This window comes from Rana temporaria, chromosome 7, assembly GCF_905171775.1.
Source record: "Rana temporaria chromosome 7, aRanTem1.1, whole genome shotgun sequence".
NCBI lineage: Eukaryota > Metazoa > Chordata > Amphibia > Anura > Ranidae > Rana > Rana temporaria.
In genome coordinates, this window is record NC_053495.1 from 3,168,111 (window position 1) to 3,239,655 (window position 71,545).

Consider the following 71,545-nt stretch of genomic DNA (forward strand, 5'->3'; position numbering starts at 1 on the left):
GGGAGACCTGATGGAAGGGGGGCTCTCATAGGGACACCTGATGTAAGGGAGACTCTCATAGGGACACCTGATGGAAGGGGGGACTCTCATAGGGACACCTGACATAAAGGAGTCTCTCATAGGGACACCTGATGTAAGGGGGGACTCTCATAGGGAGACCTGATGGAAGGGGGGCTCTCATAGGGACACCTGATGTAAGGGAGACTCTCATAGGGACACCTGATGTAAGGGAGACTCTCATAGGGAGACCTGATGGAAGGGGGTCTCACATAGGGACACCTGACGTAAAGGGGTCTCTCATAGGGACACCTGATGTAAGGGGGACTCTCATATGGACACCTGATGTAAGTAGGGACTCTCATATGGACACCTGATGTAAGGGGGGACTCTCACAGGGACACCTGATGTAAGGGGGGACTCCCATAGGGACACCTGATGGAAGGGGGACTCTCATAAGGACACCACATGTAAGTGGGGGCTCTCATAGTGACACCTGATGTAGGGGTGGGCTCTCAGAAGAACACCGGATGTAAGGGGTGGACTCTCATATATATCATGTATCTCTTATAACAGGATCGATAATAGGTATCTTCTCTTATAACAGGATCTATAATATGGATCTCTTATAACAGGATCTATAGTATGTATCTACTTTAACAGGATCTCTAATATGTATCTCTTATAACAGGATCTATAATATGGATCTCTTATAACCGGATCTATAATATGGATCTCTTATAACCGGATCTATAATATGGATCTCTTATAACAGGATCTATAATACGGATCTCCTATAACAGGATCTATAATATTGATCTCCTATAACAGGATCTATAATACGGACCTCTTATAACCGGATCTATAATATGGATCTCTTATAACAGGATCTATAATACGGATCTCTTATAACAGGATCTATAGTATGTATCTCTTATAACAGGATCTATAATATGAATCTCTTATAACAGGATCTATAATATGGATCTCTTATAACAGGATCTATAATAGGTATCTTCTCTGATAACAGGATCTATAGTATGGATCTCACAAGATCTTTGTACAGTTTGTTATTTTCTGGGTGTTTTCGGTGCTGAGTTGTGGACGGGTGAACTCAGGGACGGGTCAGTACCGAGGGAACAAACATCGGCGTGTCACCGGGAGTCCAGCCAGGAGCCGGGGCACCGAGAATAGAAGGCGGCTATAAAAGGATGTTTATAAATAAAACTATTTAGAGAAATAAAATAACATGACCTGGGAGCAAAACGGACACAACGTTTATTTACAAATACCGCGATTTTCCTCGTAACCTCGGTGACCGGTCCACTTTTATCCGCCTTCACCTGATTGGTCGATTCAGTTCCTGCATAAATATATTAGACTTTGTTAGGCTTTGGGGGGTCTCTTCTGATTTCGGGGGGTCTCTTTTCTGACTTTGGGGGGTCTCTTCCGACTTCGGGGGTCTTCTTCTGACTTCGGGGGATCTCTTCCGACTTCGGGGGATCTCTTCCGACTTCGGGGGTCTTCTGACTTCGGGGGGTCTCTTCCGACTTCGGGGGTCTTCTGACTTCAGGGGTCTTTTTCCGACTTCGGGGGTCTTCTTCCCACTTCGGGGGTCTTCTTCCCACTTCGGGGGTCTTCTTCTGACTTCGGGGGATCTCTTCCGACTTCGGGGCTCTTCTTCTGACTTCAGGGGATCTCTTCCGACTTCGGGGGATCTCTTCCGACTTCGGGGGTCTTCTGACTTCGGGGGGTCTCTTCCGACTTCGGGGGTCTTCTGACTTCAGGGGTCTTTTTCCGACTTCGGGGGTCTTCTTCCCACTTCGGGGGTCTTCTTCCCACTTCGGGGGTCTTCTTCTGACTTCGGGGGATCTCTTCCGACTTCGGGGCTCTTCTTCTGACTTCAGGGGGTCTCCTCCGACTTCGAGGTTCTTCTTCTGACTTCGGGGGGTCTCTTCCGACTTCGGGGTTCTTCTTCCGACTTCGGGGGGGTCTCTTCCGACTTCGGGGGGTCTCTTCCGACTTCGGGGGGTCTTTTCCGACTTGGGCTCTCTCCGGCCTCTTCTCTGCGCTCTCCGGCCTCTTCTCCGCTCTCTCTGGCCTGTTCTCTGACCTTTCTGATTCTTCTTCCGCTGTCCGGTGCCTTCTGCCAGGGTCTTCTGCTCTTTTGCCCGGTCTTCTCCGTCGTTTTCTTCCTTCTGCTCTTCTTCCGATGTTGACACGACGCTCTCTCTGCGCGGTACGCAACGACTTATATTGGCATGGGGCGTGGTCACCAGGTGCTCTGATAAGGGTCTGGTATGGACTTTGGGGGGACCCCCGTGCAGTTTTTTAGGCATAGGGTGTTCCCCTTAAAATCCACAGCAGACCGAAGGGCCTGGTATGCTCTTAGAGGGGGAACCCATGCCGTTTTTTTTTTTATTTGGCGTGGAGTTCCCCCTCAAGATCATCAGAGAACAAGTCGCATTCCAAAGTCGGATCAGGCAAGACGGCGATCCGACTTCAGTGATATTCAATGGAGTGAAGTAGGATCGAAGTCGGATCAAAGTAGTGCAGGGAGCATTTTCAAAGTCAGACCAGTTAGGACGGCTCCCATAGGCAGGGCCGCCATCAGGGGGGTACAGGCAGTACACCTGTAAGGGGCCCGGAAGGTCCCCAGGGGCCCTGATGGCAACCCCTTTTAAAAAAAGGGGTCCCCAGGGCCCCGGATGGCAACCCCCCTTTTTTATTTATTTTTTTATTAAACTAAATGTATATATATTTTTTTAATTTATATATATATATATATATATATATATATATATATATATATATATATATATATATATATTATTATTGTTATTAAAGGGCCCAGAGGTCCCCAGGGCCCCCGGATGGCAACCCCACCTTTTTTATAAAAAAATGTATTTTTTTTATATATATTTATTTTTATTTTTATATATATATATTTATTAAAGGGCTCAGAGGTCCCCAGGGCCCCATGTGGCAACCCCCCCCCCTTTTTTTATGTATTTTTTATAAATGTTTATTTTTATTTTTTTATATATATTTATTTTTTATTTATTTTTTATTAAAGGGCCCAGAGGTCCCCAGGGCCCCTTTTTTTTATAATTTATTTTATATATATATTTTTCTTTTTTTCTTCTTTTTTTGTAAAGGCTCCCGTCCCGCTTCTCAATTTGCGGCAGCCCCCCCCCCGCCTCTCAATTTTAGGAGGCAGCACCCCCCCCCCCCCCCGGTTCTCTGCTCCAGGGGGCCCATGCCTGAAGCTGTGTAAGGGGCCCCATAATTGCTGATGGCGGCCCTGCCCATAGGGAAACATTGATTTTCACACGTCATATGACATGAGCTCCCGATGTCGGTGCGTTTGTCGCACCAGTGTGAACCCCCCCGGCCTCACCGAGCGATTGAACCGGTGTACCTAATAAAGTGGCCGGTGAGTGGATATCTGAGGCCAGGTCTCCTTTAATGGGTCGTGTGACCTTGAGGAGGTAAATGCCAAAACCACCCCCCCCCCCCAGAGATAAAAGAGACCATGAACTGGTTTGACTTTCCTACGGCTCAGGAAAGGAAACATTCGAACGATGTGGACAGAACCTTTAATATTAAGTGCCGAGTCAGCGATTTGTCCTTCCTGAGCACACAAGCAATTACCTCCAGCCGCGGTGAAGGGTGCCGTTGATTGCCCCCCCCCCCCTCGAAGGGCTTGGAGTATACTGACACACTGACGTCGATGAATGGCGCAGTATTCGATCGCCCCCCTCCCCCCGAAGGTGTGATAATGAGCTGTGACAATGTCATCGCCAGGCAAAACCACCAATGTGGACTCAGCAAACAAGAAGCTTACGCTCTATTTCATGGAGCCGGGAGGTCCGGGGGGGGGGGGGGGGGGGGTCAGCGAGGGCGAGATGTACGCCGCTAATAGACTTCATTAGACCCGGCAACGTCAGTGAGACGGCGCTAATTCAGCTGCAACAACGTCTTCTATTTACCTGAATCCAAACCTGGAGATCAACAATCACAATGTAACAATCCCGAGGATTCATCGTCACTGCACGCGGCTCTGGAGGGAAACATGTGACCCGCTGTGGGGTCTCTTTATAGAAAGATTTATAGCGATCCTCCGTCCTCCACTAATGATGACTTCTATATTTCTTAACCATTTCAATACCGGGGGGGGGGGAGGGCACTTTCACCCCCTTCCTGCCCAGGGCCGCCATCAGGAATTTTGGGGCTCCTTACACAGCTTCAGGCATGGGCCTCCTGGAGCAGAGAACCGGGGGGGGGGGGGGTGCTGTTGCCTGAAATTGAGAAGCGGGGGGCTGCCGCAAATTGAGAAGGGGGGGGGGCCTTTACAAAAAAAAAAAAGAAATAAAGAAAAATATAAATATAAAATAAGTTATAAAAAAGAGGAGAGTAGCCATCCGGGGCCCTGGGGACCTCTGGGCCCTTTAATAAAAAGAAAAAAAGAAACCTCTGGGCCCTTTAATAAAAAATAAATTTAAAGAAAATATATAAAAAAATAAACATTTATAAAAAAAATACATAAAAAAGGGGGGGTTGCCATTCGGGGCCTTGGGGACCTCTGGGCCTTTTAATAGAAAAAAAATAAAAATATTTTAACAAATATAAAAAAATAAACATTTATAAAAAAAAGGGGGGCTGCCACATGGGGCCCCTCTGAGCCCTTTAATAAAAAAAAATATATAAAAAAAAAATATATATATATAAAATGTAAAAAAATATATAAAAAAGGGGGGGGTTGCCATCCGGGGGCCCTGGGGACCTCTGTGCCCTTTAATAACAATGATAATATATATATATATATATATATATATATATATATATATATATATATATATATATATATAAAAAATATATATATTAAAAAAATAAATGTATAAAAAAAAAAAAAAAAAAAGGCGGGTTGCCATCCGGGGCCCTGCCCAGGCCAATTTCCAGCTTTCAGAGCTGTCGCACTTTGAATGACAATTGCGCGGTCGTGCTACGCTGAACCCAAACTACATTTTTATAATTTTTTTTCCCACAGAGCTTTCTTTTGGTGGTGTTTGATCCCCTCTGCGTTTTTTTTAAGTTTTTTTTCTGCAAAAAAAAATTAAAAAGACCAAAAATGTTGAAAAAAAAAATGTTTTTCTTTGTTTTTGTTGCAAAATGTTGTAAATAAGCAAGTTTTCTCCTTCAATGACGGGCAGTGATACGGCTGCACTTACGGCACTGATAAGGTAGCACCAATGAGGTGACACAGATGAGGTGGCACTGATGATGGGCCGGATGTCACACAGGCACAGCGAGCAGAGTGAAGTCGCCTTCCCCCACATGCTGTGACTGTGCCGCACTGATGGCTGATCTGATGTACTGAATGGGATGGGGGGAGGGGGGTCCGTCTGTGCTCAAGGTTTTTTTTTTTGCTGAATCGGGGGTCCATCTGTGCTGAAGGGGGGTCTGTGCTGAAGGGGGGGTCCATCTGTGCTTAAAGGGGGTCCATTTGTGCTGAAGGGGGGTCTGTGCTGAAAGAGGGGTCTGTGCTGAAAGAGGGGTCTGTGTGGAATGGGGGGTCTGTGCTGAAGTAGGGGTCCATCTGTGCTGAATGAAGGGGTCTGTGCAGAATGGGGGGGTCTGTGCAGAATGGGGGTCCATCTGTGCTGAATGAAAGGGTTTGTGCAGAATGGGGGGGTCTGTGCTGAAGGGGTTGGTCCATCTGTGCTGAATGGACAGGTCTGTGCTAAAGGGGGGTCCATCTGTTCTGAAGGGGGGGTCTGTACATTCTCTAGGCTATATTTATATGGGCATGGAGTGAAGCTGAATTATCTCAAGAGCTATTTCACACTGCCAGCTGGCCGCGTTATCCGTAAAGCGCCGCTGAAAAGCGGCGCTTTACCATCGTTTAAGCTCCGCTATTTGGCCGCTAGCGCAGCGCTTTTAACCCCCGCTAGCGTTTGAAGAAATGGTTAAATGTGAGTAATGTGTGTATTGCCGCTGACGAAGTCCCCGTCCCCCCCGAAAAAATTTCAGCAGATGCCCATGTCCATGATTGAAAGAGCTTTAGTCCAATGAATGAATAGGGGCGGGGCCTGGGACATAATTACCACAATGCACTTTTTGCGAATTTTTGAGCTTTTTCATGACCAAATCGGCGATCTTCGGGACACATTTTGCGTTTTTCAGACAGGCGCAGTCCGGAGTTCCCCCTTAGCGGGGATGGCGGCCCCCCCGTGGCTCTCCTGGCCCCCGGCCAGTCCTCTTCACGGAACGTTAGTACAGTAAATTCTTTTTTCTCAGGCGGAGTGGAAGAATTTCCCCGGCTTTCATGTGGTCGGTTCTGAGCTCATTTCCATGTAGAAGACATGAAAAACAGAGGCGTCCAATGTGGGGGGAGGAGGAGGCGAAACGCATAGGTTGTAAATAGGAGCCGCGATTGCGAAACGCGATCAATGCCAACAATTCCCATTTAATTATTTGCTTCTGTTAATAGGAAGGAGAATTCATGGAAACGCCGTCATTTATTCCATCCGATGTCACTTCTGTTCTGAGATCTTTCCGTCCGTTGAAATGCCGCACACCAGCTGAAAGTTGTCATTTGGCTTGCAGTGTGAGAAGTATCTCTCTATGGGAACTTCACTCCATCATTCAACATTGACTATTTATAATCATTTTACTGCTAGCATTAGTAATAAGGATAGGAAAATGTATCATATTTACTTGTTTCACACTTTTTTTGTTTTGTATTTCTTCAGGGTCTTCCTGGTTTCTGGCCCAGGCTAAAATGGTGCCATACATCCCAGGAGTCTTCAGGGTGGGAGGAGGGGCTTTCTTAGCTAAGCCACACCCTCCTTCCTGCATGCCTGAGCTAAGGGTTCAAGAAGAACATTTGGCCCCCTGCGCAGTGGCGTCACTAGGGTTGGTGTCACCCCTCCCTCCACCAACTATGGTCGCCCCTTAGTACCGTCCCCCCTCCTTCAGTAGACCCCACTCCACTAAGTATAGACCCCCCCTCCCCCAGTACAGACCCCCCGCCACCTTGTATAGACCATCCTCGATCAGTACAGACCCTCTTCCAAGTATAGACCTCCCCCAGGACACCCCCCTCCATTAGTACATATCCCCCGCAGGAGAACCCCCCTTCATTAGTAAAGACCCCCCCAGGACATAGCACCCCCTACCATTAGTACAGACCCCCCCAGGACATGGCACCCCCCTCCATTAGTACAGACCCCCCCCCAAGACATAGCACCCCCCTCCATTAGAACAGACCCCCCCAGGACATAGCACCCCCCTCCATTAGTACAGACCCCCCAGGACATAGCAACCCCCTCCATTAGTACAGACCCCCCCCCAGGACATAGCACCCCCCCTCCATTAGTACAGACCCCCCCCCAGGACATAGCACCCCCCTCCATTAGTACAGACCCCCCAGGACATAGCACCCCCCTCCATTAGTAGAGACCCCCCAGGACTTAGCACCCCCCTCCATTAGTACAGACCCCCCCCAGGACATAGCACCCCCCTCCATTAGTACAGACCCTCCAGGACATAGCACCCCTCTCCATTAGTACAGACCCCCCCAGGACATAGCACCCCCCTCCATTAGTACAGACCCCCCAGGACATAGCACCCCCCTTCATTAGTACAGACCCCCCCAGGACATAGCACCCCCCCTCCATTAGTACAGACCCCCAGGACATAGCACCCCCCTTCATTAGTACAGACCCCCCCAGGACATAGCACCCCCCCTCCATTAGTACAGACCCCCCAGGACATAGCACCCCCCTTCATTAGTACAGACCCCCCAGGACAAAGCACCCCGTGTATTATTAACCCCCCCCCCCCCATGTCGCAACCACAACTAGATACACCACGACCTGGATTCATGAGACCAACTAATATTAAATACACCATGATTGGGATCCATAAGACCAACCGCTACTAGATCCACCATGACCTGGATTCATGAGAACAACTACTACTAGATATACCATGACCTGGATCCATGAAGCCGACCACTACTAGATACACCATGACCTGGATCCATGAAGCCCACCACTACTAGATCCACCATGACCTGGATCCATGAAGCCGACCACTACTAGATCCACCATGACCTTGATCCATGAAGCCAACCACTACTAGATCCACCATGACCTGGATCCATGAAGCTGACCACTACTAGATATACCATAACCTGGATTCATGAGACCGAATACTACTACAGTACATACAGCATGACCTGGATCCATGTGACCAACCACTACTAGATATACCATGACCTGGAACCATGGGACCAACTACTACTAGATATACCATGACCTGGATCCATGGGACCAACCACTACTAGATATACCATGACCTGGAACCATGGGACCAACTACTACTAGATACAGCATGACCTGGATCCATAAAGCCGACCACTACTAGATACACCATGACCTAGATCCATGGGATCAACCACTACTAGATATACCATGACCTGGATCCATGGGACCAACCACTACTAGATATACCATGACCTGGATCCATGGGACCAACCACTACTAGATATACCATGACCTGGGTCCATGGGATCAACCACTACTAGATATACCATGATCTGGATACATGAGAACCTTAACGGACATAGTCCTGACTCCTGATCGATGTTTCCCATGGCCGGTTGTGACATCCACTTCATCCTTCAGTAATTGGCCACCTTTGTTTTTCCTCACACCCCACCCCCATCCTCTTAATAAACCCTAAAAGCTCTTTTCTGATTTCCACAGCGGAGAATTGTTTGTAAAGCGATGACAGGAGAAGTGAAGCAGACCAGCGCGTTCTCCAAGAAGCTAAACAGATATTTTCTTCTCTCTCCTAATATGTTCCAGCTCACATTTCCCATTTGGCCCTCCCGATCCAAGGTGGCGTGGGGAGGGGGCCGCCCCCCGTATTTGTCGAAGAAATAAAATGTGATATAAACAGAGGTCTGTTCGAGTTCTGCGGTGAGCTTGAGGAACCGGAACCGGTGCCAGGAGTCGATGGCTGGCAGTCAAGTCCTCCGCCAGGCCATACGGATGTCTGAGTCACAGGCTGAGGCCGTGGGCCTGGAAGGGGGTGGCGGAGAGGTCATGCAAATCTCTTCGCCGCACACAGAGCCACAGTCACCTCCATTATTCCTGAAGGGTCTTATGGCCAAGAACTGTCCTCCCACCATCACAAACCAAGAGATATTTATAGACATTGCAGCAGGTGGGTGTTCAGACCCAATGACCGGGCTCAGACCTCAGCCGGTGGTGCTGGTCCTTTGCTTTAACCCTTTGCCGTCTCTGAACTTACAACCATTCCTTAGACCTGAACATCTTAACCGCTTGACGACCAGCGCACGGCGATATACGACGGCACAGTGGCACGGCTAATCGAACGGGCGTACAGGTACGTCCCATTTAAATTGTGGCTCAGTGGGTGCTCATGAGCCTGACGGTGGGGCGCGTGCAAGCCTACCGCGTTCTCCGTGACTGGACCCGTGGACTCGATGTCCCCCGGTGTCCCGTGATCGTGACTTGGAGCTGCAGAACGGGGGGATACCAGTGTAAACAAAGTATTTCCCTGTTCTGCCTAGTGACAGGACACTGATCTACTTCTCCCTGTGATTGGGAGCTGTGATCACTGTCGTGTCACATCTAGCCCAATCCCCACACAGTTAGAATCACTCCCTCGGACACACTTAACCACTTCATCACCCCCTAGTGTTTAACCTCTTCCCTGCCAGTGTCATTTGCACAGTAATCGGTGCATTTTTATAGCACTGATCGTTGTATAAATGACAATGGTCCCAAAATAGCGTCAAAAGTGTCCGATGCGTCCGCCATAATGTCGCAGTCACGATAAAAATCGTTAATCGCCGCCATTACTAATAAAAAAATAAATAATACAAAATGCAATAAAACTATCCCCTATTTTGTAGATGCTATACCTTTTGCTCAAACCAACCATTAAACGCTTATTGCGATTTTTTTAATCAAAATAATGTAGAAGAATACGTATCGGCCTCAACTGAGGGAAAAATATATTTTTTTATATATATATTTTTGGGGGATATTTATTATAGCAAAAAGTAAAAAATATTGATTTTTTTTCCAAAATTGTCGCTCTATTTTTGTTTATAGCGCCAAAAATAAAAACCGCAGAGGTGATCAAATACCACCAAAAGAAAGCTCTATTTGTGGGGAAAAAAGGACGCCAATTTTCTTTGGGAGCCACGGCGCACGACCGCGCAATTGTCAGTTAAATCGACGCAGTGCCGAATCGCAAAAAGTGCTCTGGTCAGGAAGGGGGTAAATTCTTCCGGGGCTGAAGTGGTTAAGACCAGGGCCGATCCTAGGCAGGGTGCACAGGGTGCATTGCACCCAGGCGCCTACAGAGGTGGGGGTGCCAAACATCTAACAGACTCTCTAACAGAAGCCCTCTCTTTGTCCATCACAGAGGCCCCTCTCCAGGTGGTTGAGTCATTGTCATAGAAACATTTGTAAAGGGGAGGAGTTAGTAAAACGACGACGCCCATGTGGGGGCGCCAGAAATATTTCTGCACCCAGGCGCCTGTGACCCTAGGATCGGCCCTGGTTAAGACCTCCTCCGGACTCCCCCTTCAGTCTTTCACAGGTGAAGCGGCTCCTCTCTTGATTTCATTGCACACTGTGAGCTTCTCACAATGTGCCTTTGAAGCTGCAGCCAAGAGCAGTCACTTTTGCAAACAGTTGTTTTCCTATTCTAATGCGGTCAGAATTTCCGATGGAAAAAGTCAGATGAATGCAGGGTGGTACACAGGGATGGACTGGCCATTGGGACTACAGGGAGTTTCCCGGTGGGCCGATGGCTCAGTGGGCCGGCTTCAGTGACAGCGGCCCGCCGCCCCCCTCCGCTCTGCTCACCTCCTCTCCCTCCCCGCAGCGCTCACCTGGGGGGAACAAAGAAGCAGGGGGGACGACAGAGGAGCAGGGGGGAGGGGACAGACAGCTGACTCAACAGCTATGGCCTGGGAGTTTCTCACTTCTGACTAATCTTGTCCCATAAGGGGGGGGCACCGAACTGATTCTTTGCCCCCGGGTGAAATAATGTCTAGCTTCCCCACTGGTACTGCCTATAGGAGTACCAGTACCAACCGTTCTACTCTAATAAAGTAGAGTGGCTAGTGAAGGGGGAGAGGGGGCTTGGGTGGCCGGGGGGGGGGGGGGGGGGGGGGGGGCGGTAGTTGTCCGGCCGCCATAGGAGAGACCTGTCAAAGTGCGCCAGTCTGGATGAAGTCCAGGGCCAAATTTCTGTCCCAGTCCAGCCCTGGTAGAAACACTCAACAGCCCCAAGCGCCCGTCCTTTGGGGGCACGATGCAATAAATGATAAAATTATAATAAAGTGACTAAAGATTATGGGCCAGATTCAGATACGAGATACGACGGCGTATCTCCTGATACGCCGTCGTATCTCTGAGTGCGCTCGGTCGTATCTATGCGCCTGATTCAGAGAATCAGTTACGCATAGATTTCCCTAAGATCCGACCGGCGTAAGTGTCTTACACCGTCGTATCTTAGGCTGCATATTTACGCTGGCCGCTAGGTGGCGCTTCCGTATAGTTACGCGATGAATATGCTAATTAGGTATTTACACCAATTCAGAAACGTACGTCCGGCCGGCGCATTTTTTTACATCATTTACGTTAGGCTCTTTTCGGCATAAAGTTACCCCTGCTATATGAGGCGTATCCTATGTTAAGTATGGACGTCGTTCCCGCGTCGAGTTTTGAAAATTTTACGTAGTTTGCGTAAGTCGTTCGCGAATAGGGCTGTACGTAAGTTACGTTCACGTCTAAAGCAATGACGACTTGCGGCGTAATTTCGAGCATGCGCACTGGGATCTTTTCACGAACGGCGCATGCGCTGTACGTAAAAAACATCAAACATGTGGGGTCACAGTTAATATACATAAAACACGCCCACATCATTCACATTTGAATTAGGCGGGCTTACGCCGACACACATACGTTACGCCACCGTAACTAAGGGCGCATGTTGTTTCTGAATACGGAACTTGCGCCCCAAATGTACGGCGGCGTAACGTATCTGCGATACGTTACGCCCGCCCATAGATAGACAATTCTATCTGAATCCGGGCCTATAAATTTAAACTTTTCCTCTCTGGGCAGAAATTCACAGACATCTTTATTTTCCGGTGACACATCGGCGCTGGCGATAGAACGATTCTCCCAGCAGATAACGGTATAATTACCACATTATAAAGATTATCTAGGAGCCGAGGAATGTCCGAAGTCGCGCTGGACAGACTTGAGTCCTCGGAATTCCTGGAGCCGTCGGCATCCGATAGCGTCCGGCCCTCGGGGGGCTCCGCCAGGCGTTCCGAGGTCGATGTAAAGATCTTTATCCTTCATTTGGGATAAACACGAGTCGTTGGGCAACGCTTTGCTGGAGAACTTTCCATAAGTTGCCGTGTTGTGCAAGACGTTACCTAAAACGGCCGGCAACGGTCGCCTTCCCAGGCACGCTACATTGTAATTACAGCCGTTACATAATGTTTATTTAGGTTCCCGTACATTGCGCTGACTCATCCCTCCATAAACACAGCGGACGCGGGACACGGAATCTGCCGAGAGGATTTCGCTGTCCAGGGATTCGCTGTTGTTGTGTAACAGGATTGGTAAAGAGGACCTGTGCTGCTTTTTCAGGGAAAGTATTCTAGACATGTGCCGTTCCTTTCGTCTCCGATTTAAAATTCGGACGGATTTTCGTTTTCGGAAATTTGGATATATCCGAATTTCTGAATTAGGCCCCTTTCACACGGGGCGGATCAGTAATGATCAGTAATGATCCGCCCCGTGAACCTCCGCTTGCTCAGCGGGGATCGCTCCGTTGATCCCCGCTGAGCCGTCGGATGACAGGGCGGTCCCCGCACACTGTGCAAGGACCGCCCTGTCTTTCCTCTGCTCTCCCCTATGGGGGGATCGGATGAACACGGACCGTCTGTCCGTGTTCACCCGATCCGATCCGCCAGACGGATGGAAAAGTAGGTTTTTCCTCCGTCACACTTTGGCGGATCGGAGCGGGTCGGATGTCAGTGGGCGTGTCACCGCTGACATCCGTGGCTCCATGGAGGAGCACGGAGCGCCCGTTCAGGTCCGCCAAAAAAACTGGCAGGCGGACCTGATCGGGCCGCCCGTGTGAAAGGGCCCTTAGAATAGTACTAAATTTAAACGAATCTGAAATAACGAGAAAGAAAATCGGACAAGGGGTACTTACTAAGGTAAGGGGGACTCAGGTGTCGGGGGTGTTCTGTGGACTGATGTAAAGGGGGCTTTGGAAATCCTAATTTAAGGGGGAACGCTGGGAACTCTGATGTAAGTGGGAGGTTTGACCCAGCAATGAGACAGCCCAGTTCAGCATAGAGAAATCCCAGTCCAGCAAAGAGACAACCGCATATAGCAAACAGACAGTCCCAGTCCAGCAAAGAGACATCCCTATCTAGCAGAGAGACAACCCCAGTCAAGCAAAGAGACATCCCCAGTCCAGCAGAGAGACACCCCCAGTCCAGCAAAGAGACATCCCCAGTCCAGCAGAGAGACACCCCCAGTCCAGCAAAGAGACAGCCCCAGTCCAGCAGAGACACATCCCCATCCAGCAGGGAGACACCCCCAGTCCAGCAGAGACACATCCCCATCCAGCAGAGAGACAGCCCCAGTCCAGCAAAGAGACAGCCCCAGTCCAGCAGAGAGACAGCCCCAGTCCAGCAGAGAGACAGCCCCAGTCCAGCAAAGAGACATCCCCAGTCCAGCAGAGAGACAGCCCCAGTCCAGCAAAGAGACAGCCCCAGTCCAGCAAAGAGACATCCCCAGTCCAGCAGAGAGACAGCCCCAGTCCAGCAGAGAGACAGCCCCATCCAGCAGAGAGACAGCCCCAGTCCAGCAAAGAGACATCCCCATCCAGCAGAGAGACAGCCCCAGTCCAGCAGAGAGACATCCCCAGTCCAGCAGAGAGACATCCCCAATCCAGCAAAGAGACATCCCCAGTCCAGCAGAGACACATCCCCATCCAGCAAAGAGACATCCCCAGTCCAGCAGAGAGACATTCCCAGTCCAGCAGAGAGACAGCCCCAGTCCAGCAAAGAGACAGCCCCAGTCCAGCAAAGAGACATCCCCAGTCCAGCAGAGAGACAGCCCCAGTCCAGCAAAGAGACATCCCCAGTCCAGCAGAGAGACAGCCCCATCCAGCAGAGAGACAGCCCCATCCAGCAGAGAGACAGCCCCAGTCCAGCAAAGAGACATTCCCATCCAGCAGAGAGACAGCCCCAGTCCAGCAGAGAGACATCCCCAGTCCAGCAGAGAGACATCCCCAATCCAGCAAAGAGACATCCCCAGTCCAGCAGAGACACATCCCCATCCAGCAAAGAGACATCCCCAGTCCAGCAGAGAGACATCCCCAGTCCAGCAGAGAGACAGCCCCAGTCCAGCAAAGAGACATCCCCAGTCCAGCAGAGAGACATCCCCAGTCCAGCAGAGAGACATCCCCAATCCAGCAAAGAGACATCCCCAGTCCAGCAGAGACACATCCCCATCCAGCAAAGAGACATCCCCAGTCCAGCAGAGAGACATCCCCAGTCCAGCAAAGACACAGCTCCAGTCCAGTGACCCTAACCCATGAATACCTGTCATTTGGCAAATGGCATGTCCCATGCAGAGACACTCGCCTAATGACAGGTAGACATGGAGGTGGGGTCACTGGATGACCCCCGTCCCCTTGTTTACCTGTCATTTGGCGTGTGTCTCTGGAGAGTGTCTCTGGTGTGGTGGAGATCAGGGACACTGTGACTGGTGTGGGGGTGATCAGGGACACTGTGACTGGTGTGGTGGAGATCAGGGACACTGTGACTGGTGTGATGGCGATCAGGGACACTGTGACTGGTGTGGTGGAGATCAGGGACACTGTTACTGGTGTGGAGGTGATCAGGGATACTGTGACTGGTGTGGTGGTGATCAGGGACACTGTGACTGGTGTGGAGGTGATCAGGGACACTGTGACTGGTGTGGTGGTGATTAGGGACACTGTGACTGGTGTGATGGTGATCAGGGACACTGTGACTGGTGTGCAGGGATGGACTGGCCATAGGGACTACAGGGAGTTTCCCGGTGGGCCGATGGCTCAGTGGGCCGTTTTTTTAAAACAGAAATGCTGCTTGGAGGACTTTTTGTAACGCCCTGGCAGCGCCCCAGTGTGAAAGCATTCAGGCTTTCACACTGGGACTTCAGCGGAAGCGTTTTTCAGACGCTTTACAGGCGCTATTTTTAGCCCAAAAGCGCCTAAAAAACGCCTCAGTGTAAAAAGGGGTCCTACACTCACCCCCTCTCTTTTACACTCACTCTCTTTTTCTTACACTCACCCCCCTCTCTCTCTCTTTCTCACCCTCTCATGATATACAATAATGGATGTATTTTATTGAATTAAAGTGGGCCGGTCTGGATGAAGTCCAGGGCCAAATTTTTGCCCCAGTCCAGCCCTGCTGGTGTGGAGGTGATCAGGGACACTGTGACTGGTGTGGAGGTGATCAGGGACACTGTGACTGGTGTGGAGGTGATCAGGGACACTATGACTGGTGTGGAGGTGATCAGGGACACTGTGACTGGTGTGGTGATGATCAGGGACACTGTGACTGGTGTGGTGGAGATCAGGGACACTGTGACTGCTGTGGAGGTGATCAGGGACACTGTGACTGGTGTGGTGGTGATCAGGGACACTGTGACTGGTGTGGAGGTGATCAGGGACACTATGACTGGTGTGGTGGAGATCAGGGACACTGTGACTGGTGTGGAAGTGATCAGGGACACTGTGACTGGTGTGGAGGTGATCAGGGACACTGTGACTGGTGTGGAGGTGATCAGGGACACTATGACTGGTGTGGAGGTGATCAGGGATACTGTGACTGGTGTGGAGGTGATCAGGGACACTGTGACTGGTGTGGAGGTGATCAGGGACACTATGACTGGTGTGGAGGTGATCAGGGACACTGTGACTGGTGTGGTGATGATCAGGGACACTGTGACTGGTGTGGTGGAGATCAGGGACACTGTGACTGCTGTGGAGGTGATCAGGGACACTGTGACTGGTGTGGAGGTGATCAGGGACACTGTGACTGGTGTGGTGGTGATCAGGGACACTGTGACTGGTGTGGAGGTGATCAGGGACACTATGACTGGTGTGGTGGAGATCAGGGACACTGTGACTGGTGTGGAAGTGATCAGGGACACTGTGACTGGTGTGGTGGTGATCAGGGACACTGTGACTGGTGTGGAGGTGATCAGGGACACTGTGACCGGTGTGGAGGTGATCAGGGACACTGTGACTGGTGTGGTGGAGATCAGGGACACTGTGACTGGTGTGGAGGTGATCAGGGACACTGTGACTGGTGTGTGGGTGATCAGGGACACTGTGACTGGTGTGTGGTGATCAGGGACACTGTGACTGGTGTGGTGGTGATCAGGGACACTGTGACTGGTGTGGAGGTGATCAGGGACACTGTGACTGGTGTGGAGGTGATCAGGGACACTGTGACTGGTGTGGTGGAGATCAGGGACACTGTAACTGGTGTGGTGGAGATCAGGGACACTGTGACTGGTGTGGAGGTGATCAGGGACACTGTGACTGGTGTGGAGGTGATCAGGGACACTGTGACTGGTGTGGTGGTGATCAGGGACACTGTGACTGGTGTGGTGGTGATCAGGGACACTGTGACTGGTGTGGAGGTGATCAGGGACACTGTGACTGGTGTGGTGGTGATCAGGGACACTGTGACTGGTGTGGTGGAGATCAGGGACACTGTGACTGGTGTGGAGGTGATCAGGGACACTGTGACTGGTGTGGAGGTGATCAGGGACACTGTGACTGGTGTGGAGGTGATCAGGGACACTGTAACTGATGTGGAGGTGATCAGGGACACTGTGACTGGTGTGGTGGAGATCAGGGACACTGTGACTGGTGTGGTGGAGATCAGGGACACTGTGACTGGTGTGGAGATGATCTGGGACACTGTGACTGGTGTGGTGGAGATCAGGGACACTGTGACTGGTGTGGAGGTGATCAGGGACACTGTGACTGGTGTGGAGGTGATCAGGAACACTGTGACTGGTGTGGTGGTGATCAGGGACACTGTGACTGGTGTGGAGGTGATCAGGGACACTGTGACTGGTGTGGAGGTGATCAGGGACACTGTGACTGGTGTGGTGGAGATCAGGGACACTGTGACTGCTGTGGAGGTGATCAGGGACACTGTGACTGGTGTGGTGGTGATCAGGGACACTGTGACTGGTGTGGAGGTGATCAGGGACACTATGACTGGTGTGGTGGAGATCAGGGACACTGTGACTGGTGTGGAAGTGATCAGGGACACTGTGACTGGTGTGGAGGTGATCAGGGACACTGTGACTGGTGTGGAGGTGATCAGGGACACTATGACTGGTGTGGAGGTGATCAGGGATACTGTGACTGGTGTGGAGGTGATCAGGGACACTGTGACTGGTGTGGAGGTGATCAGGGACACTATGACTGGTGTGGAGGTGATCAGGGACACTGTGACTGGTGTGGTGATGATCAGGGACACTGTGACTGGTGTGGTGGAGATCAGGGACACTGTGACTGCTGTGGAGGTGATCAGGGACACTGTGACTGGTGTGGAGGTGATCAGGGACACTGTGACTGGTGTGGTGGTGATCAGGGACACTGTGACTGGTGTGGAGGTGATCAGGGACACTATGACTGGTGTGGTGGAGATCAGGGACACTGTGACTGGTGTGGAAGTGATCAGGGACACTGTGACTGGTGTGGTGGTGATCAGGGACACTGTGACTGGTGTGGAGGTGATCAGGGACACTGTGACCGGTGTGGAGGTGATCAGGGACACTGTGACTGGTGTGGTGGAGATCAGGGACACTGTGACTGGTGTGGAGGTGATCAGGGACACTGTGACTGGTGTGTGGGTGATCAGGGACACTGTGACTGGTGTGTGGTGATCAGGGACACTGTGACTGGTGTGGTGGTGATCAGGGACACTGTGACTGGTGTGGAGGTGATCAGGGACACTGTGACTGGTGTGGAGGTGATCAGGGACACTGTGACTGGTGTGGTGGAGATCAGGGACACTGTAACTGGTGTGGTGGAGATCAGGGACACTGTGACTGGTGTGGAGGTGATCAGGGACACTGTGACTGGTGTGGAGGTGATCAGGGACACTGTGACTGGTGTGGTGGTGATCAGGGACACTGTGACTGGTGTGGTGGTGATCAGGGACACTGTGACTGGTGTGGAGGTGATCAGGGACACTGTGACTGGTGTGATGGTGATCAGGGACACTGTGACTGGTGTGGTGGAGATCAGGGACACTGTGACTGGTGTGGAGGTGATCAGGGACACTGTGACTGGTGTGGAGGTGATCAGGGACACTGTGACTGGTGTGGAGGTGATCAGGGACACTGTAACTGATGTGGAGGTGATCAGGGACACTGTGACTGGTGTGGTGGAGATCAGGGACACTGTGACTGGTGTGGTGGAGATCAGGGACACTGTGACTGGTGTGGAGATGATCTGGGACACTGTGACTGGTGTGGTGGAGATCAGGGACACTGTGACTGGTGTGGAGGTGATCAGGGACACTGTGACTGGTGTGGAGGTGATCAGGAACACTGTGACTGGTGTGGTGGTGATCAGGGACACTGTGACTGGTGTGGAGGTGATCAGGGACACTGTGACTGGTGTGGAGGTGATCAGGGATACTGTGACTGGTGTGGTGGTGATCAGGGACACTGTGACTGGTGTGGAGGTGATCAGGGACACTGTGACTGGTGTGGTGGAGATCAGGGACACTGTGACTGGTGTGATGGTGATCAGGGACACTGTGACTGGTGTGGAGGTGATCAGGAACACTGTGACTGGTGTGGAGGTGATCAGGGACACTGTGACTGGTGTGGAGGTGATCAGGGACACTGTGACTGGTGATCAGGGACACTATAACTGGTGTGGAAGTGATCAGGGACACTATTTACAGTACATTTATATTACCTTCATTTATATACATTGTATTTGTTTGTAAACATTTATTAGATACATTTGTCTTACATTTTATATACATTTCGGTTTATTTCTCTCCTTTGGAGAATTATTGCGAATTTAACCCTTTTTTCTTCTTTTCTGGAACGATCGCGGAGTTGAGTTTTGAATAAACGTCGTTGCGCTCAGAGCTCGGCGAGTCGGCGTGGAAGTTTTTTTTCTGAGATTTTCGCGGTTTTCGACCCTCTTTAGACGTCTCTCTGTAGCCGGAGATGAAAACGATGACGCAGGTCCGGCCGGACAGGTGCGCTTTACCTTCCTCCGCCGCGAGGCGTCTGGAAATGAAGTTTTATTGGCAGTCGCCCTCTCAGCGGTCGCTGATTTCTTTAGAGACTCTTTATGTTCCGTGCGGAGGAGGGGAATTGGCCTCGATTTTCCCCTCACTTCACTCCTGGACGCTCGGCGCGGTCTGCAGCCAATTAGGGTCCCATGTGCTGTTCACGCTTCAGCCTGCGGTTTGTGTGGGGGGGAGGGAGGAAGTGTTTGGATGAGGGGGGGGTGATAACGGAGGGGACGGTGACACAGGGAGCGGAGGAGGGACCGTCCCAATAAATATCATCCTGGACCCAGAAATCTTCACAACTCCTCACCAGAGCCGCAGAGCACCGCCACCTCGGTGAGTATATACTGGACCCACGCCCCGAGCAGCGCCCCCTACTGACAAGATTTATTATTATTATATATCACAGCAAATCCGATTTATTATACACTGCGAGGGCGGCCAATCCTGATCATCAAATCATCAGGCTCTGCTGTCTCCTTAGTAGTGACTGTGCTTTACTCTTCCACTTCTCCCATTACAGACAAGTACATGACGATACTGCCTGCTTACATCCCAGTGCTTGTTCAGCGCAGGTGCTGATTGCAATGTCTGACACTGAAGATAGCCAGTAGAGGGAGAACGTGGAAGCTTTACATGGAAATATGGGACAGCAACTACTGGGAGTAAATTAATTATTTAAAAAAATATATATATATTAAATGAAATGACATTTATATTCAAGTATCTTATATATACTGCAAATATATTTATAGTAAAATGATATTACATTTATATATTTTTATATATATTTCTCTTACGTTTGTTTACATTTTTATATTGATCTATCTATATAGATATAAATGTAATATAATTTTACTATAAATATATTTGCAGTATATATAAGATACTTGAATATAAATGTCATTTAATTTAATATATTTTTTTATATATATTACAGCTGACTGTGCTTTACATAAGAACATGTATATACATGTATGTTACATTTATATAGATTTTATTATTTATATTTCATTAAATAATATACATTTATAGAAATACATTTAATGCATGTATATATATATATATTACATTTGTATATATTTTATAATTTATATACATTTGTGTTACATTTCTATTAATTTCTATTACATTTATTCACATATAACATATATATTTATATTTATAGTAAATGTATTGCCCAGTGCTTGTTCAGCACAGATGCTGATTGCAATGTCTGAGGTAAAGATAACCAGTAGAGGGTGAAAGTACAAGCTGTACATAGAAGAGAGTAAAGCCCCATACACACCATTTTTGTCTTCAGATTTACCAAAACCATATAATAGGAGGTCAAACCTTCAGGCCCCATACACACGAGAGGATTTATCCGCAGATACGGTCCAGCGGACCGTATCCGCGGATAAATCCTCTCGAGGATTTCAGAAGATTTCTATGCGATGGCGTGTACACACCATCGCATTGAAATCCGCGCTGAAATCCTCTGCCGATGACGTGTCGCGCCGTCGCCGCTATTATGACGCGGCGACGGGCGCGACGCTGTCATATAAGGAATTCCACGCATGCGTCAAATCATTACGACGCGTGCGGGGAATCCCTTTGGGCGGATGGATCCGGTAAGTCTGTACAGACGAGCGGATCCATCCGTTGGGATGGATTCCAGCAGATGGATTTGCTTGGCATGTCAGCAAATATTCATCTGCTGGAATCCATTCCAGGGGAGAAATATCCGCGGAAACAGATCCGCTGGAGTGTACACACCATAGGATCTATCCGCTGAAACCCATTTGCTGGGATTTATCTGCGGATGGATTCTATGGTGTGTATGGGGCCTAAGAGTTTCAATTTGTATGCAATCAGGCAGGCCCTTGTACTACATGGTTTTGGTAAATCTGAAGACAAAAATCTGCAGATAATCTGATGGTGTGTATGGGGCTTTATAGAAATATGGGACAGCAACTACTGGGAGTAAAATGTGGGGATTAGATACAGAATTGCGTTCCGATAAGCTTTCATTTCTATACATATATATATATATTTATGTGTGTGTGTGTTACATTTGTATATATTTTATAGTTTATATACATCTGTGTTATATTTCTATACATTTATATTAATTTATATTACATTTATATACATATAACATATATATTTATATTTATATTACATTTAAATACATTTGTATACAAAAAAGAGATTATATATATCTAAATTAATAGAAATGTAACACAAATGTTTCTATACATATATATATTTATGTTACATTTGTATTACATTTATAATCACCCTAATCAAGAAGATTCCCCCTGCTGCTTGGCTGTAGAAGAAGGGACGGGGAATCTCTGTCTTAAAAGTGAGATATCAGGGGTCTGTTTAGACCTCTGATATCTCACCAAAGCAGACCAATGGAACTACTAAAAATTGTATAAAAATAAATAAATCAATAAATAAATAAATAAATAATAATAATAATAATAATAATAATAATAATAATAATAATAATAAATTATTAAATAAAATTGTAAAAAATAATTGAAAAATGTAAAAAAAAAAAAGTTATGATAAAAAATAAATAATAATAATAATAATAAAAATATAGGGCCAGATACATAGAGAAATACGTTGCGCAGCGGCAGCGTAACGTATCCCATTTACGTTACACCGCCGCAGGTTTACAGCGTAAGTGCCTGATTCACAAAGCACTTACCTGTAAACTTGCGGCGGTGTAACGTAAATCCGCTCGGCGCAAGCCGGCCTAATTCAAATGGGGTGGGCACCATTTAAATTAGGCGCGTTCCCGCGCCGAACGTACTGCGCATGCTCCGTCCGTCAAATTACCCGACGTGCATTGCGCTAAATGACGTCGCAAGGACATCATTGGTTTCGACGTTAACGTAAATGGCGTCCAGCGCCATTCACAGACGACTTACGCAAACGACGTGAAATTTAAAATTTCGACGCCCATACTTAACATTGCTTAGACCACCTAGAGGGCATACTTAGTTTTACGCGACGCATCTCTACGGAAACGGCGTCAATTTAGTTCGACGGGCAAAGCGGACGTTCGTGAATCGCCGTAACTAGTCATTTGCATATTCTACGCCGACCGCAATGGAATCGCCACCTAGCGGCCGGCCTAGAATTGCAGCCTAAGATCCGACAGGTGTAACTGTGATTCTATGAATCAGGCGCATAGATACGCCTAATTTAAATGGCGCCCGCCCCATTTGAATTAGGCGGGCTTGCGCCGAGCGGATTTACGTTACACCGCCGCAAGTTTACAGGTAAGTGCTTTGTGAATCAGGCACTTACGCTGTAAACCTGCGGCGGTGTAACGTAAACGACAATCGTATCTTTTGTGAATCTGGCCCATATTATTTTTAGTAAATAAAATTGTAAAAAATAGAAAAGTTATAAAAAAAAGTTATGATAAAAAATAAATAATCATAAAAATATATTATTATTAAATAAAATTGTAAAAAATAGAAAAATTGTAAAAAAAAAAGCTATGATAAAAAATAAATAATAATACAAATATATTATTATTATTAAATAAAATTGTAAAAAAAAAAGTTATGATAAAAAATAAATAATAATAAAAATATATTATTATTACATAAAATTGTAAAAAATAGAAAAACTGTAAAAAAAAAAGTTCTGATAAAAATAAATAATAATAATAAAATCATATTATTATTAAATAAAATTGTGAAAAATTGTAAAAAAAAAAGTTGATAAAAATAAATAATAATAATATATTATTATTACATAAAATTGTAAAAAATTTAAAAACTGTAAAAAAAAAGTTATGATAAAAAATAAATAATAATGTTGTTATTATTATTATTATTATTATTATTATTATTATTATTATTATTATTAAATAAGATTGTAAAAAATGGAAAAAAAAGTTATGATAAAAAAAATAACTACTGACTCCTTCCACTGCTCTACTGATATATATATATTCATACACACACGTGCATACACACACAGGTGACACGTTTCGCATTTGACTGGTGCTGCTTCGCTTGTGAAACGCGTCACCTCTCCTGTGTCCTCGTCTTGGCGGCAGTCATGTTTGGTTCCGGTGGTGCGCCGCTTTTCTTTTCTATCACTGATCTAAGTAGGTCCCAAGAATCAGATATCTTCTTCTTCTAAAACGTATATTTCTGACCCATTCCTAACCTCAGACCTCGCCCCTTTTTGTCCTCCCCTCCCCTCCCCCCACCTCTCTTGTCCCCCGGCGCCCCTTTTCTGGGCAGAGTCCCTACATACCTCCCGTCAGAACCGCCCAGCCCAGATGTTGGGTCTAACAGAGAACTCGCTGTGTTTGATTCTAGACGCGTTGTTCAGCACTTCTTCGGGTGAAGTCTCCTTTCCTGTGGGAACAGAGAGAGCGGAATGAAGACCCTGGGCGTTCTCCTGGTCCTGGCGCTGGCCGCTGTGGTCGCCCTCGCTTACGGTACGCAAAAATGTATGGTGATGTTGTGTAATGACAGAGGACAAGGTGGTTTGGCTGGTGCTCCTCCAAATGATAGGCTGTGCAATGTTACAATGTAGTCAATGAAGGGGGGGGGGGGGAGGGGGATAACATTGTTATTAAAATCCTGAAAACTTTACATTTTATTTTATGTTTATAAATAGTTTGTATTTTTATTTGTCCGAAAAGGTCAGTCACTGATGTTGGATGAGAAGGCCTGGCTCGCAGTCTCCACACTAATTCATCCCAAAGGGATGAGGTCAGGACTCTGTGCAGGCCAGTCAAGTTCCTCCAAACTCTCTCACCCATGTCTTTATGGACCTTGCTTTGTACACTGGTGGGCAGTCATGTTGGAACAGGGAGGGGCCGTCCCCAAACTCCTCCCACAAAGTCGGGAGAATGAAATTGTCCAAAATGTCTAGGTAAACCTTCTATACATTAAGGTGAAAAAACATCCGATAATCACAGACCCCCGTCCAGCCCCCCTCCCACCCCCCGGTTTACTTACCTGAACCCTCCAAAGTCCCGCGTCGAGAACAACTCTTCATTGGATACATTGATAGCAGTGCAGCAGAAACTTTACCAGGGCGTGCTCCTGCCAATACATGGGATGCTCTTACACACAGAGTTTCCGACAAGAAAAGTTGGATGTGAGTTTTTGGTCGGAAATTCCAACCGTGTGTAGGCTCCATCAGACTTTTTTTTCTGTCGGACACAGTGGGGGAGATTCGGAAAGAGATACGCCGTCGTATCTCTGAGTCCGACGGTCGGATCTATGCGACTGATTCATCATGCAATCTCCCGCCGGCCGCTAGGTGGCGCTTCGGTTTTTTACGTGACGAATATGCAAATTTCCGCCGATTCAGAAACGAACGCCCGCCCGTCGCTTTTTTTTTTACGTCGTTTGCATTCGACTTTTTCCGGCGTATACTTACCCCTGCTATATGCGGCGTATCCAATGTTAAGTATGGCCGTCGTTCCCGCGCCGAGTTTTGCATTTTTACGTCGTTTGCGTAAGTCGGTCGCAAATACGGATGGACGTAATTTACGTTCACGCCAAAACCAATGACGTCCTAGCGACGTCATTGGGAGCAATGCACGCCGGGAAAATTCACGGACGGCGCATGCGCATTTAAATCGGCGCCGGGACGTGCCTGATTTAAATACTACACTCCCCCTAGCCGCGGAATTTGAATTCCGCCGGTGGAGTTACGATCCGCCGGCGCAAGTTTCGAGGTAAGTGCTTTCTGAATACTGCACTAGCCTCTCAAATTTGCGCCGGCGGATCGTAAATCAGATAGATTACGCAGATCTAAAGATCCGCTAATCTATCTTAATCTAGCCCAGTAAGTGATTTGTGCCGATCGCTCACTATGTTCATTCAGAAAAGGAAGGGACCTGTAAATGACATATTTACTGGCCCCTTCCCCAGCTCTCCAAACTGCAAAAGCAGCCGGCAAGAGAGGAGAGGAGGAAAGCCAGCAGCTCTGTGGGTGAATAGGGGGCGGGTCCAGGGGCGGACTGACAACTCATGGGGCCCCTGGGTAATAGAAGATTATGGGGCCCCTTGGCTCACAGATGGCCACCACGCCAGGAGGCAGTGCAGAGGCGGGGCAGCTAAAATCTCAGGATTTTCACATCAAAAGCATGTCGGTTTCGGACATATCAGGGACAGGTGTAAAAAAAACACAGATTTTTACCGGATTTTCCGGCGTATAAGACGACTTTCTAACCCCTTAAAATCTTCTTGAAAGTCGGGAGTCGTCTTATACGCCGGTAACCTAACATCCTTACCTTATCCTAAGACATGCAGAATCGCGGCCGTATGTTTTTTCAAAAGCCGCGCCTCCTACGTCTTCTGTTCCGTGATAGGCGGAACAGTCAGCTTCCCAGGAGGCACTGTGTTTAGTGTCCGCCTATCACGGAACAGAAGACGTAGGAGGCGCGGCTTTTGAAAAAACGTACAGGCCAAGATTCTGCATGTCTTAGGATAAGGTAAGGGCACAGCGAGGGGGGACACGGAGCGGAGCGCAGACGGTGAGAACAGCACAATGGAGGGGTAATGTAATGGGACACAGTCTGGGATGTAATGGGACACAGTCTGGGATGTAATGGGGCACAGTCTGGCATGTAATGGGGCACAGTCTGGGATGTAATGGGGCACAGTCTGGGATGTAATGGGGCACAGTCTGGCATGTAATGGGGCACAGTCTGGCATGTAATGGGGCACAGTCTGGCATGTAATGGGGCACAGTCTGGCATGTAATGGGGCACAGTCTGGCATGTAATGGGACACATTCTGGCATGTAATGGGACACATTCTGGCATGTAATGGGGCACAGTCTGGCATGTAATGGGGCACAGTCTGGCATGTAATGGGGCACAGTCTGGCATGTAGTGGCACAGTCTGGCATGTAATGGGGCACAGTCTGGCATGTAATGGGACACATTCTGGCATGTAATGGGACACATTCTGGCATGTAATGGGGCACAGTCTGGCATGTAATGGGGCACAGTCTGGCATGTAATGGGGCACAGTCTGGCATGTAATGGGGCACAGTCTGGCATGTAATGGGGCACAGTCTGGCATGTAATGGGGCACAGTCTGGCATGTAATGGGGCACAGTCTGGCATGTAATGGGGCACAGTCTGGCATGTAATGGGGCACAGTCTGGCATGTAATGGGCCACAGTCTGGCATGTAATGGGGCACAGTCTGGCATGTAATGGGACACATTCTAGCATGTAATGGGGCACAGTCTGGCATGTAATGGGGCACAGTCTGGCATGTAATGGGGCACAGTCTGGCATGTAGTGGCACAGTCTGGCATGTAGTGGCACAGTCTGGCATGTAATGGGGCACAGTCTGGCATGTAATGGGGCACAGTCTGGCATGTAATGGGGCACAGTCTGGCATGTAATGGGGCACAGTCTGGCATGTAATGGGGCACAGTCTGGCATGTAGTGGCACAGTCTGGCATGTAGTGGCACAGTCTGGCATGTAATGGGGCACAGTCTGGCATGTAATGGGGCACAGTCTGGCATGTAATGGGGCACAGTCTGGCATGTAGTGGCACAGTCTGGCATGTAATGGTGGCACCATGAGGCGAGGCATGACTAGTAAGAAAGGGGTAGTATTATACGGCGAGTATATCCCAAAACCAACATTTTGGCTGGAAAATTAGGGGGTCGTCTTATACGCCAGCAAATATGGTACATACTGTCCCTGGTTTTACTGAGCCTGGCAACCCTGATGGGGCCCCCTAGTGGCATGTGGCCCTCGGGCAGTGCCCGAGTGACTCAATGGTCCGTCCGCCCCCTGGGCGGGTCCCAAGCAGCAGGGGTGATTAGGGTGTGCCTGGGCACAACCAGCACACCCTGTGTGCACACCTAGGCCTTTCACTGAGTACAAATGATAACTATAGATGAACATGTGATAAAAATAGAGAATTATTTTATTGTTATTATCAATACTGATCAATTTATTTTTTGGTCTCTTTGATTCAGATTCCCATGAAAGTCACGAGTCTAATGAGCGTTATGGTGAGACGATTGTTTTTCCTTCAATCTCATGTAACCCAATGAAGCCGATTCAATGACTGAGCAGAGACTTGTATTGTTCTCCGCCTCCCAGATGTGAGATTTTGGATGGAGTTGTTTCTTGGAGGGAAATACATCCGATCATCAGATAGACACAAGGGGGCAGATCCACAAAGATCTGCCCCAGCGCAGCGTATCAGAGATACGCTACGCCGCCGTAACTTACTTGTGTTATCTTCGAATCCTTAAAGATTTCGCACCGTAAGTTACGGCGGCGTAGTGTATTTCTGGCGGCGGAATTCAAATCGGCGATTAGGGGGCGTGTTTCATTTAAATGAAGCGCGTCCCCGCGCCAAATGAACTGCGCATGCGCCGTCCCTAAATTTCCCGCCGTGCATTGCGCTAAATGACGTCGCTAGGACGTCATTTTTTTTTTTACATAGACGTGAATTACGTCCATCCCGATTCACGGACGACTTACGCAAAAAAAAAAAAAAAATTCAAATTAAACGCGGGAACGACGGCCATACTTAACATGGCAAGTCTAACTATACGTCGCAAAACACCAGCTTTAACTATACGCCGGAAAAAACAGAATAGAGACGACGTAAAAGAATGCGACGGCCGCGCGTACATTCGTGGATCGTCGGAAATAGCTCATTTGCATACCCGACGCGGAAAACGAAGAGAACGCCAGCCAGCGGACGCCGAAGTTTTGCATCTACGATCCGAAGGCGTACGCCTGTCGGATCTAACCCAGATGCCGTCGTATCTTGGCTTGAGGATTCAAACGAAAGCTACGACGCGGGAAATTTGAAAGTACGCGGCGTATGAGTAGATACGCCGGCGTACTCGCTCTCTGGATCTGGCCCAAGGGAATGAAACCCATGACTTTCCTAAACTTTTTTGGTGAATGTTAGAAAAAAAAAAATGTTTGATAGTTAAATCCTATCTCTTGGACACTGTTGGCGAGATCTCTATGCTGAGTCCTGACTGCCAGATGGACCAAACAGACCCGGAATTATGGAGAGAGGTCCCCACAAAAGCCTCACCATCAATATATTGTCCAATCTTGTCTCAAAATATCCCCCCCAAACCATCCTCTCCACTCCTCCCATAACCTCCTGCTCTCTAGTTCCCTTGTCCCCTCCTTCAGGACTTCTCCAGAGCCTCTCCCATCCCCTGGAACTCTCTACCTCAATCTATCCGGGTTATCTCCTACTTTGACCACCTTTTAGATCAGCGGTCTCCAAACTGCGGCCCGGGGCCAGATGCGGCCCTTTGCATGCATTTATCTGGCCCTTGGGGGCACTATTTAATTTACTGATACCAACAGGGGGGCTTAATTCCATCCAACTAATGCCTATAAAGGGGTACAATTCCTCCCAATGATGAGGCACAATTCCTCCCAACGATGAAGCCTAATAACACCAATGATGGGGTACGTTCCTCTCACTGACATCAATAATGGGGCATTATTTTTCCCCACTGATGCTGGGACATTTTCTACTGCCAATGGCCACAGTCCAGCCCCCTTAAAGTCTGAAGGACAGTAAACTGGCCCTTTGCTTTGGTTTGGAGACCCCTGTTTTAGATAATCCCTGAAAACTCTTCTCTTTAGGGAAACCTATCACTCCTCCACCAAGCACAGAGACTTCTATCAGTTTATCCCCCACAGTTCTCACCTTTTTGAACCCCTCCCTATTAGATTGTAAGCTCTCAGGAGCACAGCCCTCCTAAACCCTCTTTTATTGAATCGCATTGTAACTGTACCCTAACCCTAACCCTGTCCCTATCCCTAACCCCTAACCCTGTCCCTATCCCTAACCCTAACCCCTAACCCTCACCCTAACCCTAACCCTTTATATTGTAAAGTGATGTGAAATCTGTTGCCGCTAAATAATTCCTGTATGAATTTCCACCGAGCCCATTTGTGTGAAGTCGATCATTAGGTTGACTTCCCAGGAACGAAAATAGCCGTAGATGGTTTGAAATTTGGCCAGCCCCTGCTGAACCAGCTGAATTTCGATCCATCTATAGCCGGCTTAAAAAAAAAAAAAAGGAGAAAAGAGGGAGGTAGCAACTGACCTCTGCCTGAGGTCAACAATGGGATTGTCCACAAATTGGGCTTCTGTCAGGGGAGGAGCTGACGGGCAGCAATGGGAGAAGGAATGACGAGATTCAGCATTTATTTGGATAAGCATTTCTACATTATCAGCAATTCAGGCTTCAGCGCTCATAAGGCATCTTCTTCAGGAGCTCAGCATGCCGTTGGGTTTTTCGTGCACAACCCACCTCGATTTTATTGATAGGTTTGACAATTTTGTACTTCTGATGCTGGTTTTTCTACAAATTGTATTATTATTATTTTTTTTACTGCCCACAGACCCCTTTGTGAACTCCAGAACTGCCAACACCTTCATGCGCACCCAGCAAAGGCCATCAAGAATGAACGAGAGGTAAGAACGAATTCTAATAGAAATAAAACAATCAATCTGCGAACTTCAGCCGTTTCCCTGCAGTCTCCAGACTGGTCTGGTGACATCACTTGTCCTTCCTTGGTGTCGGGGGTGAGTGGTCCTTCTTTGGTGTTGGGGGTAGGTGGTCCTTCCTTGGTGTTGGGGGTGGGTGGTCCTTCCTTGGTGTCAGGGGTGGGTGGTCCTTCCTTGGTGTTGGGGGTGGGTGGTCTTTCTTTGGTGTTGGGGGTGGGTGGTCCGTCCGTGGTGTCGGGGGTGAGTGGTCCGTCCTTGGTGTTGGGGTGGGTATTTTTTTTCTTGGTGTTGGGGGTGGGTGGTCCTTCCTTGGTGTCGGGGGTGAGTGGTCCGTCCTTGGTGTTGGGGTGGGTGGTCTTTTCTTGGTGTTGGGGGTGGGTGGTCCTTCCTTTGTGTTGGGGGTGAGTGGTCCTTCCATGGTGTTGGGGGTAAGTGGTCCTTCCTTGGTGTTGGGGGTGGGTGGTCCTTCTTTGGTGTTGGGGGTGAGCGGTCCTTCCTTGGTGTCGAGGGTGAGTGGTCCATCCTTGGTATTGGGGTGGGTGGTCCTTCCTTGGTGTTGGGGGTGGGTGGTCTTTTCTTGGTGTTGGGGGTGGGTGGTCCTTCCTAGGTGTTCGGGGTGGGTGGTCCTTCTTTGGTGTTGGGGGTCATTCTTTGGTGTTGGGGGTGGGTGGTCCTTCTTTGGTGTCGGGGGTGGGTGGTCCTTCTTTGGTTTTGGGGGTGGGTGGTCCTTCTTTGGGGGTGGGTGGTCCTTCCTTGGTGTTGGGGGTGGGTGGTCTTTTCTTGGTGTTGGGGGTGGGTGGTCCTTCCTAGGTGTTCGGGGTGGGTGGTCCTTCTTTGGTGTTGGGGGTCATTCTTTGGTGTCGGGTTGGGTGGTCCTTCTTTGGTGTCGGGGGTGGGTGGTCCTTCTTTGGTTTTGGGGGTGGGTGGTCCTTCTTTGGGGGTGGGTGGTCCTTCTTTGGTGTTGGGGGTGGGTGGTCCTTCTTTGGTGTCGGGGGTGGGTGGTCCTTCTTTGGTGTTGGGGGTGGTCCTTCTTTGGTGTCGGGTTGGGTGGTCCTTCTTTGGTGTTGGGGGTGGGTGGTCCTTCTTTGGTGTCGGGGGTGGGTGGTCCTTCTTTGGTGTCGGGGGTGGGTGGTCCTTCTTTGGTGTTGGGGGTGGGTGGTCCTTCTTTGGTGTCGGGGGTGGGTGGTCCTTCTTTGGTGTCGGGGGTGGGTGGTAGTAGAGCAAATATAACCAAAATGGAAGGCGTGTCTTCTATATATAAGGAATGGGAGGAGTTGGGGGCGTGTGAGGAATGTGAGGAATGTGAGGAAGGGCCGAACATCTCAGCCAATAACCATCGACTCGTCCTCACCAATGAATTTCCTTTCATTTCAGAATCCGCGAGCGCAACAAGAGCCCCCAGGAACGCCAACGCGAGGTCTGCGAGGACTACAAACCCTGCGACCGCTACGCCCTGCGACACGGCTACACCGCCGCCTACAGGAAATACTTTGGGCAGCGCGCCGGGGGGAAGTAAATCGATCGGATGAGATCAGCGTCCCCACACATGAAGATCTCGGAGTCTACAGATTAGACATCAGGACCTTCCCGTTCCATCATGGACTCTATAAGGGGGGGGAGGGGTCAATAAAAACCCAAATACAAGTTAGTTTATGTAGAAGAGCTGACACTCCATTGACATCCCCGTCTGGCCCTTTTCCGATCATACAGAGATATTCTATTGATGATATTGTTACTTTGTAACCATTTTAGGGTGCAGTAGGTTCACACGAAGCGATTGGCTGTATCATTGGATGGGATCGCTGGGGGCGGGGTTTTCATTGATCATTGGATGGGATCACTGGGGGCGGGGTTTTCATTTCATTGATCGATCGATGGATGGGATCGCCGGGGGCGGGGTTTTCATTGATCGATGGATGGAAGTGACTTTTATATAGACTAACCTGTAACCTTCGCCTGGGGCCCCCGAGGGCCCCATTTGTTATCTGTCTCTGTATTTTATTATCTGTTGTCTATTCAGCACTTTATACGTTTTTTTATCGGATCCGGGACGGCGGCCGCGGCGAGTCCCGTCAGGGCGCCCGGCGATCACACAGATATAATCTGTTCTCCTACTTCACATTTTCAGAGTCGCTCACTATCTCTGTGTCTTGCTTCCGTCACGTGACCTTTTTTTTTCCACAAATAAAATGCTGCTTTTATATAATGGATATCCGGCCCTCTGCGGTTTGATTTTATTATAAGAGGAATAATAATACACACAAGTGTAATGTTCCCTCCTTCTTCTACAAAGTTACAATGTACAGTCTGATCACTGGGGGAGGGGAGACTGAGGAAATGCTTCCTCCTGCCCATAGCAGACTAATGACATCATCTCAGTACACACCCCCGGTGTCCTATACACACCCCAAATGCCCTGTATACACCCCCGATGTCTTGTACACACCCCTGATTCCCTTACGTACCCCCGATGTCCTGTACAAACGCCTTGATGCCCTGTACACACCTCCAATTCTCTGTACACCCCCCCCCCCCCCCGATGTCCTGTACATACCCCAGATTCCCTGTACACACCCTCAAAGTCCTGTACACCCCCCCCCCCCCCCGATGTCCTATACACACCCCCGATGCCCTGTACACACCCCGATGCCCTGTACACACCCCCCGATGCCCTGTACACACCCCCCGAGGTCCTGTACACACCCCCGATGCCCTGTACACACCCCGATGCCCTGTACACACCCCCGATGCCCTGTACACACCCTAATGTCCTGTAAACACCCCCGATGCCCTGTACACACCCCCGATGCCCTGTACACACCCCCGATGCCCTGTACACACCCCCCGAGGTCCTGTACACACCCCCGATGCCCTGTACACACCCCGATGCCCTGTACACACCCCCCGAGGTCCTGTACACACCCCCGATGCCCTGTACACACCCCGATGCCCTGTACACACCCCCGATGCCCTGTACACACCCTAATGTCCTGTAAACACCCCCGATGCCCTGTACACACCCCCGATGCCCTGTACACACCCCTGATGCCCTGTACACACCCTAATGCCCTGTACACACCCCCTGATGCCCTGTACACACCCCTGATTCCCTGTACACCCCCCCCCCTAATGCCCTGTACACCCACCCAATTCCCTTACACACCCCCTGATTCCCTGTACCCCCCCCCCCCCCCTCCCCCGATGCCCTGTACACAGTATAAACAGGAAGAGCTGTGTTTCGGCTTTTCCTCCACTCAGGCTGAGAGGCACGGGTAGAGGAGACCCTATTGGCTGCTCTCCTGACAGGGGGGGTCTGCGCTGATTGATTATCAGTGCAGCCCCCCCAAGGATGCCCACCCATGACCACCAGGTATGCCAATCAGTGCCAATCAGTGATGCCTGCCAGTGCCCCCTGATCAGTGCTGCCGAACACTTCCATCTATCAGTGCCGCCTATCAGTGCCACCCATCAGTGCTGCCTATAAGTGCCCACCAGTGCCACCTATCAGTGCGCTTCAGTGCCACCCAGGGGCGGACTGACCATTCGGGCACTCGGGCACTGCCCGAGAGCCCCATGCCACTATTGTTTGGGGGCGCCATAATCTCCTATTGCTTGGGGGCGCCATAATCTCCTATTGCCCGGGGGCCTCATGAGTTGTCAACCTGCCCCTGGTGACACCTATGAGTGCCACCTATGAGTGCCCATCAGTGCTGCATATCAGAGCCACCTATCAGTGCTGCATATCAGTGCCACCTATCAGTGCCACCTATGAGTGCCCATCAGTGCTGTATATCAGTGCTGCATATAAGTGCCTCATCCTCAGTGCCCATGAGTGAAGGAGAAAACTTACTTATTTACAAAGTTTTGTAACAGAAACAAAGAAAACTTTTATTTTTTTCTAAATTTTCAGTAATTTTTTATTTGTAGTGCAAAAAATAAAAACTTCAGAGGTGATCAACGGCCACCAAAATAAAGCTCTATTTGTGGGGGAAAAAATTATAAAAATTTAGTTTGGGAGCCGCGTAGCACGACTGCGCAATTGTCATTCAAAATATGACAGCGATGAAAGCTTTTTTTTAAAGGGCACAGAGGTCCCCAGGGCCTCGGATGGCAAACCCCCTTTTTTTTATTTTTTTGTTTTTATTAAAGGGCCCCGAGGTCCCCAGGGGCCCGGATGGCAACCCCCCCTTTTTTTTATTTATTGTTTTTGTTTTTATTAAAGGGCACAGAGGCCCCCAGGGGCCCGGATGGCAACCCCCCTTTTTTTTATATATATTTTTTTAAATATATATATTTTTTTCCTTTTTTTTTTGTAAGGAGGGGCACAGAGGTCCCCAGGGCAGCCCCCTGCTTCTCAATTTGAGGCAGCACCCCCCCCCCAGGTTCTTTGCTCCTGGGGGCCCTGAAGCTGTGTAAGGGGCCCCATAATTCCTGATGGCGACCCTGCGCTCAGATCACATATTGCGGTGTGAATGGACCCCCAAGTGGCATTGAACGGCATCAGAAAAAATATAGGACTTTGTAAGGATAGGGGGGACAACAGGTCAGCACTCTGGTCTCTACGTGATGATGGATCCCTGCCCTGGATGCTAAAAAAAAAAGAGATTCTAATTCTCCACCTGCTGGCTGAAAATGAGAATGCAGCTTATTAATATCAACTGCGTAAAATGTAACCGATCAAAGCAAACATTTAAAAAATGCCTCTTTTTACACACTGACCATAATTAATAAAGGGGAATATTTATAAAACCAGCGCACATTCCTTTCTGATGGATCTGTTTTTTTGTTTTTTTTTTGCACGCCTTCCGCTTGTAAAAAGTTGCAGAATCGTATTAATGATGCGCATATTGTCATTAGTGCATTCCTCTGGCAGCAGAAGAGAAGGACGGGGATGAGAAGCCGGACGCGCTGCACGTGACACGCTGGGCTCATTTTTCACCCGAGAAGCACTAAGAATCACGTTCTGTGTACAGAAGATCACCTTTTCAGGGCCGCCATGCAGTACTCCTGTAAGGGGCCCGGATGTCCCCAGGGGCCCGGATGGCAACCCCCTTTAAAACACTTTAGCGACGCACAGCAATTTATTTTTTTCGTATAAACAATACATATATTTTGCTATTAAATAACTTTTATAATCATATGAAGTTAAAAACAAGAGTTCCCCTTTACATCAGAGTCCACAGAGTCCCCCTTTTACTTCTAAACTCGCAGAGTTCTCTTACACTGGAAGGGGGGACTCTGCAGACTCTGATGTAAGGGAGAACTCTGGGGACACTAACATAAGGGATGCTCTGGGAACCCGGATCTAAGGGGGAACACTGAGAACTCTGATGTATAGAGATGATTCTGATATAAGGGGGAACACTGTGACCTCTGGTGTAGATGAGAACTCTGATGTAAGGGGTGCTCTGAGAACTCTGATTTGCCTTAGTGTACTCCCTCATAGGCAGGAGAGAGAAGGGGGGGAGACTTCAGTCACAGACAGGCAGGGCCGCCATCAGGAATTATAGGGCCCCTTACACAGCTTTAGGCATGGGCCCCCTGGAGCAGAGAACCGGGGGGGGGGGGGGGGGGTGCTGCTCCGGGCCCCTGGGGACCTCTGGGCCATTTAATAAAAAAAATACATATATAAAAATAAGAAAAAAAAGAAAGAAAAAGAAAAAATAAAGAACTAAAAAAAATATATTAAAAAATTATTATTTTTTTATATAAAAAAAGGGGGGGGTTGCCATCCGGGCCCCCTGGGAACCTCTGGGCCCTTTAATAAAAAAAATATATATATATATTCATTTTTATTTTTTTTTATAAAAAAAAATAAAAAAAAGGAGGGTTGCCAGCCGGGGCCCTGGAGACCTCGGACCCCTTACAAAAAAAAAAAAAGTGTGTTGCCATCCGGGCCCCTGGGGTCCTCGGGGCCCCTTACAGGTGTACTGCCTGTACCCCCCTGATGGCGGCCCTGCAGACAGGGATGGATGGTGAGCTCACTCACCCCTTGGCAGTCAGCACCTCTCATCCAGAGGACTTCAAATTTACGGCCCCAACTTTCCTTTTCTGAGGCACAGCACTGGGGAGAATCACAGTTAGAATCCCTCCCTAGGACACACTTGCCCCCTAGTGTTTAACCCCTTCCCTGCCAGTGTCATTTCACAGAAATCAGAGCATTTTTATAGCACTGATCGCTGTATGAATGTGAATGGTCTCAAAATAGTGTCTCCGATGTGTCCACCGCAATGTCGCAGTCACAATTAAAATTGCAGATCGCCGCCATTACTAGTAAAAAAAAAAAAATGCCATAAAACTATCCCCTATTTTGTAGACGCTATAACTTTTGCGCAAACCGATCAATAAACGCTTATTGCGTTTTTTTTTTACCAAAAATATGTAGAAGAATACGTATCGGCCTAAACTGAGGGGGAAAAAAACTTAAAAAAAAAAAAAATATTTAGATATTTATTATAGCAAAAAGTAAAAAATATTGTATTTTTTTTTTTTCAAAATTGTGGCTCTATTTTTGTTTATAGCGCAAAAAATAATAACCGCAGAGGTGATCAAATACCACCGAAAGAAAGCTCTATTTGTGGGGAAAAAAGGACGCCAATTTTGTTTGGGAGCCACTTGTCAGTTAAAGCGACGCAGCGGCGAATCGCAAAAAGTGCTCTGGTCTTTGGCCAGCCAAATGGTCCGGGTCTGAAGTGGTTAAACCCGATCACATATCTATGAATTAGGTTCTGTGGCTGATAAAGGTGGTAATGAAACTCACTTGGTGCCTCATCTCAGCGCTCATCACCCCCGTCCTCAGGAACCACTAACAGGCCAGGTTTGCAGGATAACTGAAATACATGACAGGTGATCTCATTTGCTGCTCAGTGATTGGAGTATTTTAGTCTGCAAGGTAATACATAAAACCTGGCCTGTTAGTGGGTCCTTAGGACAGGGTTGATGACCGCTGGTCTATCTGCATTAAATCAGCCAGACCCCTTTCACACTGAGGAGTTTTTCAGGCGGTACAGCGCTAAAAATAACGCCTAAATACCGCCTGAAAAACTCCTGCCCAGCAACCTCAATGTGAAAGCCGGAGGGCTACACACGGAGGCGATGCGCTGGCGGGAGACAAAGAAATCTCCTGCAAGCAGCATCTTTGGAGCGGTGAGAGGAGCGGCGTGTATACCGCTCCTTCACCGCTCCTTCCCATTCAAAACAATGGGAACCGCGGCAATACCGCCCGCGAAGCGCCTCTGCAGAGGCGCATTGCGGGCGGTATTAACCCTTTATCGGCCGCTGGCGGGGGTTAATACCGCACCGCTAGCGGACGATTCCCGCGGCAATCCCGGCGGTATAGCGCCGCTATTTTTGCCGGCGCTATACCGCCACCGCGGCTCCCGCTGTAATGTGAAAGGGGCCTTAACGTGTAATTCATTTGTGTTCGGATTTAAAGGGACGAGGTGACAACCCTTCCTTCAAGTTGCATGAAAGTCGCACCAGAGCAGTGCCTGAACTACTTTGAAGTTGCTGCAACTTTAACTGACATATATATATATATATGAATGGTTATCATTAGAAAACATGGGGTATGACCAGGGGCGGACTGACCATTTGGGCACTGCCCGAGGGCCCCATGTCACTAGGGGGCCCCATCAGGGTTGCCAGCCTCAGTATGTAAAAATTTGGTCTGAAAATCCCAAGATTAGAGCTGCGCCGCCGCTCCAGTACCTTTTCAGTGTGTGTGTGTGTATACTGTGTGTGTGTATACTGTGTGTGTGTATACTGTGTGTGTGTATACTGTGTGTATGTATACTGTGTGGCCCCATAATCTATTGCTTGGGGGCCCCATAATCTCCTATTGCCCGGGGGCCCATAATCTCCTATTGCCAGGGGGCCCCATAATCTCCTATTGCCAGGGGGCCCCATAATCTCCTATTGCCCGGGGGCCCCATAATCTCCTATTGCCCGGGGGCCCCATAATCTCCTATTGGCAGGGGGCCCCATAATCTCCTATTGGCAGGGGGCCCCATAATCTCCTATTGGCAGGGGGCCCATAATCTCCTATTGGCAGGGGGCCCCATAATCTCCTATTGGCAGGGGGCCCCATAATCTCCTATTGGCAGGGGGCCCCATAATCTCCTATTGGCAGGGGGCCCCATAATCTCCTATTGGCAGGGGGCCCATAATCTCCTATTGCCCGGGGGCCCCATAATCTCCTATTGCCCGGGGGCCCCATAATCTCCTATTGGCAGGGGGCCCCATAATCTCCTATTGGCAGGGGGCCCCATAATCTCCTATTGGCAGGGGGCCCCATAATCTCCTATTGGCAGGGGGCCCATAATCTCCTATTGGCAGGGGGCCCATAATCTCCTATTGGCAGGGGGCCCCATAATCTCCTATTGCCCGGGGGCCCCATAATCTCCTATTGCCCGGGGGCCCCATAATCTCCTATTGGCAGGGGGCCCCATAATCTCCTATTGGCAGGGGGCCCCATGAGTTGTCAGTCCGCCCCTGGGTATGACTTGTCATGCGACTTTTATATCCAAAGTTACATGACAAGTCGCACAAGTGTGAATGGAGCCTCAGGACCCCCCTCCACGGCTCCACCCCCCTCCAGTGAGAACAGCTCTGCAGTGATTGCTCTGCCATTAAAACAAATGAAACCACCTGGGTGCGATAAGAAGAATCCTGAAAACATGACCTGCTGGAGGTATTTGAGGACTGGGGAGGGGGAGATGCTGATCTACACTCCATGTTATAGAGAGTCCATACTGAAGGAACCACCTGCCTGGCACCCCCTCCTCTGTCCTCCTCCTCCTGCAGCAGCCGACAGTCCAGGTGATCAGGAAATCTGAGTTCTGTTCATTTATTGTCACAAAGGTGAGATCCGTTCTTTGTGTGATGTGCTGCAGGCTGTGAGCATGCGTCTGCATTGTGCGCTGATCTGTGCGTTTTACTGAATGGTGATCTAATGGCTGGAAAGGCGCTGTGTGCACAGCTCTCGACTGTCCCTGATTTGGAGCAATGTCCCTCTGTCCCTCCTTCCTCCCCCCCTGTCCCTCCTTCCTTCCTCCCCCCCCCTGTCCCTCCTTCCTTCCTCCCCCCCCCCCTGTCCCTCCTTCCTTCCTCCCCCCCCCCCTGTCCCTCCTTCCTTCCTCCCCCCCCCCCTGTCCCTCCTTCCTTCCTCCCCCCCCTGTCCCTCCTTCCTTCCTCCCCCCCCCTGTCCCTCCTTCCTTCCTCCCCCCCCTGTCCCTCCTTCCTTCCTCCCCCCCCCCTGTCCCTCCTTCCTTCCTTCCTTCCTTCCTCCCCCCCCCTGTCCCTCCTTCCTTCCTTCCTTCCTTCCTCCCCCCCCTGTCCCTCCTTCCTTCCTTCCTTCCTTCCTTCCTCCCCCCCCTGTCCCTCCTTCCTCCCCCCCCTGTCCCTCCTTCCTTCCCCCCCCCCCTGTCCCTCCTTCCTTCCTTCCTCCCCCCCTGTCCCTCCTTCCTTCCTCCCCCCCCCCCTGTCCCTCCTTCCTTCCTTCCTTCCTTCCTTCCTCCCCCCCTGTCCTTCCTTCCTCCCCCCTGTCCCTCCTTCCTTCCTCCCCCCCCTGTCCCTCCTTCCTTCCCTCCTTCCTCCCCCCCCTGTCCCTCCTTCCTTCCTTCCTTCCTTCCTTCCTTCCTTCCTTCCTTCCTCCCCCTGTCCCTTCCTTCCTTCCTTCCTTCCTTCCTCCCCCTGGCCCTTCCTTCCTTCCTTCCTTCCTTCCTTCCTTCCCCCCTGTCCCTCCTTCCTCCCCCCCTGTCCCTCCTTCCTTCCTCCCCCCCCTGTCCCTCCTTCCTTCCCCCCTGTCCCTCCTTCCTTCCCCCTGTCCCTCCTTCCTCCCCCCCCCCGTCCCTCCTTCCTCCTCCCCCCCCCCCTGTCCCTCCTTCCTCCTCCCCCCCCCCCTGTCCCTCCTTCCTTCCTCCCCCCCCTGTCCCTCCTTCCTTCCTTCCTCCCCCCCCTGTCCCTCCTTCCTTCCTTCCTCCCCCCCCCTGTCCCTCCTTCCTTCCTTCCTCCCCCCCTGTCCCTCCTTCCTTCCTTCCTCCCCCCCTGTCCCTCCTTCCTTCCTTCCTCCCCCCCCCCCTGTCCCTCCTTCCTTCCTTCCTTCCTTCCTTCCTTCCTTCCTTCCTTCCTTCCCCCCTGTCCCTCCTTCCTTCCTCCCCCCCCTGTCCCTCCTTCCTTCCTTCCTCCCCCCCTGTCCCTCCTTCCTTCCTCCCCCCCCTGTCCCTCCTTCCTTCCTCCCCCCCCTGTCCCTCCTTCCTTCCTCCCCCCCCCTGTCCCTCCTTCCTTCCTCCCTCCTTCCTTCCTTCCTTCCTTCCTTCCTCCCTGTCCCTCCTTCCTCCCCCTCCTTCCTTCCTTCCCTCCTTCCTTCCTCCCCCTGTCCCTCCTTCCTTCCTTCCTTCCTCCTCATTTGTCCCTTCCTTCCTCCTCATTTGTCCCTCATTGTGGTCTGATCTATAGAGTTGTGTATAAAATACACTTTTTATCTTTCAAAAATTGTTTCCCAGCGCTAAACCTTTTCATCCAATTTCTAAATTCCAGAGGCCAATATAAAAGAATAGTAGTGGTAAAAATAAGCCCTAGTGGGAATAATAATAATAATATTATTATTATTATTAATATATAATTTTTGTACAATTCTCTTTTTAAGGAGGGCGTGGCAGGGGGTGTGTCCTATGTCTACATACTAATAGGTGTCCCTTGTTCCCGTCTCAGAAAGTTGGGAGGTATGTGTCTGTTGTGCTGCCAGTCATAGAAAGCAACAGCAATGCGCCTGTACAGCGGCAGCATCATCCCGTGATGCTGCAGGTAGGTTTTGTGCATTTCTATGACCCTGTAGTTTCTTCTGCCAGCTTGTCACTGGTCCCCCCCCCCCCAAAAAAGGGTCAGATTTGTCCGCCGCAATGTTGCAGTCCAGCTAAAAAATCGCAGATTATTTTTATTTTTTTTATTATTATTGTGTGTGTGTGTGTGTGTGTGTGTGTGTGTGTGTGTGTTTTTTTTATATTGATGTGTCTTACACCAGAAAGTAAAAAAAATTGTTGGGGGGGGGGGGGGAATCAAATACCAACAAATGAACAATCTATTTGGGAGGGGGAGGACATCAGGTTTTGATTGGGTGCAATTGCCTTTAGCCCGCTGTCTGCAGAGCAAAAAATAAAAACCGCAGAGGTGATCAAATACCACCAAAAGAAAGCTCTATTTGTGGGGGGAAAAAGGACGCCAATTTTGTTTGGGAGCCACGTCGCACGACCGCGCAATTGTCAGTTAAAGCGACGCAGTGCCAAATCGCAAAAACTGGCCGGGTCCTTCACCTGCATTTTGGTCCGGGTCTTAAGTGGTTAAAGTTGCTCGTCTTTCAAAACACTCGTTAACCACCTTATTTGTTAACCAAGATTCCACTGTATTAAAAAAAAAATGTGAAGGTGATTGATTTATGACGCACAGTAGACATGTGCAGAACGAAAAAAACAAATATTTTGTTTTATTTCAATAATGAACTCATTTTGTTTAGTTAAATTTTGTTAGTCTTGTTTTACTTCTATTCATTTTTCCTCATTTTGACCAAATAACGAAGAAAAAAAAAAATGCAATTTTTAGAACGCGGCTGCCGAATTTTTCACATCCGAGTATTGCAGTATATGTTTACATTTCATATTCAAAATCGAATTTAATATTTTTGTTTTTTTAAAAGAATTTAGTTTCATTATTTCGGAGGATTTGTTACTTTGTGATTTTTGGAATTCGGATAAATCCGCATTTTCAAATGATGAAAAATGTGTCAGAATTTCTCTTTTGGGATGAAATAATTTGCGCAGTGCCATATGACGTGTCATGCGTTTACATCTACTGTACAAGGTCTTACCTGTCCTATTCACTCCTTTGTTCTAATTTTTATTTTTTTTGTGCAGAAGACGTTTTACTGATTTGGAGCTCCACGTCCCGCCGCCCCCGGAGTCGTCTTCCTCCTTCTTGGAAGGCCGGTGATCCCATCCATGCCTGAGCCCAGCCTAGAGCCCCAGAATCGAGATGCGCCCCCTCCTGTCCAGGCGCTGATCTCCCCTCCCCTCCCCGCTCCTCCTCTACACAACGATGGCGCCCTCCTAGAACAATACTTGGAGGTTCTGAGGCAGCTCCTTAACATGCAGAGCAGAATGCAGCGCACCCAAAACCGCATGAACCGGGAGCTGAGGCGCCACCACCTGGCCATGGAGAGGCAACTGAAGGCTGTGATCCGGCAAATTCGCTGCCACCATCTATGGCAGGATCGCAGGTTACTGTCTGTGATGCAGGCCTTCCAATGCCAAAGCCTGTGGGTGGAACGGGCAATAAGAGACGTGTACTCCACCATGGACCAGTTCATGGCCCTGATGGGGGTGAGACCGGCCTATGTGGGCCCCAGCCAAGGGCAGAACCCCGCCGAGCTAACCGGAACCCCCCAAGAGCCCGAGGGCAACGTGCCGGCAAGGAAAGATACCGACACGGCTGCATAGGACACAGCAAGGCCACGAGGGACCTCTGCCCAGGACAAGTAGACCTGTGTGTCAAAGTCCGCCATCCCAGAAAGGGCTTTTGTTTTGTTTGTTTGTCTCTTCTTGGTATTTAAAGTTGTTCTATTCAGGGGATTATTTATATTTAAAATGCACCCTCAGTAAAAGAGAATTTCAGTTCTAAAAGTTGTAACCTTGTTTGTTTGGACTCAACCTATTCTGACACTTCGTTGTGCGAGCCGATCTTCACCTAATGGGGTGTGCAGTACCACGTTTGGCCAGAGGTGCGGGGGCGCCAGAGACACTCGGAACCGTTAGGAAAAACTCAGTTCCCAAGCCATTCTGAGATCAGCAGAGCTGTCCCCAAGTATTTCCAAGGCTCTCCGGCACCCCCCCCCTCACCTCTGGCCACATGCGGTATTGCATGCCATAGAAGTCGATGCGGAACAAATTATCTTCATCTCCATTGACTTCTATGGGGAAACTCGCTTTGATATGCGAGTGCTTTGGTTTTACAAGCATTCTCCTGGAATATAAATATATAAATATAATTTTTTTTATATATATTATAAAATTTATAATTTTTTAGCAGAGGCCCTAGAGAATAAAGTGTCGGTTGTTGCAATTTTTTTTTTTCTGTCACGCTATTTCAAATGAAAAGTACACTAACACACAATATATAATTTTTTATTATTTTTGGTAAAGTATGAGAGATGATGTTATGCCGAGTAAATGGATACCTAACATGTCACGCTTTTAAAATTGTGCACACTCGTGGAATGGCGACCAACTACAATACTTAAAAATCTTCATACGACGCTTTCATTTTTTTAATTTTTTTTTTTACAGGTTACCAGTTTTAGAGGAGGTCTACGTGTTTTTTTATTTTATTTTTTTTATATATATTTTTTTTTTTGTTCAGTTTGTTTGCGCCCCCCAAAAACATTTGAGCACCAGCCACCACTCAGGTAGAGAGCTGTTAGAATCCAGCAGATCCTTCAGGGTCATTACTACACCAGGAAAAGAATTTAAGATTTTTTATTTTATTTTTTTGGGGGAGGGAGTGATGACCAGGGGTGGACTGACCATTCGGACACTACCTAAAGGGCCCCATGCCACTAGGGGGCTCCATCAGGGTTGCCAGTCTCAATAAAATCAGGGACAGTATCTAAAAATCTTTTTAATTTTTTTTTTTTTTTTTTTTTTTTTTTATCCCAAGGTTATTGCTGCCCCTCCTATCAGTACCTTTTCTGTGTATGTATACTGTGTGGCCCCATAATCTTCTATTGCCTGGGGGGCCCCCATAAGTTGTCAGTCCGCCCCTGGTGATGGCAGTGACAATGTTTCTTTAAATCAGAGAAAGCTGGCTTGGCGTGGGTTCAGACGGAGACTGCAGGACCGATTCCCAGCCGTGATTACCCCGACCACTGATCATTATCCCATCTGTGAGCTGTCACGAGATCTCGGCCAGTTCTGGTAAACGGAAGCCGCCATCCATTCCAGAAACCGTTCCAAATCACACATCATCAACCCGAAGGATTTCTTCATCAACGCCGAGAACCACCATCCGGACATAACTGTGCCGAGTCATGTTCTATCTGAGACTTACGGGTCAGTTCTTCAGGTGGAGCTGATCGGAAAGTCTATGCAATTCTTATGAACCGGCTACTTCAGGGTCTAAATAAATGGTAGAAGGACCGCGTCCTCTTCTGTCTGGGTGGACCGGATCAGAGGGAGCCGGACAACAGAGTCCATTTCCTCCCGGGGCCACCCATAGAGTGAGTAACTTGTATAGCACAACAAATGGGAACTTAATCACCTCAAGGCGCTTTGCATCCAGTGTCGTCCTGGTTAGTGTTGAGCAGAATATGCCATATTCGATTTCGTGATATATCTCGAATATATATTCGAATATTCGAGATATATTCGCTAAATTCGAATATTCGTGATATTTTATCGAAATTAAATGATTGCGATTTTTCGCTATTGCGAATGCGAAAATAATTGCGATTTTTTGATAACTGCGGTAGGAGCACTCTGGCTCAGAATATTCGTGATATTTTATCGAAATATCGCAACATGCGAATGCGATATTTATTGCGCAATTTCGAGAAATGCTGGAGGAGCGCTCTGATTGGCTCAGAATATTCGTGATATTTTATCGAAATATCGCAACATGCGAATGCGATATTTATTGCGCAATTTCGACAAATGCTGTAGGAGCACTCTGATTGGCTCAGAATATTCGTGATATTTTACAATACAAAATAATTGCGAATATTCGGCAAATGCGGAAGGAGCACTCTGATTGGCTCAGAATATTCTTGATATTTTACAATACAAAATAATTGCGAATATTCGGCAAATGCTGTAGGAGCACTCTGATTGGCTCAGAATATTCGTGATATTTTACAATACAAAATAATTGCGAATATTCGGCAAATGCGGAAGGAGCACTCTGATTGGCTCAGAATATTCGTGATATTTTACAATACAAAATAATTGCGAATATTCGGCAAATGCTGTAGGAGCACTCTGATTGGCTCAGAATATTCTTGATATTTTACAATACAAAATAATTGCGAATATTCGGCAAATGCGGAAGGAGCACTCTGATTGGCTCAGAATATTCGTGATATTTTGCACTCTGATTGGCTCAGAATATTCGTGATATTGTATCAAAATTTCGCAAAATGCGAATGCGATATTGATGGCGAAATTTCGGAAGGAGCACTCAGATTGGCTCATAATATTCATGATATTTTACAATACAAAATAATTGCGAATATTCGGCAAATGCGGAAGGAGCACTCTGATTGGCTCAGAATATTCGTGATATTTTACAATACAAAATAATTGCGAATATTCGGCAAATTTCAGAAGGAGCACTCTGATTGGCTCAGAATATTCGTGATATTTTACAATACAAAATAATTGCGAATATTCGGCAAATGCGGAAGGAGCACTCTGATTGGCTCAGAATATTCGTGATATTTTACAATAGAAAATAAAAAGTGTTTTGCATTGGTGGTGATTCTTTACTCTATCCATCTGTCACAGCCGTTTGTCAATCAAACACCTTGAAGATTGAACACGTTCATGCTGCATGCTTTGGACTTTTTTTCACTTCACATATCAAAGACATTTTTATGAAAGATTATTTTTCTATTATTGGGACTATATTTCTTTATATATTTGTTTCACTGTGTATTTCACAAGTTATTTGCGCTTGCTTATTTTATAATTTGCCCACATGTCTTGTCACTAGACATATTTTTTATTCTTGTAGAGCGACTCCATTTTCTGTCTTGTATTAATTTATGTTGTATAACATTTTTGAGTTGCTGCTGTATTCTCCCCTTTTTTAAGGTATGCGCAATTTTTTGCTTCTTACAAAAAATAATAATATCAAACATACAAATATTCATAACATACACATACACAAAGCCCCCCCCTTTTGCATCAGAGACAATCAGAGTTCTCCTACCACAGTTATCGAAAATTCGCAATCATTTTCGCATTCGCAATAGCGAAAAATCGCAATTTTTTTTTTTTCAATTTGGCAACATAAAAGGATCGCCTCAGCTTAGCTACTCGGCCCAGGGTCTCTAATCATACCAGCAATGCTTTTAGACGTCGATAGGATGTGATCTGTTTTAAAAATCAAATTGAAAAAATGCGAATATTCGGAATTGCGAATATTCACCGCGAAATTCGAAATATAGCGCGATTTCTCGAATATGCTATATTCGAGTCGAATATTCGCAATGCGAATATTCGTGAGCAACACTAGTCCTGGTCCTTCAGAAGAGGGGGGTCTTTAGTTTTTTCCTAAAAGCCCGATGGTTTTCTTCCAAGCGGATGGTAGTGGGTAGAGCGTTCCAGAGCCGTGGTCCTTGGACTGCAAATCTACGTTCTCCCTTAGACTTGTAGCGGGATTTGGAGAAGAGCAGGATCTGTCTGTGGTCCTTTCTGCAGAAACTATGCGGGGGGGAGTGGGGGCTTCAGGAGGAGTGGGTCTTCCTGTCCCACTTCCTCCTTCCGCCGAGAGGCTGGTTAGGCGATTACGCTTAATCGCCTACAGCAGCCTCTCTCTGTAGGCGATCGCCTAGGACACGTCACAGGTCCTAGGCGATTTCCTGTCCAATCAGACAGCGCCGTGCCGCTTGAGCATGCGCAATGGGTGCCCGGCCGTGAAGCCGAAAGCTGTCACGGCCGGGTGCCCACAGTTGAAATGAAGACGCCGGCCGGGGAGGGGGGATACGTCGGCGTAAGTGCTTTGTGAATCTGGGCCAGGGTGTCCATCTGCATGCCTCAGTTTGACTCACTGGGCCAGATTCAGAGAAGAAGTACGCCGGATTATCTGCTGATACTCCGGCGTACTTTCAAATTTGCCGCGTCGTATCTTTATTTGTAATTCACAAACAAAGATATGACGGCTTTTGGCTAAGATCCGACAGGCGTACGCCTTCGGATTTTAGGATGCAATACTTCGGCGGCCGCTGGGTGGAGTTTGCGTCGTTTTCCTGCGTCGGGTATGCAAATTAGCTGTTTACGGCGATCCACGAAGGTACGCGCGTTCATCGCATTCTCTTACATCGTCGCTAGTCGGCTTTTCGCGTCGCAAAGTTACGGCTGCTATTTAGGTGGTGTAACAATAGACAGCCCATGTTAAAGTATGGCCGTCGTTCCCGCGTTGAATTTAATTTTTATTTATTTTTGCGTAAGACGTCCAGGAATATGAAACGACGTAACGCACGTCGCCGTTCAAAAAATACGTCGGGGCGCCGTAATTTCGCGCAAAGCACGGCGGGAAATTTCCTAACGGAGCATGCGCAGAATGTTCGGCGCGGGAGCGCGCCTAATTTAAATGATACACGCCCCATTTGAATTAAGCGGGCTTGCGCCGGACGGATTTACGTTACGCCGCCGCAAGTTTACAGGCAAGTGCTTTGTGAATCAAGCACTTGCGCTTAAAACTTGCGGTGGTGTAACGTAAATGAGATACGTTACGCCGCCGCGCAACTACGTGAATCTGGCCCAATATTTTTTATTGAAGGTTGCGGATTATTTTGAGGGATTTTCACATCTGTGTTCCCCATCGGGAGAAGATTTCCTCTGCTGGCTGTAATCTCATCCCTGTAATGTTCGCCGTGTGACACGTGTGCTGCCAGACAGAGAAATAATAAGAGGGGAAAAAAAGAAACAAAGTAACAAAGCAACAAAGTAAAACCACAATGACATGTGACTTGTATGAATATCTGGGGGACAGAAGGGTCCTCTGCGGGGTGAAACGGGGCGATAAAGCGGCTTCCAGAACCTCCGGGTCCCCTTTCCAAAGCATGAGGTGACCTTCCAGGAATTTGGCTACCGGAGGCTGCGGCACGCTGCGCCGCGTTATATAAGAGGACGTAACGCAGACCAGACCCAGTCCCTCCACCCTGCCAGAGAGACTCACCAGCTGGGGGATCAGAGAGAGAGAGCGACGAGGAAGACGAGACGCACCGCGCATCGCCATGAAGACGCTCATTGTCCTGACGCTGCTGGGGATGGCCGCCGCCGCCGTCCTTTCCCAACAAGGTTGGAGGATTTCAGGATCTCTCAGATTTTTTTTATTAATCCTTCGACAAAATTATAATTATTTAATTAGCTTACGGTTACATTGTTGCATATTGATTTCCTACAAACGCATTCTTTGCTTCCTGCTTTGTATCACGGCGCAGTGATTGCGCTTTACCGCTCCGCATTCCTCAACGCAAATCAGGCGGGGTTCACATATATAAGAATCGGAGGAGGTTTTCCCGCATCCAATGCACATGACAGGAGAGTGTGACCGGCTCACAATAGACCCGGAGAGGGGGGGCGCGGGGCGCGGTCCTGTGCGTCTTTTGTTCCAAATCAAAACCTGATTCGCACCTGAATCGGTGAACAAGGACGCACCGGACCCCCTGCTGGGAGGCGCAGTGTATGTGAACGGAGCCGGAAACGCAGTACAGTCTCTGCTGGAATTGCTTTCATCTGTGCAATCGTTCAGCATGGACTCTGACTGCGCTATCTGACATACAAACAACCACTAGTACTTTCATTCCTTCGAAGCTCAGGGACAGCGTTTCAGTCTGAAGGTCTAATTATTTCTACCAGAGAGGAAGTCTATAATCTGCCAGTTGTCACCGGAACAGGAAGTGACGGGCAATGTCCCCGTGGGGGACACCTGCGCCAGTGAGAGTTGTCAGAGGTGAGATTTCTCTATTCTTTCAGGATAGTTCTATTATAATTATTATTATTATACAGGATTTATATTCTTATTCATATTATTAATAATAATAATAATAATAATAATAATAATAATATATATATCATGTATAATAATACAAAATAAAAATAATAATAGTATATAAATTTGAAATAATAATAATACTAATAATAAAAATATATAAATCCTGTATAATAATATATATAAATCCTGTAAAATTATTATAATATATAAATCCTTTATCATCCTATATAAATCCTGTATATTAATAATAATAAAAGTATATAAATCCTGTATAGTAGTAATAATAATAATATAAATCCTGTATGTAAATGTGTAAATCCTGTATAATAATAGTATATAAATCCTGTATTATTATACTAATAATAAAAGTAATATATAACTCCTGTATTATAATAATATTTAAATATTTTATGATAATAATAATAATAATAATAATAATAATAATGATGATGATAAATAATATAAATCCTGTATTATTATAATATATAAATTATGTATTATCATAATAATATTTTTTTAAAAGACTTATATATTATTATTATTATTATTATTATTATTATTATTATTATTAGTAGTAGTAGTATTATTATTATACAGGATTTATATATTATTATCAAGCAGGATTTATATAGTATTATTATTATTATTAGTAGTAGTAGTAGTAGTAGTAGTAGTAGTAGTATTATTATACAGAATTGATATACTGTTGTTGTTGTTGTTATTATTATACAGATTTATATATTATTATCATAAAGTATTCATATTGATGATTATTATTATTATTATTATTATTATTATTATTATTATTATAATACAGGAATAATTATTTTTATTATTATTATTATTATTATGCAAGATTTATAGTATATAAATCCTGTATTATAATAATAATATATAAATTCTGTATTATCATAATAATATTTTTATAAAGGACTTATATATTATTATACAGAATTTATATATTATTATCATGCAGGATTTATATAGTATTATTATTATTATACAGAATTTATATACTGTTATTATTTTATACAGGATTTATATATTATTATTCTCATAAAGGATTCATATTGTTTATTATTATTAATATTATAATACAGGATTTATTATTATTTTTATTATTATGCAAGATTTTATTATTATTATTATTCAGGACTTATATATACAGTACAATTTAGTAGAGGAAGAATCTGAGGGTTCTGCTCATTAGAGCTTACACAATTTCTATAGAAGGAAAGTAATGTATCTGATACCTTCAATTTGTCAGCTGAAGTTTAATCTGCTGATATTTTGACTGTGATGCAGCCAGGAAATGGGGCGGGGCCAGGGAAGGTCAGGCTGGACGTCCTCCAGCCAGGAAATGGGGCGGGGCCAGGGAAGGTCAGGCTGGACGTCCTCCAGCCAGGAAATGGGGCGGGGCTCTGTCTGACTTGCTGCATTTCTAATGCACATGGTGAGAAGCTCGCAGTGTGCGGTGAAATCAGAGTGTGAAAGCCCTTTAGGGAATTCCGTGTTCATTACTTTTATCCGTCTTCACAGAATAGAAAACTTCTTCTCTTTTTATGTTCCTTCAGGTCCCGCCCCTCAGCAATCAAGAAAAGTGATCGACGCCGAAGGTGAACCAATCAAATCCTTCCTCTTATAATGACTGTTTTGTCCTGAATTATCCACTTGCTGACTCCGCCTTTTCTGTGACTTTTTGTTTACACGTAAAAATCTGTATTTTTTGCTAGAAAATTACTTAGAACCCCTAAAAATTATATATATAACTTTTTATTTATTTCTTAGGTAACAAGGGGGTCCAACCAGCTACTAGCAAGGAGGACCTAATAAAGGGGGTCCAACCAGCTACTAGCAAGGGGGACCTAATAAAGGGAGTCCAACCCACTACTAGCAAGGAGGACCTAATAAAGGGGGTCCAACCCACTACTAGCAAGGGGGACCTAATAAAGGGAGTCCAACCCACTACTAGCAAGGAGGACCTAATAAAGGGGGTCCAACCCACTACTAGCAAGGGGGACCTAATAAAGGGGATCCAACCCGCTACTAGCAAGGGGGACCTAATAAAGGGGATCCAACCAGCTACTAGCAAGGAGGACCTAATAAAGGGGGTCCAACCAGCTACTAGCAAGGAGGACCTAATAAAGGGGGTCCAACCAGCTACTAGCAAGGAGGACCTAATAAAGGGGGTCCAACCCGCTACTAGCAAGGGGGACCTAATAAAGGGGTCCAACCCGCTACTAGCAAGGGGGACCGAATAAAGGGGGTCCAACCCGCTACTAGCAAGGGGGACCTAATAAAGAGGGTCCAACTTTGGTGAAGTATCAGTAGGGGGAATCTGTGCTGCACGGGGTGATTAGGGAGTGCCCAGGCACATCCGGCACACTCCTATGCATGTACTACTGAAAGTGGTGCTTACAGTGATCGGCTTTTATCTATTTATGGAAAACCTTTCTCCCAAAATCAGCAAAACTCTTACTGTAACTACCTATAAAGTGTGAAGTTTATATTGATTAGTAAGATGTCAAAATATGTTATTATTGATGAGAATCGGAGATCTCTGGACTCCTTTCTCTTCTTCCAGACGTGAAGATCCCGAGGAGCTCAGCACACGCCCTCATCAAACGCCACAAGAGGGCCTACGACTATTATGAGAGGTAAGTGTCCACCATAGAGAGCGCCTCATTCTGACCGTCTTCCAAAATTCAAGTTTCAAAAAGAATAGAATAAAAAAGAAAAAAAAATGATTATATTTGAATACAATACTAAAACTAAAAGAGAATAGAATATAAAATAATAGAACAGATTTGAATAGAATAGAATAAAAAAAAATAAAAAAAAAGAATGAAATAAAACAGAAAGAATAGATTCAAATTTTGTTTAATTTGGAAGAGAATAGAACCAAATAGATTCAAAATTTGTAGTAAAATACTTTGAGTGCATTGGAAAAAATGTAAATCCGGTTGAAAACGAATAAACAAAATTAAATTAGTAACCTCATTTATTTTTTATTTTTTGTGGTTGAAGTGGATGGACTTGTATCTTTTTTTTCAACCTGACTATGTAACTATGTAACAAATTGATCTAAAAAGAAAGGACACAAATGTTTTGTTGTGCACATGTATGTCGGGTCCTATCCTGATGCTCTCTGGTGCCCCCTCCTGTCCAGGTTCTATCCTCGTATAAAGCCCCCCATGGAGGTGAAGAAGGAGCAGTGTGAGAATTATTGGCCGTGTGATCAGCTCTCGGAATGGGTCGGCTTCCACCAGGCCTACCAGACCTACTTCGGACGGGTGTGAGGAGCGGCGAGATGAAGAAAGCCCCGCCCACTGCGCCGACAATGCACCTCCCTCTTCTTCTTCTGAGACTTCCAACCAAGGCGGACAATGTGGCTTTCTCATTATCAGCTTTTATATTTCCAGCTCTCCTGACTCCCAACTCCCAATTCCCGACTCCCAATACCTGACTCCCGACTCCCAACTTCCGATACCTGACTCCCGACTCCCAACTTCCGATACCTGACTCCCGACTCCCAACTTCCGATACCTGACTCCCGACTCCCAACTTCCCATACCTGACTCCCGACTCCCAACTTCCCATACCTGACTCCCGACTCCCAACTTCCCATACCTGACTCCCGACTCCCAACTTCCCATACCTGACTCCCAACTTCCCATACCTGACTCCCGCCTCACAACTTCCGATACCTGACTCCCGCCTCACAACTTCCGATACCTGACTCCCGACTCCTGACTTCCGATACCTGACTCCCAACTTCCCATACCTGACTCCCAACTTTGATACCCGACTTCAGACTTCCAATTCCCGACACCGGACTCCCAACTTCTGATTTCCGACACCCAACTCCCAACTCCTGACACCTCCAAAGAAAGATACACACAAAGATAAAATAAACCTTTTTGCTGCCTAATAATGTTCTTTTCATTAATCTGTTTATAATTTGCCTTCCACATCCCCATCGAAATGCTAATGACATTTTTAAATAAAGCTTTTTCTATTTTCATTACCTACCTTATTTTACAGCCAATGATGTCATCGCTGGGTGGGTCTCTATGCTTCTCTATCTGGGATGACTCTGGTGGGAGGGACTGGAAGGGTTAAGGTGCAATCCATTGCGGTGTGTTAGAACACGCTTATTAATGCCCATCACGGCGCGGGGTTCAAGAGCGCCACATAAAGGCCGCCCAATCACACCGCACACTAGACGTGTGCACTGCCGAAATTTGTTTTTGTTTTTGTTTAATTCCTTTTGCTGTTTTTTTTTTATTTTTTTAATATGGGGTTATTCGTTATGATCACAATTCGTAAATTTGAAATTTGTAAATTCCAAAATTTAAAAAATAAGAACAATGGGCCAGATTCACAGAAAAAGTACGCCGGAGTATCTGCTGATATCTGCTGATACTCCGGCGTACTTTCAAATTTGCCATTTGTATCTTTATTTGTAATTCACAAACAAAGATACGACGGCTTTTGGCTAAGATCCGACAGGTGTACGCCTTCGGATCGTAGGTGTAATTCTCCCGCGGCCGCTGGGTAGAGTTTGCGTCGTTTTCCAGTGTCGGGTATGCAAATTAGCTGTTTACGGAGATCCACGAAGGTACGCGCATTCGTCGCATTCTCTTACGTCGTCGCTAGTCGGTTTTTCCCATCGCAATCTTAAGCCTGCTATTTCATGGCTTGCGCCGGATGGCTTTACGCTACGCCGCCGCAAGTTTACAGGCAAGTGCTTTGTGAATCAAGCACTTACGCTGAAAACTTGCGGCGGCGTAACGTAAAGGGGATACGTTACGCCGCCGTAAATATTCGTGAATCTGGCACAAAAATCCCAAAATCCCAAATAATAACTAACTATTAAATTATAGGTATTGGAATTCCCTTTAAAATTTGGCTGTCAGTGAACGTAACGAATACGAATTTATCCGAAGTTATGAATTATCCGAAATTACAAATGCCGCATCTAAACAAATGCAACGGATTGAATAATAATATTATTTAAAAAAAATATATATTGTTATTTATTATTATTAATTTGTTACATTCCATTTGTTTAGATACGGCATTTGTTATTTTGATAATTCGTAACTTCGGATAAATTTGTATTTGTTACATTGACTAACAGCCAAAGGGAATTCAAATACCTATAATTTAAAAGTTAGTTATTTCAGATTTTAACATTTTTGGAATTTTTCGTAATTACAAATTTACGAATATTTGGAAAGAATTCATTATAAACATAAAAAATGCTGAATTCAAATGTATTTGGTCTAGTCAATAGGGGGGGTTAATATTTCTAGTATCATTCATATACTGTATATCTTATTATTCTATTTTAATATCCAAACAATAGTAAAATAATATCAAGAAAATCCACAGACAAGAATAAAGATACATAAATAAATGATAAAGAACACAGGGAATATAAAAATAATTAATTATAAGCAAAAAAAAGCAGTTATAAATTAACTTATACAGACAAAAAAATATTTTAGAGAATACACAGGAAAAAAGAAATAATGAAACAGAAAATAATACATTAACGTTCATTAGGTCTATATAGAGGGTTATTATTTCTAGTGTCATCCATATATATATATATATATATATTATACTTTAATTTCCAATCCATATAGACTTCACTGTCTATATGTAGTGGGGGAGGGGGGTTATATATGAATAAATATGAATATATCAATAAATATAATAATTGTAAGGGGAGGCACTGGTCTGGTGACAGGGACTCGCACAATAATCTGAACTCTTCCACTAGTTACCAGCTGAATGAGAGCACCAATATGGTATCTGCTGAGTTGGGTGTACAAAGATGGCCGGACTGTTGTAGAACTCCAGTGTCCGCTCATGAGGAGCCATTTTTCTGAAGTCTCCATGAAAGGCTACGGCTTGACCGACAACAAGATGGCCGCCGCTGAACAACGTCAGGCTACTCGTTCTCTAGTGGGCGGAAGGACCTTCTGACACCGGAAGTGAATGTCTGTTGACCCGGAGACGGAAGTGCGGTGTGTAGAGTGCCGAATTGATGGTGGAGAGAGCGGGCAAGACGAGGCAGAGGTAGCCGGAGAGGTGAGAGAGGGGGCTGGGCTGGAAGACTACAACTCCCAGCGGGCACTGTATACACTACCCTATGAAGGGACTATGACTCCCAGCAGACACTGTATACAGTACACTATGGAGGGACTATGACTCCCAGCAGACACTGTATACAGTACACTATGGAGGGACTATGACTCCCAGCAGACACTGTATACAGTACACTATGGAGGGACTATGACTCCCAGCAGACACTGTATACAGTGCACTATGGAGGGACTATGACTCCCAGCAGACACTGTATACAGTACACTATGGAGGGACTATGACTCCCAGCAGACACTGTATACAGTACACTATGGAGGGACTACGACTCCCAGCAGACACTGTATACAGTACACTATGGAGGGACTACGACTCCCAGCAGACACTACATACAGTACACTATGGAGGGACTATGACTCCCAGCAGACACTGTATACAGTACACTATGGAGGGACTATGACTCCCAGCAGACACTGTATACAGTACACTATGGAGGGACTACGACTCCCAGCAGACACTGTATACAGTACACTATGGAGGGACTACGACTCCCAGCAGACACTGTATACAGTACACTATGGAGGGACTACCACTCCCAGCAGACACTGTATACAGTACACTATGGAGGGACTACAACACCCAGCAGACAATACATACAGTATACTATGGAGGGACTATGACTCCCAGCAGACACTGTATACAGTGCACCATGGAGGGACTATGACTCCCAGCAGACACTGTATACAGTGCACTATGGAGGGACTACGACTCCCAGCAGACACTGTATACAGTACACTATGGAGGGACTACCACTCCCAGCAGACACTGTATACAGTACACTATGGAGGGACTACGAATTCCAGCAGACACTATACAGTGCACTATGGAGGACTATGACTCCCAGCAGACACTGTATACAGTACACTATGGAGGGACTACGACTCCCAGCAGACACTACATACAGTACACTATGGAGGGACTATGACTCCCAGCAGACACTGTATACAGTACACTATGGAGGGACTATGACTCCCAGCAGACACTGTATACAGTGCACCATGGAGGGACTACGACTCCCAGCAGACACTGTATACAGTGCACCATGGAGGGACTACGACTCCCATTCAGACACTGTATACAGTACACTATGGAGGGACTACGACTCCCAGCAGACACTGTATACAGTACACTATGGAGGGACTATGACTCCCAGCAGACACTGTATACAGTGCACCATGGAGGGACTACGACTCCCAGCAGACACTGTATACAGTGCACCATGGAGGGACTACGACTCCCATTCAGACACTGTATACAGTACACTATGGAGGGACTGCGACTCCCAGCAGACACTGTATACAGTACACTATGGAGGGACTGCGACTCCCAGCAGACACTGTATACAGTGCACCATGGAGGGACTACGACTCCCATTCAGACACTGTATACAGTACACTATGGAGGGACTGCGACTCCCAGCAGACACTGTATACAGTACACTATGGAGGGACTGCGACTCCCAGCAGACACTGTATACAGTACACTATGGAGGGACTACGACTCCCATTCAGACACTGTATACAGTGCACTATGGAGGGACTACGAATTCCAGCAGACACTGGTGTGCTCCCTGCGGTGGTGTTGAGGGAGGGGGGCTGTGCTCCCTGCGGTGGTGTCGAGGGGGGGGCTGTGCTCCCTGCGGTGGTGTCGAGGGGGGGCTGTGCTCCCTGCGGTGGTGTCGAGGGGGGGCTGTGCTCCCTGCGGTGGTGTCGAGGGGGGGGCTGTGCTCCCTGCGGTGGTGTCGAGGGGGGGCTGTGCTCCCTGCGGTGGTGTCGAGGGGGGGCTGTGCTCCCTGCGGTGGTGTCGAGGGGGGGGGGGCTGTGCTCCCTGCGGTGGTGTCGAGGGGGGGGGGCTATGCTCCCTGCGCTGGTGTCGAGGGGGGGGGGGGCTGTGCTCCCTGCGGTGGTGTCGAGGGGGGGGGGGGGGGGCTGTGCTCCCTGCGGTGTTGTCGAGGGGGGGGCTGTGCTCCCTGCGGTGGTGTCGAGGGGGGGGGGGGCTGTGCTCCCTGCGGTGGTGTCGAGGGGGGGGCTGTGCGCCCTGCGGTGGTGTCGAGGGGGGGGCTGTGCTCCCTGCGGTGGTGTTGAGGGAGGGGGGCTGTGCTCCCTGCGGTGGTGTCGAGGGGGGGGCTGTGCTCCCTGCGGTGGTGTCGAGGGGGGGGGCTGTGCTCCCTGCGGTGGTGTCGAGGGGGGGGGCTGTGCTCCCTGCGGTGGTGTCGAGGGGGGGGTGCTGTGCTCCCTGCGGTGTTGTCGGGGGGGGGGGGGGGTGCTGTGCTCCCTGCGGTGGTGTTGAGGGGGGGGGGGGGGGCTGTGCTCCCTGCGGTGGTGTTGAGGGGGGGGGGGCTGTGCTCCCCGCGGTGGTGTCGAGGGGGGGGGGGCTGTGCTCCCCGCGGTGGTGTCGAGGGGGGGGGGGGGGGCTGTGCTCCCCGCGGTGGTGTCGAGGGGGGGGGGGCTGTGCTCCCCGCGGTGGTGTCGAGGGGGGGGGGGGCTGTGCTCCCGCGGTGGTGTCGAGGGGGGGGGGCTGTGCTCCCCGCGGTGGTGTCGAGGGGGGGGGGCTGTGCTCCCCGCGGTGGTGTCGAGGGGGGGGGCTGTGCTCCCCGCGGTGGTGTCGAGGGGGGGGGGGCTGTGCTCCCCGCGGTGGTGTCGAGGGGGGGGGGCTGTGCTCCCCGCGGTGGTGTCGAGGGGGGGGGGGGGCTGTGCTCCCCGCGGTGGTGTCGAGGGGGGGCTGTGCTCCCCGCGGTGGTGTCGAGGTGGGGGGTTGTGCTCCCTGCGGTGGTGTCGAGGTGGGGGGCTGTGATCCCCGTGGTGGTGTGGGGGCTGTGCTCTCTGCGGTGGTGTCGAGGGGGAGGGGCTGTCCTCCCTGCGGTGGTGTTGAGGGAGGGGGGCTGTGCTCCCTGCGGTGGTGTCGAGGGGGGGGCTGTGCTCCCTGCGGTGGTGTCGAGGGGGGGGCTGTGCTCCCTGCGGTGGTGTCGAGGGGGGGGGCTGTGCTCCCTGCGGTGGTGTCGAGGGGGGGGGGTGCTGTGCTCCCTGCGGTGTTGTCGGGGGGGGGGGTGCTGTGCTCCCTGCGGTGGTGTTGAGGGGGGGGGGGCTGTGCTCCCTGTGGTGGTGTCGAGGGGGGGGGGGCCTGTGCTCCCCGCGGTGGTGTCGAGGGGGGGGGGCCTGTGCTCCCCGCGGTGGTGTCGAGGGGGGGGGGCTGTGCTCCCCGCGGTGGTGTCGAGGGGGGGGGGGCTGTGCTCCCCGCGGTGGTGTCGAGGGGGGGGGGGGGCTGTGCTCCCCGCGGTGGTGTCGAGGGGGGGCTGTGCTCCCCGCGGTGGTGTCGAGGTGGGGGGTTGTGCTCCCTGCGGTGGTGTCGAGGGGGGGGGCTGTGCTCCCTGCGGTGGTGTCGAGGGGGGGGGTGCTGTGCTCCCTGCGGTGTTGTCGGGGGGGGCTGTGCTCCCTGCGGTGGTGTTGAGGGGGGGGGGGGCTGTGCTCCCTGCGGTGGTGTCGAGGGGGGGGGGCCTGTGCTCCCCGCGGTGGTGTCGAGGGGGGGGGGGGGCTGTGCTCCCCGCGGTGGTGTCGAGGGGGGGGGGGGCTGTGCTCCCCGCGGTGGTGTCGAGGGGGGGGGCTGTGCTCCCCGCGGTGGTGTCGAGGGGGGGGGGGCTGTGCTCCCCGCGGTGGTGTCGAGGCCGGGGGGGCTGTGCTCCCCGCGGTGGTGTCGAGGTGGGGGGTTGTGCTCCCTGCGGTGGTGTCGAGGTGGGGGGCTGTGATCCCCGTGGTGGTGTGGGGGCTGTGCTCCCCGCGGTGGTGTCGAGGGGGGGGGGGCTGTGCTCCCCGCGGTGGTGTCGAGGGGGGGGGGGCTGTGCTCCCCGCGGTGGTGTCGAGGGGGGGCTGTGCTCCCCGCGGTGGTGTCGAGGTGGGGGGTTGTGCTCCCTGCGGTGGTGTCGAGGTGGGGGGCTGTGATCCCCGTGGTGGTGTGGGGGCTGTGCTCTCTGCGGTGGTGTCGAGGGGGAGGGGCTGTCCTCCCTGCGGTGGTGTTGGGAAGAGTTGCGGTCACAACATCTGTTTACGCCCACAGAGGAGGAGGGGCCCGCGCTCGTGGGACACACACCGCTTTCTGCTGTCTGTACTACGGGTGGCGGGGGGGCTGTCTATACTGGAGGGAGAGGGGGTCTGTACTGAGGGGGGTGACACCATTTTTTTTTTTTTTTGCACCAGTGCCACCTACCAGTGCCACTTGCCATCTGCCAGTGGCACCATCCAGTGCTAATTAGTGCCACCTTCCATCCAGTGCCATCTGCCAATGCCACCTACCAGTGCCACATCCAGTGCCAATTAGTGCCAACTAAAGCCATCAGTGCCATCTGCCAATGCCAACCAGTGCTAACTATTGCCACCCAGTGCCACCTGCCAGTCAGTGCCAACCAGTGCATCTTGCCAGTGTAACCTGTTGGTGCTACCTGCCAGTGCCACGTGCCATCTGCCAGTGCCAACCAGTGCATCTGCCAATTAGTGCCACCTGCCAGTGCCATAAGTGCCACCTGCCAATCAGTGCCATCTGCTAGTACCATCTTTCAGTGCCATCCAGTGCAACCTGCCAGTGCCAATAAGTGCCTTCTGCAAGTGTCATCTTCCAGTGCCACCAAAAAATAAAAATAAAATATCGGCCGCAAAAATCGGCATCATATATCGGCCGCCCAGATTTCTAAATATTGGCATCGGCCAGAGAAAAACCCGTATCGGTCGGCCTCTAATGTGGGGTACCGGGGGTTCAGCGTCACTGCTCCAGGGTGCTAAAAATACATGTTTGAGGGTTCCAAGTCATTTTCTAGCAAAAAATACGGATTTTTAAAGCGGAGGTCCAGCTGTTAATTTTTATTTTATTTTTTAAAGTCGGCAGCTACAAACGCTGCAGCTGCTGACATTTAATAAAGACACTTACCTGTCCTAGTGGCCCACGATGTCTGCCGCCCCGAGGCCGATCCGTCCCTGGGATCGGGTCCCGGCGCCGCCATTCGAAGTAAGGGAAACAGGCGGTGGAGCCTTTGCGGCTTCACTACCCGTTTCCTACTGCGCATGCGCGAGTCACACTGCGCACTGTGAATGGTCGACTGTCTTCTGTGACACGCACATGTGCCAGAAGACAACGTAGGGAGGAAAAGACTGAAGACTACCGCGGAATAGGAAGTGGCAGGTTAGAGCAATCTGCCTAGCAACAGCCATTTCTGGTAAGTATAAAAATGTATTTATTTTTCATATTTTTTGGAGCCTTTTTGTTTTTTTGGGGTGGACCTTCGCTTTAACTTGTAAGCAACAAATGTCAGGAATGGGCTTAGGCATGAAAGGGATCATTTCGGTATCCTAGGAGGTGGTGGGTGTTTCCGATGTTACATTATTCTCACCTAGGCAAGAAATCAGGAAGTGACAGGAAATGAGGTGATTACTAACCAAAAAAAAAAACACATTGCTATGTGATTATGTAAAGGGGGAGGGGCTAATGAGAAAAAGTTGAAATAAAGGTGAAAGTTCCTCTTTTAACATTTCGTGATTTTCTTTTGATATTCCAGGTTACCCTTTTATTTTATTTCTCGGTGGGGGAAGGTAGGAGAACTCAGGAGCCATGGGGCGGAGATCCACGTCTTCCACCAAGAGTGGGAAGTTCATGAACCCCACCGACCAAGCCCGTGAGTATTCCACCATCGGGGGAGGGGAGGGGGGGGGGGGGGTCAGGCTTGGAGGAGAGGGCACACCGTACAGATATGACAGAGAAGTTATTGTTTTAATTTTTCCGGGGAGACATTTTTTATTTCTTTATTTTTTATTTTATGTTTATTGAGTTTTCACAATTTTACACAAAAAAAATAAAATCCTCACCGAGTCCAAAATAAAAATGCCAACAACGACCCTGGCAGGGTGGATGGGAAGTTTATCTAGGAAGGTGAAGTCGGCCTTTAACCGCTTAAGCCCCGGACCTTTAGGCAGCTAAATGCCCAAGCCAGGTTTTGCGATTCAGCACTGCGTCGCTTTAACAGACAATTGCGCGGTCGTGCGACGTGGCTCCCAAACAAAATTGGCGTCCTTTTTCCCCCACAAACAGAGCTTTCTTTTGGTGGTATTTGATCACCTCTGCGGTTTTTATTTTTTTGCGCTATAAACAAAAATAGAGCGACAGTTTAAAAAAAAAAATTCTATATTTTTTACTTTTTTCTATAATAAATATCCCCCAAAAACATATATAACATTTTTTTCCTCAGTTTAGGCCGATACGCATTCTTCTACCTATTTTTGGTTAAAAAAATCGCAATAAGCGTTTATCGGTTGGTTTGCGCAAAATTTATAGCGTTTACACAATAGGGGATATTTTTATTGCATTTTTATTAATTATTATTTTTTTTACTACTAATGGCGGCGATCTGCGATTTTTTTTTTGTGACTGCGACATTATGGCGGACACTTTTTGAAAATTTTTTGGGACCATTGTAATTTTCACAGCAAAAAATGCATTTAAATTGCATTGTTTATTGTGAAAATGACAGTTGCAGTTTGGGAGTTAACCACAGGGGGCGCTGTAGGAGTTAGGGTTCACCTAGTGTGTGTGTTTACAACTGTAGGGGGGTGTGGCTGTAGGTCTGATGTCATCGATCGAGTCTCCCTATAAAAGGGATGACACGATCGATGCAGCCGCCACAGTGAAGCACGGGGAAGCCGTGTTTACATACGGCTCTCCCCGTTCTTCAGCTCCGGGGAGCGATCGCATGGGGGCGGCTAGAAACGAATAGCCACGCCCTCGTCCCGGATCGCTCCCCGCGGGTTTCCGACCGCCGCATGTACTGTGGGGGGGGTCCCGATCGGACCCCCGACCCGCGGAAAGGCGGGGACGTACCTGTACGCCCATGTGCTTGTACGTGCCATTCTGTGGACGTATATATACATGCGGCGGTCGGGAACCGGTTAAAGCGGCGGATATAAAAAGATTGAAAATAACTTTGCAGAGACATAAAACCCGGGAAAGTTCTTAGATTGGATGTTCGATATCTAATTCTGATTTCCTGAGGGGGAGGAGTCGGGGGAGATTTCTGTGTTTGTATATTATTCTCCATCTGTACTGACTGCTGTGATTTGTTCTGTGCAGGAAAGGAGGCCAGGAAGAGAGAGCTGAAGAAGGTAAGACCTCCGACCTCCCGTATACTCCACACTGCCCGCCTCCTGTATACTCTACACTCTGCCAGCCTCCCGTATGCTCTGCACTCTGCCAGCCTCCCGTATGCTCTACACTCTGCCCGCCTCCCGTATGCTCTACACTCTGCCAGCCTCCCGTATGCTCTGCACTCTGCCAGCCTCCCGTATGCTCTACACTCTGCCCGCCTCCCGTATGCTCTACACTCTGCCCGCCTCCCGTATGCTCTACACTCTGCCCGCCTCCCGTATGCTCTACACTCTGCCCGCCTCCCGTATGCTCTACACTCTGCCCGCCTCCCGTATGCTCTACACTCTGCCCGCCTCCCGTATGCTCTACACTCTGCCCGCCTCCCGTATGCTCTACACTCTGCCCGCCTCCCGTATGCTCTACACTCTGCCCGCCTCCCGTATGCTCTACACTCTGCCCGCCTCCCGTATGCTCTACACTCTGCCCGCCTCCCGTATGCTCTACACTCTGCCCGCCTCCCGTATGCTCTACACTCTGCCCGCCTCCCGTATGCTCTACACTCTGCCCGCCTCCCGTATGCTCTACACTCTGCCCGCCTCCCGTATGCTCTACACTCTGCCCGCCTCCCGTATGCTCTACACTCTGCGCTGCCGGCCTCCCGCGTACTCTATATACTGCCGGCCTCCCGCGTACTCTATATACTGCCGGCCTTTCGTGTACTGTATACACTGCCCGCCTCCCGTATGCTCTACACTCTGCCCGCCTCCCGTATGCTCTGCACTCTGCCCGCCTCCCGTATGCACTGCACTCTGCCCGCCTCCCGTATGCTCTGCACTCTGCCCGCCTCCCGTATGCTCTGCACTCTGCCCGCCTCCCGTATGCTCTGCACTCTGCCCGCCTCCCGTATGCTCTGCACTCTGCCCGCCTCCCGTATGCTCTGCACTCTGCCCGCCTCCCGTATGCTCTACACGCTGCCCGCCTCCCGTATGCTCTTCTACACTCTGCCCGCTTCCCGTATGTCACGTATGTCTCATCAATGTTTTCCAGAACAAGAAGCAGAGAATGATGGTGAGGGCAGCGGTGCTGAAGATGAAAGATCCCAAACAGATCATCAAAGACATGGAGAAACTGGACGAGATGGGTGAGGTTCTGGAACCTTCCGGATCTATAAACCTCTATGGAGCCGAGGAAGATTTCATTTGTTTTGTGTTTCCTCCCTTTGTTTACATTAACGTTTCTTTATGAAATAGTCGCCTCTTCCAGCCCCCCTATGAGGACTGAAATCTACCGACTCGATCTTTTCCGCAGAATTCAACCCCGTCCAGCAGCAGCCGCAGCTCAACGAGAAAGTCCTTAAAGACAAGAGGAAGAAGCTGCGGGAGACGTTCGAGCGAATTCTACGTCTGTATGAGAAGGAGAACCCCGAGACCTACAAAGAGCTCCGCAAGATAGAGCTGGACTACGAGCACAAGAGGTCCCAACTCAGCCAATACTTCGATGCCGTCAAGGTAAGAGCCGGCAAAACGCCAGCCAATCATCTACCTGTGTACATGAAATATATTATACATTCACAGCAGTCCCCGCCCCCAAGGAGCTTACACTCTAATGTCTCTGACTCCCATTCATATACTGGGCCCAATTTACACCGAGTACTATGAGTGTCCTTCACATAATCTGTGGTTTATGGCTGGATGGGTTTTACCCTCCTTAACCACTTAACCCCTGGAAGGTTTTACCCTCCTTAACCACTTAACCCCTGGACCATATTGCTGGTCAAAGACCAGGGCAATTTTTGCGATTCGGCACTGCGTCCCTTTAACTGACAATTGCGTGGTCGTGCGACGTGGCTCCCAAACAAAATTGGCGTCCTTTTTCCCCCACAAATAGAGCTTTCTTTTGGTGGTATTTGATCACCGCTGCGGTTTTTAGTTTTTGCGCTATAAACAAAAATAGAGCGACAATTTTGAAAAAAAATGAATATTTTTTACTTTTTGCTATAATAAATATCCCCCAAAAATATATAATTTTTAATTTTTTCCTCAGTTTAGGCCGATACGTATTCCTCTACTTATTTTTGGTTAAAAAAAATCGCAATAAGCGTTTGTTGATTGGTTTGCGCAAAAGTTATAGCGTTTACAAAATAGGGGATAGTTTTATGGCATTTTTATTAATATTTTTTTTTAACTAGTAATGGCGGCGATCAGCGATTTTTTTTTTTTTTTTTATTATTTTTTTTTCGGTACTGCGACATTATGGCGGACACTTCGGACACTTTTGACACATTTTTGGAACCATTGGCATTTTTTATAGCGATCAGTGCTATAAAAATGCATTGGATTACTATAAAAATGTCACTGGCAGGGAAGGGGTTAACACTAGGGGGTGGGGAAGGGGTTAAGTATGTTCTAACTGTAGGGGGGGTGGCCTCACTAGGGGAAATGACTGATCGCTGTTCATACATTGTATGAACAGAAGATCAGCATTTCTCTGCCTGACAGGACCGGGAGCTGTGTGTTTACACCCACAGCTCCCAGTCCCCGCTCTGTAACGAGCGCACGAGAGTCGGGGGCGCGCACACACCCCTAGTGGTCTGAGCGAGAGCCGACGTATAGCTACGGGCTCTCGCGCAGGGGAGCCGACCTGCCGCCGTAAAATGGCGGCTGGTCGGCAATTAAAGACCAGGCAATTTTTTTGCTATTCAGCACTGCGCTAATTTAAAATGGATTTTACGCGGTCATGTAAAATATTTTGTATTTAAGGCGGAGGTCCGCCCAACACCTAGAAAAATTAAAACTCAGCAGCTACAAATACTACTTTTAATATAAGGACACTTACCTGTCCAGGGTTATGTGGGGGGCGGGCACAGGGTCAGATGTGGGAGGTAACATACCTAGGCTAGGTGGGGGAGGAGACGAGGCCAGGCAGGGGAGGGAACATACTAGGAATCTCACATGAAAGTCGGAACCTGCAGCCATTTTTCTGATGTCGGGTGCCGCAGCCACCATTGCCGGACAGGGAACCCAGGACTGAAGTATTTTTGACCAGTTCCCTACTGCGCATGCGCGAAGCACGCTATGTTTTCTAATTGGCAGAGGAGAAACCGCAGCAGCTGTTTAGGGTCGGTTTAGCGCCTGCAAACCGCTCCAGTGTGAAAGGGCTCTAAGTGTATATTGATTGGTTTGTGTGACAGTTCTTGCGCCTATAAACTGTTTTATATATATATATGCAGGAATTGTATTTATTTTTTTACTAGTGATGACGATGATCAGCGTCTTATAATGGGACTGCGATAGTGTGGCGGACAATCTGACACTAAGCCCTGGTTCACATCGATGCTACTTTGAAATGGCGCTACTTCACTTGAAGTAGCGCCATTTGAAAGTGACAAGGTCGGCGCGATTTCAGGTGCTACTTGATAGACATTTGTGCGGCTTCATCCACGGGTGTCCATTGAAGTCGCACCTGAAATCGGCAAAACTACTTTTGCAAATTGCTGTCTCACCGATTGGAACAGACCCGTTGCCGCCAATAGGCTGCGACTTGTCATGTGATTTGATCTCTCAAATTGCATGACAAATCACTCCAATGTGAACCCTGGCTAACTGCCACTTGGAGGGAACTGACTTACTGCCAGTGACCTCACCAGTGACACCAATTCAGTGATAATACTACACACTGTCACTGTACTAATGACACTGGCTGGGGAAGGGGGGTTAACATCTAGGGGTGATCAAAGGGTTAACTGTGTGCCTAACAATGTGTGTACTATGGGCCAGATTCACATACAATTGCGGCGGCGTAACGTATCTCATTTACGTTACACCGCCGCAAGTTTTACGGGCAAGTGCTTGATTCACAAAGCACTTGCCTGTAAACTTGCGGCAGCGTAGCGTAAATCCGTCCGGCACAAGCCCGCCTACTTCAAATGGGGCGTGTATCATTTAAATTAGGCGCGTTCCCGCGCCGAACGTACTGCGCATGCTCCGTTTTTAAATTTCCCGCCGTTCTTTGCACGAAATGAAGTCGCACAGGCGGAATTTTTTGAACGGCGATGTGCGTTACGTCATTTCCTATTCCCGGACGACTTGCGCAAAATAAAAAATTGAAATTCGACGCGGGAACGACGGCCATACTTTAACATGGCTGGTCTAAATATAAGCCATGAAATAGCAGCCGTAAGTTTACGACGGGAAAAGCCGACTAGCGACGACATAAGAGAATGCGACGAACGCGCGTACCTTCGTGGATCGCCGTAAACGGCTAATTGGCATACCCGACGCGGAAAACGACGCAAACTCCACCCAGCGGGCGCCGAAGTATTACACCTACGATCCGAAGGCGTACGCCTGTCAGGTCGATGGCAAAAGCCGTCGTATCTTGGTTTGAGGATTCAAACTAAAGATACGACGCGGCAAATTTGAAAATACGCCGGCGTATCAGTAGATACGCCGGCGTATTTCTTCTGTGAATCTGCCCCTATGTGCTGCTTTTACTAAGAGATGTGGTTCTTTTTTGTTCTGTGTGTGTGGAGTGCACTGTGTTGTTTGTAAACACAGAGCTCTGGTCTGTGATTTGCTAAGCTGATCAGCTGGTTCCGGGCCGTAAATCATTGGCTGGGACTTGCTGACCGACTTCGTCTATACGGAATCGGATGGGGGCGACAGGCGGTTATGTAGACTTCACCCATTGCCTTCTCTTCTCACGAATAGTGACCATCGCCCCCTACTAACAATCCCCACCCTGAGCACCTAGATCAGCGATGGGGAACCTCGGCACCGCAGATGTTTTGGAACTACATTTCCCATGATGCTTAGCTACACTGCAGAGTGCACGAGCATCATGGGAAATGTAGTTCCAAAACATCTGGGGTGCCGAGGTTCGCCATCACTGAGTCCTGTCCGCCATGTTGGATAGCTGCCCCTCCCCCTTTCTGTCCGGTAATGTGATTTGTGTTGTGTGTTTGGTGCAGAACGCTCAGCATGTGGAGGTGGAGAGCATTCCTCTGCCGGACCTTCCTCACGCTCCTTCCAACATTCTCATCCAAGACATTCCTCTTCCCGGGACTCAGCCGCCCTCCATTCTGAAGAAGACCTCCGCTTACGGGTAAGATGAGACTTTTCATGTCATTTTGGGTCACCGGCTGCCCATCTCTACAGTACAAGCGCCATCTCTACAGTACAAGCGCCATCTCTACAGTACAAGCGCCACCCCACAATAGTAAAATCAGTCTGTATATGCAGAGTAGCATGCTTGTTATACTCACTGTGGAACTTAAGGGGTTAATCTTTTGATCCCGTGTGGACAGATCTTCCCCCTCCTGTAGGGGTCTCTTTTGGCAAGTCCAGAAAATACAGTGGCCCAGATTCTCGCATCAGGGCGTAAAACTGCGGCGGCGTAACGTATGTCATTTACGTTACTCCGCCGCAAGTTTTACAGGCAAGTGCTTTATTCACAAAGCACTTGCGTGTAAAGTTGCGGCGGCGTAGCGTAAATCCCCCGGCGCAAGCCCGCCTAATTCAAATGAGCCGTGTAGGGGGCGTGGATCATTTAAATTAGGCGCGTTCCCGCGCCGAACGTACTGTGCATGCGTCGACCCTAAAATTTCTCGACGTGCATTGCGCTAAATGACGTCGTAAGGACGCCATTGGTTTCGACGTGAACGTAAATGGCGTCCAGCCCCATTCACGGACGACTTGCGCAAACGACGTAAATTTTTAAATTTCGAAGCGGGAACGACGGCCATACTTAACATTGGTTGCCTCTCATATAGCAGGGGCAACTTTACGCGTCGCAAATCTAACGTAAACGTCGTAACTTCACTGCGTCGACCGCGCGCACGTTCGGGAATTCGTGTATTTTGCTAATTTGCATACACGACGGGGAAAACGGCGGAGGCGACACCTAGCGGCGAAAAAAAAATTGCATTTAAGATCTGACAGCGTAAGAGTCTTACGCCTGTCGGATCTAATGGTTATCTATGCGTAACTGATTCTAAGAATCAGTCGCATAGATACGACGGCCCAGATTAGGACTTACGACGGCGTACATGGCGTTGCACCGTCGTAAGCCCTTTGAGAATCTGGGCCAGTGAGGGTAGCCGCCCTGCACATGCTCAGTTTAGTCTCTATTGCTGGAGAGAACATTTCCTCGTTCTCGGAGCTAGTCAGGTCACATGATATCGACATCACACTTGTGGGCGTGTATACAGGCTATAGTGGAAATTTCCTCCTACCTTGAACACACAGTTCTGGACAAACTCTGCAGTTTATCATGTGACTGTGGTATTCAGATCAGCAAAAAAGGTATATAATGGCAGTATTTTAATGTGAAAAGATTTATAAGCTGTGGGCACTGTGGGCGGGCAGATGAACTATTTTCATATTACTGGGTTTAGTAACACTTTCAAATTCATTATTTTCCTTAAAATTCGACAAACGATCCCCCATAATGACAACGTGAAAGAAGTTTGTTTGAAATCTTTGCAAAAAATCCCATGTACGGGCCGGGCAAGGAGAGCATTCATCAAAAAAGCAGCCAAGAGGTCCATGGTAACTCTGGAGGAGCTGCACAGCTCAGGGGGGAGAATCTGTCCACAGGACAACTATTAGTGGTCTCTCCACACATCTGCCCTTTATGGAAGAGTGACAAGAAGAAAGACATTGGAGAAAGAAAGACATAAGAAGTCCTGTTTGCAGTTTGTGAGAAGCCATGTGGGGGAGGGGACACAGCAAACATGTGGAAGAAGGTGCTCTGGTCACATGAGACCAAAATTCAACTTTTCCGCTATGTGTGGGGGAAAACACTGCCCATCCCCACTGTGAAACATGGTGGTGGCAGCATCATGTGGTGGGGATGCTTTTTCTTCAGCAGGGACAGGGAAGCATTTCAGAGTTGATGGGAAGATGGATGGAGACAAATACAGGACAATCTTAGAAGAAAACTTGTTAGAGTCGGCAAAAGACTTGAGACCGGGGGGGGAGGTTCACCTTCCAGCAGGACAACAACCCTAAAGTACAGCCAGAGCTACAATGGAGGGGTTTAGATCAAAGCCTATTCATGTGTTAGAATGGCCCAGTCACAGTCCAGACCTAAATCCCATTGAGAATCTGTGGCAAGACTTGAGAATTGCTGATCACAGACGCTCTCCATCCAATCTGACAGAGCTTGAGATATTTTACAAAGAAGAAGAATGGAGGAGAAATGTCCCTCTCTAGATGTGCAAAGCTGGTAGAGACACCCCCAAAAAGACTTGTAGCTGGAGAGGGAGATGATGGGATAAACCAACTACTTACCATCTATGAATATATTAATGAAATAAACATTACAACAAGCAATTCATTTTAGAGCCAATGACTCCAAAAAAATAAAAAGAAGTTTGGGTTTAGCAGCAGTTTGGGAAGTGGGGTGATCTCAGAAGTGCCGATAAGTGACGATTCCTTCACCCTGATTTTTATACCGTACCTTTTTATGTGTGTGAAATATTTAACACAAACCTTTTTATATATTTTTTCCCCAGACCTCAGGGGCGTGGCGTATCTGTGACCTATCCACCAGGGCACGGCGTTCCTCGCTTACCGCCCGGCAAGAAACCTCCTGGGCCGCCCCTAGGTCCTCCCCCACCCCAGGTTCTGCAGATGTACGGGAGGAAAGTGGGCTTTGCATTGGACAACATTATGAGGAAGAAGGACGACGACGTGAGATTCAGCCCTGATGGAGGTGAGGGAGGAGGGGGTGGGGCCATCACTTTATTATTAGAGCATAAACTATTGGAGGTCTACGGGGGATGATATCTATGGATCTTCCACAACATTGGAGGTCTATAGGGGTCCATGATCTGTATCGTGGAAAAGACTGGGATGGGGATCGGGTCAGGGAAAAGGCTGGGATGGGGGTTGCGTCAGGGGAAGGGATGGGGGTTGCGTCAGGGGAAGGGCTGGGATGGGGGTCGGGTCAGGGCTCAGATGGGGGGGGTCGGGGAAGGGCTGGTATGGGGGTGAGGGCTGGTATGGGGGGGGGGGGGGTCACGTCAGGGGAAGGGCTAAGGTGGGGGTCGGGTCAGGGGAAGGGCTGGGGTCAGGGGAAAGGCTGGGCTGGGGGGGTTGGATCAGGAGAAGGGCTGGGATGGGGGGGGTCAGGGGAAGGGCTAGAATGGGGTGGGGGTCAGGGGAAGGGCTAGGATGGAATGGGGAAGGGTGGGGTCGGGTCAGGGGAAGTGCTAGAATGGGATTAGGGCGGGGAAGGGGTGGGGGTCAGGGGAAGGGCTGGGGTGGGGGTCAGGCATGGGGGGTCGGGTCAGGGAGAAGGGGTGGGGGTCAGGGCTGGTATGGGGAGGGGGTCGGGTCAGGGGAAGTGCTAGAATGGGATTAGGGCGGGGAAGGGGTCGGGGTGGGGGTCCGGGTCAGTGATGTCAGGGATGGGGGGTCGGGTCAGGGAGAAGGGGTGGGGGTCAGGGCTGGGAGGGGGTCGGGTTATGGGAAGGGCTAGAATGGGATTAGGGTGGGGAAGGGCTGGGGTCGGGGTGGGGGGTCGGGTCAGGGAGAAGGGGAGGGGGTCGGGTCAGGGGAAGGGCTAAGGTGGGGGTCGGGTCAGGGGAAAGGCTGGGCTGGGGGGGTTGGATCGGGAGAAGGGCTGGGGGTTGGATCAGGGGAAGGGATGGTGGTCAGGGGAAGGGCTGGGGGGGTTGGATCAGGGGAAGGCCTGCTGGTCAGGGGAAGGGCTGGGATGGGGGGTCAGGGGAAGGGCTAGGATTGGGGTGGGGGTCAGGGGCTGGGGTGGGGGCCCAGGTCAGTGATGTCAGGGATGGGGGGGGGGGTCGGGTCAGGGAGAAGGGCTGGGGTGGGGGTCCGGGTCAGTGATGTCAGGGATGGGGGGTCAGGGGAAGGGCTGGGGTTGGGGTCCGGGTCAGTGATGTCAGGAATGGGGGGTCGGGTCAGGGAGAAGGGCTGGGGTGGGGGTCCGGGTCAGTGATGTCAGGAATGGGGGGTCAGGGGAAGGGCTGGGGTGGGGGTCCGGGTCAGTGATGTCAGGAATGGGGGGTCAGGGGAAGGGCTGGGGTGGGGGTCCGGGATGTCAAGAATGGGGGGTCGGGTCAGGGAGAAGGGCTGGGGTGGGGGTCCGGGTCAGTGATGTCAGGAATGGGGGGTCGGGTCAGGGAGAAGGGTTGGGGTCCGGGTCAGTGATGTCAGGAATGGGGAGTCGGGTCAGGGAGAAGGGCTGGGGTTGGGGTCCGGGTCAGTGATGTCAGGAATGGGGAGTCGGGTCAGGGAGAAGGGCTGGGGTGGGGGTCCGGGTCAGTGATGTCAGGAATGGGGGGGTCGGGTCAGGGAGAAGGGCTGGGGTGGGGGTCCGGGTCAGTGATGTCAGGGATGGGGGGGTCAGGGAGAAGGGGTGGGGGTCAGGGCTGGTATGGGGAGGGGGTCGGGGAAGGGCTAAGGTTGGGGGTCAGGGGAAGGGCTGGGGTGGGGGCCCAGGTCAGTGATGTCAGGGATGGGGGGCCTCGGGTCAGGGAGAAGGGCTGGGGTGGGGGTCTGGGTCAGTGATGTCAGGAATGGGGGGTCGG

The 71,545-nt window shown here is 48.9% G+C and overlaps 3 protein-coding genes across 4 annotated transcripts in view; all 3 read left to right on the plus strand.

Moving 5' to 3' along the window:
* Nucleotides 1-19,670: 19,670 nt before the first annotated feature.
* On the plus strand, nucleotides 19,671-32,138 carry LOC120944919 (matrix Gla protein-like). Its single transcript, XM_040358685.1, has 5 exons — nucleotides 19,671-19,753; nucleotides 23,758-23,879; nucleotides 27,404-27,439; nucleotides 29,823-29,895; nucleotides 31,303-32,138. Exons 2-5 carry the CDS (start codon nucleotides 23,819-23,821, stop codon nucleotides 31,442-31,444), a joined length of 312 nt encoding a protein of 103 aa, XP_040214619.1. The 5' UTR covers nucleotides 19,671-19,753; nucleotides 23,758-23,818; the 3' UTR covers nucleotides 31,445-32,138.
* Nucleotides 32,139-47,717: 15,579 nt separating this feature from the next.
* On the plus strand, nucleotides 47,718-52,724 carry LOC120944920 (osteocalcin-like). Its single transcript, XM_040358687.1, has 4 exons — nucleotides 47,718-47,996; nucleotides 50,268-50,309; nucleotides 51,278-51,350; nucleotides 51,863-52,724. Exons 1-4 carry the CDS (start codon nucleotides 47,933-47,935, stop codon nucleotides 51,990-51,992), a joined length of 309 nt encoding a protein of 102 aa, XP_040214621.1. The 5' UTR covers nucleotides 47,718-47,932; the 3' UTR covers nucleotides 51,993-52,724.
* Nucleotides 52,725-54,677: 1,953 nt separating this feature from the next.
* WBP11 (WW domain binding protein 11) overlaps nucleotides 54,678-71,545 on the plus strand; it is a 23,661-nt gene continuing 6,793 nt past the window's right edge. The window contains exons 1-7 of one of the 2 annotated variants that reach the window (XM_040358689.1): nucleotides 54,678-54,795; nucleotides 60,407-60,523; nucleotides 61,972-62,003; nucleotides 63,034-63,127; nucleotides 63,295-63,494; nucleotides 66,956-67,089; nucleotides 69,503-69,707. In XM_040358689.1, the coding sequence (XP_040214623.1) occupies nucleotides 60,460-60,523; nucleotides 61,972-62,003; nucleotides 63,034-63,127; nucleotides 63,295-63,494; nucleotides 66,956-67,089; nucleotides 69,503-69,707 (729 nt within the window). In that variant the 5' untranslated portion in view covers nucleotides 54,678-54,795; nucleotides 60,407-60,459. The remainder of the gene's footprint in view (nucleotides 54,796-60,406; nucleotides 60,524-61,971; nucleotides 62,004-63,033; nucleotides 63,128-63,294; nucleotides 63,495-66,955; nucleotides 67,090-69,502; nucleotides 69,708-71,545) is intronic. The other variant, XM_040358688.1, reaches the window with a different exon arrangement.

Bases quoted from the DNA above. Each gene is read 5' to 3' on its own strand.
- LOC120944920 (XM_040358687.1), top strand. From the start codon at position 47,933: ATGAAGACGCTCATTGTCCTGACGCTGCTGGGGATGGCCGCCGCCGCC. The intron at 50,310-51,277 runs GTGAACCAATCA...CTCTTCTTCCAG, and splicing joins AAAAGTGATCGACGCCGAAG to ACGTGAAGATCCCGAGGAGC. The intron at 51,351-51,862 runs GTAAGTGTCCAC...CCTCCTGTCCAG, and splicing joins GCCTACGACTATTATGAGAG to GTTCTATCCTCGTATAAAGC.
- LOC120944919 (XM_040358685.1), top strand. From the start codon at position 23,819: ATGAAGACCCTGGGCGTTCTCCTGGTCCTGGCGCTGGCCGCTGTGGTC. The intron at 23,880-27,403 runs GTACGCAAAAAT...TCTTTGATTCAG, and splicing joins TGTGGTCGCCCTCGCTTACG to ATTCCCATGAAAGTCACGAG. The intron at 29,896-31,302 runs GTAAGAACGAAT...CTTTCATTTCAG, and splicing joins CCATCAAGAATGAACGAGAG to AATCCGCGAGCGCAACAAGA.